At 41.7% G+C, this 72089-nt stretch overlaps 1 protein-coding gene and 2 pseudogenes across 1 annotated transcript; all 3 read right to left on the bottom strand.

The window, feature by feature from the left end:
• The window catches only part of LOC147462300 (large ribosomal subunit protein uL16 pseudogene), an 8529-nt pseudogene extending 7686 nt beyond the window's left edge, over positions 1-843 (bottom strand).
• Positions 844-31464: 30621 nt separating this feature from the next.
• LOC147462299 (uncharacterized) lies at positions 31465-38032 on the bottom strand (annotated as a pseudogene).
• Positions 38033-39112: 1080 nt separating this feature from the next.
• LOC147462298 (uncharacterized) lies at positions 39113-40024 on the bottom strand. Its single transcript, XM_086483310.1, has 2 exons — positions 39810-40024; positions 39113-39608 (listed from the first exon to the last, which is right to left on the bottom strand). Exons 1-2 carry the CDS (start codon positions 40022-40024, stop codon positions 39113-39115), a joined length of 711 nt encoding a protein of 236 aa, XP_086339436.1.
• Positions 40025-72089: the final 32065 nt, after the last annotated feature.

Genomic DNA, 72089 nt, shown 5'->3' with positions numbered 1-72089 from the left:
CAACATCTGAGGGTTCCGGGCGTCTGACCAACTTGACACTAAACATACCTCCTCAACACACTGAAAACATGCAATCCACGGGCTTCGTTCGCCAAGGGAACCACTCCTCGCTTGCCAATGAGAGGAATCTGCATTTTTTCTGAAATCCACTACATTGTTTTGTCAACTCTTGAAGCCATAATGACCCAAAAATAGCTAGATCATTGGTGTGTGTTGTGAAGAGTGTCATGTAGTGTTAAATGCGTGTGCGGTGCGGTGTGTGTGGGAAAGGGAAGAAGGAGAAGGAGTGCAAGGTGTGTGGGTGGAGCAATACTCAAGATGAGTTGTATCTTATTCTTTGTATATGTACAAAGAAATAAGGTGGTCAGTGGAGGGGCGCCCATAGCCTAAGCGGCCAAGCAAGGCACAGAGGCCTTTACCCCAACAATCTCCCACTTAAAGACGAATGTGCCGATAAGTAGGTCCTACTAGCTCCCATTGCGACTGCTAGATCGGGCATCGACACTAGTACGTTATACATGAGATGCCCAAATGCTGACAAAATCTGCACAAAACTAGTTGTGCTAGCCTCCCTTGTGCTATCTGCATGTACTGTATCATACATGTCCATCATCTCTGCATTTGTCTCTAGGGAGTAGACCCACTCTACCTCTGTTTGCACAGACTTTGACAACATTTTTGTGTCTCACTAGAGCATTGTCGCTCTACATCTATCTCTATAGAGTCTACTAGCACGTCTTGCACAGCTAAATGCTCCGTCTCGTGAGCATGGTGGAGCTCACCTACAAAGGAGACATGTATCGTCTCTTGCTCAAAGCATGCCAGCAACAAAACAGAGACCATGCTGTCTCAAACCTCATATACATGCATAGGATATACCAAGCCACTGTGGCTCCCCTGGCAATCACTAAGGATTCACAATCTATCTGGAAAGACTGCTCTCTAAGCAGTGTCTAACACCCAAAATTTGCTAACCATCTCACTGAAATCAAACTTTGTCTCAGCTTAGCAACATAACGTACATATTGTAGCGTATATGACGCTCCACTAGGCAATGTCAAGAAAACATCTCTTACATTTGCAATGCCAAACGCCGAACCATCGGCCAAATGTAGATAACCAAAGCTCCCACTAGAGAACGTGCTAAACCACTCATGATGTGGTGGGACGTGGAAAATGGCATCCTCATCTAGCAACCAACAAGGAGAAGTGTCACCTCTCAAAGACATGTAAGCAGGAGGAACGCTAAAGGCAAATGTGACATCACCGTGACTGGCATATGAAGCCATCACTCTAGCATTTTTCAAAACTTCATCTGCATATCGTATACATCTCCGCTAATGTCTCATATGTCTGAAATAACGACACCTAATGTACCATGTGTGACCACAATACCAACAGTGCAAGTATCGGCACTACAAGACTGTCGTCTCTCACGAGTCATCACTATCGATTTTGAAGTATTACACATGTCAGCTATAGCTGGATGCCAAGAAACCAGACTATGGCGAGAAATTGTGGGAGAAAATTGAGCAAAAATCCTCAAGTACAATCTCTACTATAAACCATACCACATTGGCAACAAAGTGGGAGATCATTCAACCACTATGCAATCACAAAACCCATGATCAATTGCATCAAAATGGATGCTCACATATGCATAAAGTCACCTCCACAATCTTCTATCTGCAAGCATATAATCTGGGACAAACAACTCAATCAAGCATAAAGCACATAACCATATGTGTAATCAGTGAGCAAACACTGCTCAAAACGCTTCCCAAGTAGGCTTGCAAAGATCTGTCAAAAAATCCGTAGAAACTGTGAAACCTGTGACTACCTGTATGTAGCCACATGAGCATATGCAACTCTCACTCTTGTGAGAGTGTGTACAAGGCTGACAAAACCTGCCAAAAGCGGGATTCAAACTCGACCACTAAACCATCAAAGAGAAAAAGTGCAGATACTCATGAATTATGGCTAGGATCTGGGAAAAATCCATTAGAATTTCCCCTGAAAACTGAGTGAAAACTCAAAAAATCTCATTAATACTCCGTAAAGCATAAACAGACACTCAGTGTCTCAGTAAATAGATCCACAAGTACCCACTTGCCAAGACTGACTCTCCTTATTGGCCGATGCGGCCTCACTCAACTCCCTCTGAAACGTATTGCATATGTCCCTCTTTGACCAACATTTGAGGGTTTCGAGCGTCCGACCACCTTAACACTAAACATACCTCCTCAATACTCTAGAAACATGCACTCCATGGACTTCGTTCGTCATCGGAACCACTCCTCGCTTGCCTTTGAGAGGAATGTGCATTTTCTTTGAAATTTGTTGCATTTTTCCATCAGCACCGACTCTTGAAGCTACGGTGACCTAAACGCAGCTAGATCATTGGTGTATTTTGCTCATGACATGGGTAGATGGGATCCAAACCCACTTGCAAGACCGGTTGTTCTACAGCCGGATGCGTGGCTTCCCTGCAAAATACCCAAAACAACACGCTAGTAATCATAAATGAATGAATCCGCATACCTGGCGCCTGGCATAGCACATGATCAACGATGCACGCGAACAGAGAGAGATAGCGCACGAGAGATAAGAAAAGAACATACGCAGGTGCACCTCCTAGAGCGAAGTGCTACGCCTGGCAGGACGAGAGAGAAGAGAAGAGAGGGGAGAAAAATACACAGACACTGGGTGCAATCTCCCCCCGTGCAAGAGTGACCATTTCCCTCTTGCACGTTTTTCATTTATAGATTTCTTGAATACAATGGTCAAATTGAGTACAAACTGGCCGGCTGGTCATAAATGGCCAAAGGTCATAAAAGAGCACTTGAATAATAAAATGTACAATGTATATATTTTCATTTGCATAGGCCTAGCTCGGTCCCAGTCTTTTCCACCTGTCAGCTGCAACAAATAATAAAATATCAATTCCATAACACACCTCTCCGTTGGAAAGAAACTGTCCTCAGTTGCGAAGAAATCTACAAACAATACTTGTCAAAAACAATGATTAGAAATCTGTATCAACTAGTAACAAAATTCATAAAATTAGACAATATTGCTTATGCGTGTTGTCATCCACATACTACCTATTCTAGTGTCCCATACCACTAGAATAAGCAGTATATGTCAGGTCACACTCATTATCAATCTCATAATGTCAAGTCTCATCACATAAACATTGCCTTAAAATAATCATCAGATACCAAATCTCAATCAAATTCCAATTCCATAGTATAAGTCCAAATCCAAATCACTTTCATTATGTACCCGGGTAACAAAATCATACCAGTTACAGTGGTGGCCAGCCACTGTAGCATGATTTTGTGATCGGTGTTGCCTAAATCGATGAATCTACACCCGATGTGCTGCCTAAATCGGCAAATCTGCACTAATGCTGCCTAAATCGGCGGATCTGCATTTAATTTGTTAAAAATAGTGAAACTGTAATTTGTCGTTGTGCTACCTAAATCGACGGATCTGCACGTACAACTGGTTTTGTTTCAATCAACAAATCTACACCAGGATGAGCATTGACACACTGCCTAAATCGGTGAATCTGTGTGCTTGTGACCGATGGACTAGAGAAGACATAAAAAGAGAAAAATAAAAAATAAAAATTTGAATACCTGTTTGGTAACACATTGGAGTAAGATTAAGTAACACAATACTTACAAAGTGTTGTTTATTAACTCAATGTATCTCGGTACATGTGAGCAGCTGCATAGCTCAATGTGAGATGATCTCAATGGAAATTCCATTTAATATATGAATGGCCACAATGTTAGAAAGTGTTGATTTAGTAACTCATAAGATAATGCACGTAAATAAGTGTTGATCAAGCATGTAATCAATATAGATGCTTTGGTCTTGAAAAAGAAACAAGAGTGAGGATAGGACTTAGCTGACTGGTTCTGTTGAAGTGTGCGTAGTCTTGATGGTACACATGCATTAAACCAAAATAAAAGTGGATAGGTCACATTCTTTTCCAAAAATGTTGAAGGGTTAAGAAATGTGGAGCTATGAACCACATAAAAATAAAACTTTAATCAACTGCAAATGTAATGCTGATAAGATTTCATGTTACATATATATATATATAAACTAGATTGTAGAAAATCATGCCATAATAAATCACTATTCTTAAGTAACATGACACCTTAAAAGGATCAAACAAGGTCCTGTCAAAATTGCCATATAATTATATGAGATACTTGCTAATTTATTTATTTATGTATTTTTTAATTTGAATTCTCGTCCAAGGCCTCTAAGTTTTTTTAAAAAATTATTTTCTTTTGTCAAAAATTAATAAATACAAGAACACTCATGAGTGTCATGAGTGAGAAGTGACAATTGCAGCCTAAATCTTTTCTTACTATTGAATCTGATTATATTGACAAACCCTAACCATGTACAAACGGAAATCTGCAACTCCATGTGAGTTCAACATTTTCAGAGTTGCGTCACAACGCTGCTTTTTGAAATGGGGACGGGACATTCTTCAGGAGGTGAGAAAATACGTAGAGACGCTAGGGTAGAACCAACATGGGGAGAGTAACTACATTTTGAAGTACAACGTCTTCACATACATAAGTTGAACATAAATACAATTGCTTTGCATACATTTACTTGAACATAAGTAACCCATGTGCCCTGTATACAAATAAGTGGACGTCCATGAGGATTTAACCGACCGCAAATCTATGCATACAGGCTTCTCATTTTACCCTGACTCCCGTCTTGTTGTGGATATGGTATGTTATCTACTGCCACATCTTCTCGTGAGGAGTCACGAATACCAAGGTAGAGCCCGCAATTTGATAAGGGGGGAAAGAGGGAGAAAATGAAACGAAAGAGTATATTAACCGTCTTCAAATTAAGGCCATGAGACCAAACTAATACAATCCTTATGGATCTAATCCAATGGTTGGATACAAAACTATAATGAAGTAAAGTGAAAAAGAAAAAAACTAAAAGCCAAAAAGCATTATATTAAAATCATCATCAGCATCGTCGGTGCTTGAGACAGTGGGCGTTGTTGGAGAAAGCATTGTATCAGTCCTTGAAGAGCGTCTTCAATATTGTCTAGCTCTGTTCGTGCTTCGATGCTGCTACTGATTGAATTAGTGACATCAGTGGCGGCCTTAATTCAAGCATGGAGCTAATTGGAACACCGGCTCACATTGGACACGGCCACGAAGAGCTAGATGGCCTCGACATTACGAGGCGCTTTCTCACACAATAATGTATACCATCACCATCATCAGCACTCTCGGTAGTCACGAATTTTGCCGTTTAAAAAATAAAATAAAAATAAATTTATATTCCGATCATTGTCTACCTTGACATCACGAATTTCAGCATCTTCTCCACCATGAGAAATTTCGTCAGCTTACAAATCCTCATCGTCTTGTGGGTTTTTCCAAATTCATCCTTCTTCGATGTCGTCATCTTCTGTGGCTTTATAGTGCTGCAATTGCCATTGCTGATGGTTGCTTGCTGGATCACGCTGATTCTCACACTAGCTCGACATACAAGCATTGCTACTCGCAGTAGCTCAAAGTTCCTCGCGTTTTCCATAGAGTAGTGCTGTCTGTTGCGAGAGAGAGTCAGTTCAATGGAAACTGTATGAGAGAGAGAGAGAGAGAGAGAGAGAGAGAGAGAGAGAGAGAGAGAGAGAGAGAGAGAGAGAGAGAGAGAGAGAGAGAGAGAGAGAGAGGGTTGGTTGGTGGGTTGGCTACTCCATGCGGTGTTTGGCTGACGACTATACTAGTGAGGGTGGTGGGTGGTTATCCAACTACCAAACCATGCAAGAGAGGGAGGGAGAGTGGGACGACGCGTGGAGAGAGAGAGAGAGAGAGAGAGAGAGAGAGAGAGAGAGAGAGAGAGAGAGAGAGAGAGAGAGAGAGAGAGAGAGATTCCTGCTGCATGTTAGTCAGCATGCGGCAGTAGCTGCCAAGATGATGACGGTTGCATGGCGGGTGTAGAGATAGAGAATGAGAGCGTAGGAGGGACTAGTGTTGTGATGACACTGCATGAGGGTTAGGTGGTTAGCCAGGAACAAGAGAGCGTGAGAACGAGAGAGAGAGTAAGAAATATTGCATGACATGCTGCTTAAAAAAAAAAACCACTACGCTGCAAAGGGCTAGAGCTGGGGTTCAGTGCGAGCCTCAGAAGGAGTGGTAGCGGTGGCATGTAGCCGTTGGTAAGTGACAGGATGGCCGAGTTATTCTAAGGCGCCAGATTAAAGTTTTGGTTTGAAATGGCAAGTCGCCAAAAGTGGTGATGCAGGTCGCCTGCAAAAGCCGATTGGTGGGTAGAATCAGCCCATGCGAGGGAGCTATTGAGAGAGAGAAATGAGCGCATGTGTGGGAGGGAAAGATGCATGTAGGAGGCTTCTGGTGATAAGTGAAAGTGAGAGAAAGAGCACTCTAAAAAGGTGACTACGAGAGCTGAAAGATGAGAGGGTTGGTTCAGTTGTAGTAGCTATCCATGTTTACAGAGCTGCGAGTAAAAAACGTCAATTCGTGGATGAAATTCCACACGGCCGACTCCTTTTCTCTATTGCCATCTATTGTTTACTCCAACTCACGCTTTCATCAACTTCTTATTCTGGTGTTTGTCTCATGCCTGATTGTTGTTGTCGACCTACATGTAGACGTCGACACCAAGCATCTATTGAAGCAAGTGAGGGCGATGGTGTGTAGAAAATTGGAGACCCCACAAAAAATGTTGTCTTTGCTCATAGTGATGAGCAGGTTTTCACAATGATGAGCAGCCGCTAGTGTTCTTGTGTTAATTAGAAAAAAATTAAAATAAAATAAAGCAATACTGTGGCTCATCACAGAGTTGAAAACATAGCTAATGAAAGGGTCGTTTCGCACGACTTTATCTAGACAGTTTGCTCTTATTCCTCGGGATTGAATTCCAAGACTATGAAGCATTAAGCAAGCCACGTCTCCCTTCTTCATCTCGTTTCCCCTTCCGGAGTCTATCTCACTAGCTACTGCTCCTTTCTCGTCCTCGAGTATCATCGTAGATTAAATTTAATCTATTCTATTAATATGTTTAATTAATGTAGTTATATAAGCACTATATTATGACAATAACAAAAGGATTCTCTACAATTTCTAATGATCACTATCGATCTCATACAATCGACGCTAATTATTATAAATTGAAGCAATTAACCAAATCTACAAGCATAAGGAAACAAAACACTTAGCTGCTACTTGTAAAAAATCTTCAGTCTTGGAGCGTAGCCTACGCTCTGATACCACTGCTACAGCCGGATGCGTGGCTGCCCTGCAAAATACCCAAAACAACACGCTACTAATCATAAATGAACAAATCCACATACCTGACACCTGGCATAGCACATGATCAACGATGCATGCGAACAGAGAGAGATAGCGCACGAGAGAGAAGAAAAGAACATACGCAGGCGCACCTCCTAGAGCGGAGTGCTACGCTTGGCACGACGAGAGAGAAGAGAAGAGAGGAGAGAAGAATACATAGACACTGGGTGCAATCTGTTGAGATGTCGAGCTCTACACCTTGAGCTGGCATCCACTACGGGTCTTGGCCGCTTACGGCATTTACTGACTGGCGCGTTAGGTGAACGACACAGAGGATCTCTGCCAGTGATTCTACAGCTGGACTACACTTATAGTGCCAGCCTAGTACGCTTCTAGCGAGTTCACACTTAGTGACCGCATGTACATATGTGCTACTTTTCAGCTTTAGCACTTAGTCATTTTGTACTCTCTTTTCTGTGAAGAAGAAGAAGAAGCTTTCCATCTCTGTGTGCTTTGTGCTTGTCTTGTGTAGCTCTCTTGCATCCTCATTCTTTACATGGTATCAGAGCCTGGTGCAGGCAAGAGAGGCTAAGAGAGCAAGAGCATCACAATCCCTTCGTTCGCAATCCACGACCAGATGCAAAGTTTCTGAACAGGTCTCCAAAGTGCAGTATACAGAGATTTACTGTACAAGTACAGTGGTTGTATGTACGCTTGATTGTGGACACTCGTTGAGTGTAGAAAGCGTTACAGGAACCACGATAGCAGGTTTAGCAGATTTGCAGGTTTTTGCAGATTGCAACTATTTTGTCTTGGTGCTTCAAGATGTCTGACGGTTTCAGTCAGATTGTTACTGAGAAGCTTGAGAAAAATAACTACCCTGCATGGAAGTTCAGAATAACAAATTTCCTAAAAGGAAAAGGTTATTGGGACTATGTAGAAGGAGACAATGAAAAGGAACCAGAGATTCCTGAGGCAAATGCTACAGCAGAACAAAGGAAAGCTTTGAGGGACTGGAAACAAGGCCAGAGCAAAGTGATGTATTGGCTTTCTATGAGCATCACAGATGGCATGATGGGCTATCTACAGGATGCTGAAACCCCCGCCATTGCATGGAAAAACTTAGGCAGAGTGTTCGAGGTGAACACCAAGGCCAGGAAGCTTCAACCAAAGTCGGAGCTAAATCAGGTTAAGAGGAACAACCTCTCCATCAATGATTATGCTTTGAAGATCAAGAGTATCATTGAGGCTCTTGGATCTATTAAAGTCTCAGTGGAAGACGATGACATTGTCCGTGCATGCTTGGATGGTCTAGGAGATGAGTATGTACATTTTAGGTCTTCCATGAATACAAGAGACGACATCCCCGTGTTCCAAGATTTGATTTCTATGCTTATTCTTGAGGAGAAGAACCTTGACACATCTTCTTCTCATGGCAGAAATAGTTCTGAACAGGCCTTCTATTCTAACTCCAACAGAGGTAGAGGTAGAGGTCGTGGTCGAGGCCCAAGGGGTTGCAGGGGCCAATTTCTGGAAGGTCAATCAAATCAAAACAATACAGGTGGCAGGGGAAACCAGTCTCAAGGCAGGGGGAGTCAAAGAGGTCGTGGTGCAGGATCAAGCAGGCAGCAACATACTCCAGATAGTAGAGAATGTTGGACTTGTGGTGAAAGAGGTCACATGTCATGTGACTGTCCAAAGGGAAAAGCAAGTAGAAAGAGAGAACAGGGCAACTATGCATCTACTAGCAGAGATGCAGATGACAGCAAAAACAAGCGCATGTTTGTTATGCAACATGTAATGAATACAATGACTGCAGAGAATTCCACCCAAGATGATGTTTGGTATGTGGATTCAGGTGCCTCTAATCACATGACGTCTCGTGGAGAGTGGTTTAGAGATATGCGCAAACCAGATGTGTCAGGCTATGTGCAGACAGGAGATGACACAGCTCACCCCATTGCTCATGTAGGGGACATGCCTCTAAATACGAAGAGTGGGAAATCAAAGTACTTAGCAGATGTACTTTATGTCCCAAACATTACAAAGAATCTTGTTTCTGTTGGACAAATGGTTGAGCAGGGTTTGCAGGTTCGCTTCAATCCAAATGGCTGTTATGTAGAAGATTTCCAGAATGGCTGTAAGCTGATCACATATGGAAAATGTGTGGGCAGAATGTTTACGCTGAATGTAGACATGCCTGAGGTAAAAGCTGCATTATTTGCACAGGGCACAGGTGTTGTGGCTGATGTTGACATTTGGCACAAACGCATTGGCCATGTCAATGAGCAGAGATTGCGCAGCATGCAATCAAAACAGATTGTAAAAGGTTTTCCCAAATTCAAGGTGGATGGTATGCATAAAGTGTGTGCAGCATGCCAGTTTGGAAAACAGTCAAAGGGCTCATTTCCACATGAGCGCAATGTATGTAAAAAGCCACTTGAGGTGGTGCACACAGATGTTTGGGGTCCAACCGATACTGCAAGTATACATGGTTGCAGGTATTATGTCTCTTTCATTGATGACCATACAAGGAAAGTATGGGTCTACTTCATGCGTAACAAAAGTGAAGTGTTTGGTCACTTTCATGACTTCAAAGTCATGATTGAGAAGGAGACAGATATGCAAATCAAGACATTGAGGTCAGATGGAGGGGGAGAGTACTTCTCCAATGATTTTTCAGATTTTCTGCGAATGCATGGTATACACAGGCAGTTTACATACAGATATACTCCACAGCAGAATGGGGTCGCAGAAAGGAAAAACAGGCACATTGCAGAGGTTGCACGTGCATTGATGAATGAGAAGAACATGCCTCATCATTTCTGGGCTGAAGCTGTAAATACAGCTGTGTACATTATGAACAGGACACCTACAGCTGCGGTGCATGATGTAACACCTGAGGAAAAGTTTACAGGTACAAAGCCTGATTTGGCACACTTGAAAGTGTTTGGCTGCATAGCTTACGTGCATGTACCAGATGAGCTGCGTAGGAAATTGGATCCTAAAGCAGAGAAATGTATTCTTGTGGGATATTCCCTTGAACAAAAGGGGTACAGGTGCTACAATCCTACTACACGAGAATTACGAGTGAGCAGAGATGTAGTCTTTGCTGAGATGAGCAGCTGGTACAGTAATGCACATGGCACTATTGGGGCTGATGTAAAAGATGATGTGGTTGTACAAAATGTGAGGCCACAGTCACAGGTTTTGAGTGGACCACAAGAGTCCTCTTCTCGTGGCTCTGTTGAGAAACCATGGAATGGTAGACTACGTACGCAGGTTACTCCACCAACAGGTACAGGGAATGTATCACGAAAAGGAAAGAAAAAGGTTGATGAACCTCCCTTTATGGCTGATGCATCATCAGGTTTTTCACATGTAGACATGGATTCAGATGGTTCTGAACAAAGTCTTGATGAGGAATTTGGAATTCCGGCTGTCAGGACACCTGGTGTAAGGAAAGTACAAGAAGATGCTAGAGGGCAAAGGAGTGACCCAGGACCGCGCAGATCTAATAGAGTCAGAAATCCAGTTCAGAAATTGACTTATGATGGGTATCTAGTGCATCACCAAGCCTACATGGCTAAGGTGATACAGGATGTGGAGCCCACATGTTTTGAGGATGTAGTTGGAAATGTGCATTGGGATGATGCAATGAATGAAGAGATGGCTGCATTGGAAGCAAACGACACATGGGAGTTGGTGCCATTGCCAAGTGGCAAGAAAGCTATTGGCTGTAAATGGGTGTTAAAACCAAGCATAAGGCTGATGGTAACATTGAGCGTCACATGGCAAGGCTGGTCGCAAAGGGTTATGCACAGACGTATGGCATAGACTATGAGGAGACCTTTGCTCCAGTGGCAAATATGACGACTGTGAGAGCTGTCATAGCAGTGGCTGCATCTAGAGGATGGATTATGCATCAAATGGATATAAAGAATGCCTTCTTGAATGGTGAGTTGCAAGAGGAAGTGTATATGGATCAGCCACCTGGTTATGTCGATCCAGGTTACCCAGATTATGTATGCAGACTTCTCAAAGCTTTGTATGGTTTGAAGCAGGGCTCTAGAGCATGGTATGACAGGATTGCCAAGTATCTTGTCAGTATTGGTTTTAGGAGAGCTCATGCTGATCATTCACTCTATGTACGTGAGAGTGATGTGGGGATTGTGGTCATTACCATATATGTAGATGGCCTTATTATTGTTGGTGACAATGCTATGGAGATTGACCATGTGAAGGGTCTTCTCAAACAGGAGTTTGAAATGAAAGATTTAGGCGAGTTGCGCTACTTTCTTGGCATTGAAGTGATCAGGACTCCAGAGGGTGTATGGCTATCACAGAGACAGTATGCTTTGGACATGTTGTCAAAGTATGGTATGGCTGATTGTAAGCCAATTTCTATTCCCTTGGATGTGAATGCAAAGCTGAGTGCAGAGAAGGGTGATGTTGTTGAGGATGTCAACATGTACAGGAAGATTGTGGGTAGTCTAATCTACTTGACTATCACGAGGCCAGACTTGAGCTACACAGTAGGCTTGGAGAGTCAGTTCATGCAACTTCCGAGGAAGCCACATTTGGATGGAGTACGACGCACACTTAGGTATGTGCAAGGTACTCTTGACTACGCATTGTTCTATGCAGCAGATGCACCATTAGCATTGTATGGGTATACAGATGCAGATTGGGCAGGTAGCATTGTTGATAGGAGATCTACGAGTGGCTTCATGTTCTCTTTTGGGAGTGCTGCTGTTACTTGGAGCAGCAAAAAGCAGCCTACGGTTGCTTTATCGAGCACAGAGGCCGAGTACAGAGGTGCAGCAGTTGCGGCGTGCGAGGTAGCTTGGCTACGCACATTACTTGAGGACTTGGGAGTGCAGGTGGACCAGCAGATTTTCATCCATTGTGACAACCTCAGCAGCATGCAATTGGCTAGGAACCTAGTGTTCCATGCCAGGACCAAACACATAGAGGTCCATTACCACTACGTTCGAGAGCGAGTGTTGGCGGGCGACATCGACTTGGTCTACGTCAGCACAGAGGAGCAGATAGCGGATATCTTTACCAAGGCCCTCGGAGCTGAGAAGCTTCGACGTTTCCGGACTATGCTTGGACTCTGCAACATGCAGAGCTCGAGGGGGAGTGTTGAGATGTCGAGCTCTACACCTTGAGCTGGCATCCACTACGGGTCTTGGCCGCTTACGGCATTTACTCATTGGCGCGTTAGGTGACCGACACGGAGGATCTCTGCCAGTGATTCTACAGCTGGACTACACTTATAGTGCCAGCCTAGTACGCTTCTAGCGAGTTCACACTTAGTGACCGCATGTACATATGTGCTACTTTTCAGCTTTAGCACTTAGTCATTTTGTACTCTCTTTTCTGTGAAGAAGAAGAAGAAGCTTTCCATCTCTGTGTGCTTTGTGCTTGTCTTGTGTAGCTCTCTTGCATCCTCATTCTTTACACAATCTCCCCCCGTGCAAGAGTGACCATTTCCCTCTTGCACGTATTTCATTTATAGATTTCTTGAATGGTCAAATTGAGTACAAACTGGCCGGCCGGTCATAAATGGCCAAAGGTCATAAAAGAGCACTTGAATAATAAAATGTACAATGAATATATTTTCATTCGCATAGGCCTATCTCGGTCCCAATCTTTTCCACCTGTCAGCTACAACAAATAATAAAATATCAATTCCATAATAGGTTGTCCTTATAGGCCGATGCAGTCACACTCAACTCCTTCTGAAACGCACTCTATTTGTTCCTCTTTGACTAACATCTGAAGGTTCTAGGCATCTGGCCACCCTGACACTAAACATGCCTCATCAACACTCTGGAAACATGCAATCCACGTGCTTCATTTGCCAAGGAAACCAATCCTCACTCGCCATTGGGAGGAATGCACATTTTCTCTGAAATCCATTGTGTTTTACTGTCGCTGTCGAATCTTATAGCCACGGCCATCCACACGCAACCAAGCCATTGGTGTATGCTACTCACGCCATGGGTAGAGGGGACCAACACCACTTCCCAAGATCGTCTCTCCTTATAGGCCCAACAGTCGTACTCTACTCCCGCTGAAACGCACTCCATTTGTTCCTCTTTGACCAACATCTGAGGGTTCTTGACGTATGACACTAAACATACCTCCTCAACACTCAGAAAACATTCAATCCATGGGCTTCATTCACCAAGGGAACCACTCCTCCCTTGCCAATGAGAGGAATGCACATTTTCTCTAAAACTTGTCACGTTTTTTAGTCGCCGTAAACTCTTGGAGCCACGACGAACCAAATGTTGTTAGATAATTGGTGTGTGTTTCTCACACCATAAGTAGACGAGATCCAAACCTGCTTTCCAAGACGATCTCTCCTTATAGGCCAATGTAGCCTCACTCAAATCCCTCTCAATAGCAGGAGGAGTAGAAGAAAACCCGCCAGTAAAACACTCTGGGGCGCCTAGCACCTAGCCAGTATGGAAGGGAGTGGAGAAGGAGAAAAGCTAGCAAAAAAGAACACTCTGGAGCGGGTTGGTAAAAGAACACCCTGGAGCGCATAGCGCCCTTGAGCAACTTGAGAAAGAATTTGTAGAAGAGATCTGGAGAAAGAGAAAGTCCGCCAATTTTTTTAAAAAAAGTTAGATTAAATTGCAACAATCTGGGGCGCCTAGCGCCCTAGTATGCTTATAAGGTAAGGGGCTAGTAGAATGGCAGACCTCAATTCTAGTGATGTTATACGCCAATAATGTTGCACACGGCTTCTAACTCAATGTCAAGCAAAGTGGTGAGTTGGTTTCCGTGGCAATTGCATGATGCATGCGTGAAGGGTGCAAGCCTGCGCGTCTTTTGACCTTCGTGCATCACATTACTCCACTTTCACAATTTTGGGATGGAGCTTCAAATAGGAAGCACGAGCTTGCATACTTGCTTTTCCTCTTAGATCGTTCAACTGAGTGAACTAGGATATGTAGGCAAAAACAAGGTCAACATTTTGAGCTACACAAGTGATGCACGTTTAGGTTGGTGCCATATCATTATCCCCCTCACCTTAGATTCAAATGCCTAGGTATTCACCAATCAAATGCTTAGAGATTCACCAATCAAACAAAAATCAAATGCTTATAGATTCACCAACATTCAAGAAGGATTATTAGTAAGCTCACATAGATCCAAATACACTCACCATTATATGGTGCTCCGTGGGCAAGTATTGTCTATGGACCTGAGTTTAGAGTATAGAAAGCACTAAGAAGATAGGGCCCTGTTATTCATTTGCAGGTAATTCCAAAGCAAAAGGTCCTACCATTCAAGTTCAATGCAAAGACAACCTACAAAGATTTTTTTTTGAGGTTTTAAACATATTTTGTAGCCAAAAGGATCAAGTCAGACTAGCAAAAGGTAGTGTAATATAGCAAAAAAATCCCTTTTTTCAAGGCATTTAATCAAAAGGTTCAATTTACTGTAGTAACTCAGCTCATCATTGTTTTTGGAACAATAGTTCTCAGAAGGCCAGTCAAAACTTCCTATGTTTAGCATGTCAAAGCGTAGGTATTCAAAACTGGCAAGAATATTTTGAGGGAGCCTATAAGCTACATAGCATGAAAGTCAAGTTGTTCACGTATGAAGGCACCACTAGGAGAGACACTATACTCTTCATCAGGTTTGAAATAGAAACAAGAGTCCAATAAGTAAAAAAGTTCTTTTTATAGCCCATTATAAGAAAAAGCTAAGAATGAATAGATTTAAAAGGCTTTAAAAGAACATTTCTAGTTTATATAGTAAATAGAAACTAGAAATCATTTCAAAGATTAGATTTCGATTGTAATGTTTAGCAAAGAGATCAAGAGTAAGGACAACATTTCATCCACCCCTATTTGATGAAAAAAGATAAACCTATTTCAAAAAGATCATATCCAGAAGTTAGTGTAGCTCAATCATCAAAAATCTAGAGTAGATAGTTTTGCAAAATATTGTTCTTTTTTAGATGTTTAGTTTCAAAAAAATAAACAAATATAAATTTAGAAAATCAAATGTATCCAAAACAACAAACTATCAATTTCACAACCGGATCAATAAGAGGTATTGCATCATATTGTCCAAAGGAAAACAAGGTAGAAATGATAAGAGTAAAAAATATTTGATATGGTTCACAAGCACAATAATCCAAGCTAAGGAGTTTCTATCAAATCGGTCACCATAAGACACATGATCAAGTCTACCACTTCCACTTGCCAAGTGCCCCGCTCTCTGTGCTTGCTAGATCTCGCATGACTCCAACCCTCCACCTTTCATTTCATCAATTTAATCAAGGGGTAACTGTCAATAATCTTCTTAATTGACCACTTCAAAAATGTTGGTTCAAACTAGTCATAAGATACAACTGAAACTCTGTGAGAATACTTAGGGTTCAATGCAAGTCAAACTCAGGGATAGGGGAACCAATTGTTCAAATGAGAGAGAGAGAGAGAGAGAGAGAGAGAGAGAGAGAGAGAGAGAGAGAGAGAGAGAGAGAGAGAGAGAAGAGGGTGCAAGATTGTAGAGTTCACTGCCACTTCTTTGGACAAGATATCCCCTCTACTTTTTTTTGAGACGTTATCAATGCAATTGATCAACACCACTTTGAGAACTCAAACATGTCTCTCTCTCTCTCTCTCTCTAATTTTGGGAAAGGTATACAGACCCTTCCTTATACTTCTAGGACCACCTTGCTCCAATTCATTCTCACACCCAAAAGATACTTAAACTGAGATCTCAATGCGAGCTAGGTCTAGACAGCCTATTAGATTATTACCTTGGCAACCTGGGTGGTAGGCAACTTGTGCCTTCCCAAGAAATTAAGGCCTTTGACTTCTTCTCTATAGAAGAAGAAGTTGATTAGATACCTTACCCATAAAAAATCTTGTTTGAATTGTATAATTTGTGTATCTTACAACATGTAATGCTTTTGGTTGAATACACTCGGGTCAAGATACTTTCCCCAAAAATCACTAAGCCAAACATACCTAGATTTAAGATTCTATTTTGGAGAATCTCTTTGACTCGCTCTATCACTCTCTCTCTCTCTCTCTCTCTCTCTCTCTCTCTCTCTCTCTCTGTGGCATGGAGTTTTCTACGCTCTTGAACTCATGTTCTTCAACTGAATAATCTTGGTCCAAGAATTTCATTTGCCAATATGAAATAGGATGCATATCACATAAGGTGTCTTGAAAACATAGTAAGGTGGTTGGTAGAAAACCTCATGTTGTTTGTTAAGATGCAACCTATTCATCTATAAATATAGCATTAATCGAACAAAAAAATCACTAGTTTATCAACAAGTCTCGTCTCATGGATTCTTCTACTATGGTGAGTTTGTTTTTGGGCTATGCTACATCGCAACCTATTGCTACTGATTGTCCATAGAGATATGCTATGAACAATCAAAAAGATCATGGAGGGTCAAGCAACTCTGAGGTGTTTGCACTTGTGCCTACTCTGGAGGGTGAGATTCAAACTTGTGTGAGGGATGGTGTCATGATAGGAGGAGATTTCCACTTCATGTTGGATTCGACTTTTGAAAATAATTTCTTGATCATTCAAAATGAAGGATACTCAAGTAGTATGACACTTGCCATGTTTCAGAACAAGAACATAGAGCCTGTTTATCGATATATAATCAAGTCCTTTGGATGCGCTTGATGAAAAACCAGTGCCCCCATCCTTTGGATATAAGGTGCTTAGTGAAAATTGTAGTGAAGGAACAATAAAGGACTTTAGCTTCCTTGGTGGCCTTGGCTCCCAATTTTGTGGGTACAAAAAGAACTTTGCAATGCATTCTTTTGCCTAAGCACAAGTATCACAAATTGAGCAGAATTATTTCAAGCTATGAAATTATTGAATAGGTTGAGGAGATTCCACATCACTGCAATGGCAATTGCATATACAAATTTCCCCCTATTCATGGTGGTGGCTCAACTATGGTGGGGATGGAATAGAAGTGCGATTGTCATTGCTGGGTGAAGCTAGTGCAAACTAGGATGAAGTTTCCTAATGTGGTGAGAAGAAGCAACTGTGGATCAACTATGGTGGGGATGGAATAGAAGTATGATGGTAATTGTTGGGTGAAGCCTGTGCAAGCTAGGATGAAGTTTCTTGTTGTGGTGAGGAGAAGCAAATGTGGTGGACATCTAATGTGCAATAACCTTATGTGTCCCATTAGAGCCCATAGTGGTGCACCAAACAAGATAGCATGGACTAGAAAAATTTTGCATGTTATCCCATCAGTTGGCATGAAAATCAACGCAAATGGATCTCTCACTTGCTTCCATTGTGGTGAAGCAACGATAATGTTATAGGATTTTCCTTGCTACATATATTATGTGTTGGCAGACAATAACAAGACTCATTTGTTTATTCATCAAGGTACACGCAATCATCCGGTGGCCAAAGGAGTGCTAAGTTTTTCTATCATAAGAATACGTAAACTTGTGTCCCATGTCATTTCAGACGTACCCACGGTAGGACCAAGATAAATGCAATTGATCTTGCAAAACAAATGGTGATGGGAGTTGTCATACAAGAGGATGGTGGTGAATTCAATAGTAATGAGCTCTTGTCAATTTTAGAAGAGATGAGACCATTGGTGCATATGCACATATTTTTCCTGTAACTAGTTTGAATGGTAACATATTTCCTGTTATTTTAAAGCACTTGCACATTTCATTTTGTGTAGATTCAAACAAATGATGAAGGAGGCAAGTGATAAAAAATTGGTGTTGGTGTCAAAAAACAACTACTAAAATTAAAAGGCACATGCGGATATCCTTTTTTCCAATGCATTTTGTTTCCTGGTTAGAGTAGTGACCCAAATAGAAGATGTCATGTTCTCAAAATGTCAACCACTGGGAATTGATCTAGTGAATAGAATGCGTTAGGATGGATCTGGTGATCTACGTAGAAGCTGGGTTTGCTTTAATCATGTTCAACGAGTGTCAACAAGTGGTATCAGAGCTCACAGAGCCAAGCTTGGGCCATCATGCCACTTGTGGAAAGAAATAAGAGTCGCATAGATAGATTGTGGTTTTTGCAAGCAAGCAACAAGGTCTCCAACTTCAAATTCACCAGACAAGTGCAATAGAGGTGCACAAAAAATAGGGGTGGGTCATTACCTTGAGAGTCAAATTGCTCTCAAAGAAGAAAGAAAAATTTGGGGGTGAGAAGAGGATTGAGAAAAACGAGAAGTAGTTTGAGTGCTCTATGAATCGAAGCCACGCAAGAAGGTGAAGTGCCTGTCAAGCTAAGGAGAGTCTTTTGAGTGTGAGTCGTGCCTATGAAGGCGAGAGTGTAATTTTGTCAAAGTTAACCATGTCTATGGTGGCATGAAGCTTTGTAAGTGCTTTTCATCAAGGTCAAGCCCGTTTTCCCCCATTCCGATTGTGCTAATTTCCCCTTTCCCCCTCTCTTTTTCCTGCCCTTTGTTTGTGTTATGCGGTGTCAACAGTGTGGATGTGTGTGTCCTCTCGAACCGATGGTTTTTGTGCAAGGGAGTGAGTAAGAGGTGTTGCGTGTGTTGGAAGTGTCGGGATGAGTTGCAATGGTGCATGCACATTGCATGGTGATCTTGTCGAGTGTGTGAGAGTTGGGTGGAGTGATGGCAAGGCCCTGCTAGTGTGAATCATCTCTTTTAAATGTGTTTTCTAGAGGATAGGGGTGTTGTGAATATCGTGAGCTATACAGGGGCAACTATGTGTGTTTTGGGTGTGTTCTCCATTCCCCTCTTCAACGGGTACAGATATAAGATGAGTGGATATGTCCAAATTTCTTGATTAAGGTGCATGTCAATCTTTGTGGATTAGGAATCGGTGCTCGAACGGCCAAGTTATGAGCATATGAAGTTTTGCAGGGGCCACAACTATGCTAGTTTGATTGCCTTGGTAAGCACCTTGAAAAGCGTTTTCTTGAGCTTGCTAGGGTTTGCAGAGATAGTGTGCAATGTATAAAGTCCATTGTAAGTTGCAAAATGTCGATTGAAGCTATGAGCACAAAGATATGTTTGGTTGAAGTTGATAGAGAGAAGATGGTAGGTACCAAAAGACGTTTTTTTTTAATTTTTTTAGAGGGACGGTTTAGGGCCTTGGGAGAGCGGGAATGTAGAGCATGTAGATGGAGTCAAAGTTTGGGATACAAGCTTCCAATTGGTCTTTGCGGCATGTTCATTGGATTGGGGAGTAGAGAATAGGGAGAGTTTCAAAGAGGCACAAAAAAGGGTTAGTTTTTTAAGTTCGATGGTTTTTTAGAAAACCCCATAGGGATGCTGTAATGCTCCCACATGCGAGCACAATGACGGAATTTTTTGGGTATGTATAGTAGGGGATGTCCCCTCACTTGGCATCAATTAAGAGAGAAAGAGTTCATGGGCTGTTGGTTATGGCAACGTCAACCCCCTCTTGCACACGACGTTGCGGGCACTCATGGCATCTAGTGGCGGTCCTAGGTGCCTTTGTTGCCATCGGGAGTTGTTGGAATTGATGTTGATGGTTGTTGTGCAACAGCTTAGGGCTTGTTCACGGGGCCTATGTACCCTCCCCTTTTGGTTGAGGACAAAGAAAGACCCCCCCACTAGTGATATCGCTAGTGCTTGGGGAGGGGAGGGGTTCATGTGAGAGGGTGTGAGCGAGGAGGCAAGGTCAGCCAAAAGGGCATTGCCCTCCAAGATATTCCAAATTGACCGAACAAGTAGACCAATGAGACAAAAGGTTCCAAAAATGTAAGAGGCACCTCTATAAAAGAGGTATTTTGATCATTTTTAAGGGCTTTTTGAGAGGTAGCGAGAGGGTTTCTTGGGACCCAAGAGAGTGGGGTTTTTTGTGCTTTTGATAGAGGTGTGTGCCTGTAGATCCAAGAGGTAGCTTTTTCCAGGAGCAAGAAAAGCCAAGGGGGGAGAGAGAGAGAGAGAGAGAGAGAGAGAGAGAGAGAGAGAGAGAGAGAGAGAGGCTTTTGTGTGCATGCAGAGCTAAGAAGTGTGAGGGACGTGTGTGCCCCTCTTTGTGAAGGATATGGCCATGGTGCGGCGCTCTCTTCCCCCCTTTCTTCTCTACTTGTCTCTTGAGTGTGTGGTGCTGGTGGTGTGTGTGTGTGTGTGCGTGAGAGAGAGAGAGAGAGAGAGAGAGAGAGAGAGAGAGTCATAAAATCTAATATCTACCTATTCCAAATGATTTTCTCATATTGAACTAATCATTTAATGTGGGAAAATGAATGGGAACAAGAGAATATAGATATGTGCTTTTAGAAACAGGGACCAAAGGGAGAGAAAGCAATATCTCATTGAGGGTCCAAAAGGGAGATTGTCTACCAAAGAGCAATGAGAAGATAATGGAGCTTAAAAGACCTTAGGGTTAGATTCATTAAAGACCTTCAAAGGTTAGTGTTAAAAGTCATTAGACCTAGGACCTTTAGGTACTTTAGACCTTAGGCAAGCTAGGCATGTGCTTGAGGTGTTCAAGTCAAAGATGAGCCCTAAAGGTAGGGGCATGAGAGAGAAAACTCGCACACACACTCAAGGCAAGCCCAAGACTCAAGAGGCATTAAGGCCACATGTCAAGCCCCTAGCAATATTGCCCTCATAATGTGCTTGAACCCTATTGGATGACCTATAGGAAGGTTCGATGAGGATTTAAATTCAATAAAAAAATCAAGGTCTTTCTCTTAAAAGGGGAAAAGGTGGACATTTGTCCAAATACTACAATTAAGTAATTAGGGTATTTCTCTTAAAGGGGGAAAGCAGGACATTTGTACAAATGCTACAATTAAGTAATTAAGGTCTTTTTTTTGAAGGGGAAAAGGAGGACATTTGTCCAAATGCTACAATTAAGTAATTAACGTCTTTCTTTTAAAGGGGGAAAGGAGGGTGCTTGTCCAAATGCTACAATTAAAAAATTAAGATCTTTCTCTCAAAAGGGGAAAGGAGGACACTTATCCAAATGCTACACCCCTTGCCTTTTAGGACTAGAGCCAATTATTAATAACTAGCCCAAAAGCTTGAGCCAATAGGCTTGTAGCAAGTAAAGGAGCAAAATCACATACTCCAAAATTTCTCTCTCATATACTCCAAAAGCCACACACAGACTCCCCCATTGTGTGTTGTGCACACAAGTCATCTCTTTCTCCAAGCTTGAGAAGTAGAGACTGGTGATCTAATAATGAGGTAGAGACTGATGATGAATGGCAACATGGCTTGGACATGTGTATAACCGTCTCCCTGGAGGATGAGTTTCAAGTCAATGCACTAGATAATATTGGTGCACGGCTTAATACGATCAACTATACAACGTTAAAAAAAAGGCAACAACCCAACCACTTGAACATTGCAGAGCACAAGTCAAAGACTGCCATAGTCTATAAAAAGCTAACACCAACACTGGGAGTGATCAATCTCAATGTTTTTGTGCATTGATTTATGTGCCCACATACCTTCATTTGCATTCCAAATAAGCATATGAATGAAGACATGGTTCTAGAAGTTTCATGGATGCGCACTTACAATGCAGTCCAAGACTAAGATCACAGAGTTCTAGAGTTAACCCTAAAGGGCGGCAAATAATGAGTGCCTTTTTCTCATATCCATGAAGAATGGAAACCTTCCCTCGACCCTCCGAAGCTTCCAAACTCAAGTCCTATGTCTACTCTTCAACACCAAATACATCCACACACAATCGACATGCAAGGAACCATGTTATCTTCAAGCCAAAAACCCACTTAGTGCACAAAGATCACTTATTCACCAACTCCAAAGCCAAAAAATGCACTTACATTACACCAAAGAAAAAATATGACACAAACCCCATCTTACGTGTCCCAAACTAATCAAATTACATACAGTGATTTGGGACATGAAGAGCAAACTCTCCATAACTTCAAAATGCCAAATTGCCCATAAAAATTAGACCTAGCTATTATCGTGATTAATAGCTCAGAAGTTGAAAGTGATGGGACTTGGCAAATTTTGGTCATCACTTGCTCCTGCATACTCTCACCAGCCCACACATCAATTCTCAAGCCAAATGGACATCCCAAAATGGCATGCCATCACTTTCTCATTTTTAGAGACCTTCAAGCCAAAAATTGATGAAACCCCAAAAATGGAACTTGATTGGTAAACAACTATTAATTGGGATTAGTAACCTAGCCCACCTTGGCTTAGTGCAACTTATCCCTTTTTGCCCCTAGTCAAGTCTTTGTCATCCTTTGGTCTCTGGAAACTAGTTTTGAGGTACCCTAAAAGTTTGAAATTAAGAAACTTGAAAGAATTTGGCTTTAAAACCAAAACTTAACTCAATTTGGTGTTTGGTGTCAAATCTAGAGAAATTTTAGTGAACTGCACTTGAAACAACACTCAAATAATTTAAGGACCAAGATAGAGAAACGTTGGCTTGTATCTTGGCCTCCAGAAGGTATTTTTAGCTTAAACTTGAGATTTGAGATATACGCTCACTATGAAGAGGTACACGGATCGCGATCCATGAACCCCTGTCAAGTTTTGACTTCAAATTTTGATAGTGGATAGACAAGTTCATGTGCAAGTTCTGTATGAGTCTTCACCAAATTCTGAGGTTGGGAGACTTCCCGGGGACATGGATCGCGATCCATGTTTAACCACATCTAGTCTTGATCTCTGGGAAGCTTGTTGCACTCTATGTCCACAAGCTAAATCTAAAATATTTTTGAATTTGGACTTGGTTTGATAGGTTAAATACCAAACATTAGGTATGCTCTACGGTTTTGATTATGACACTTATTTTGATGCCTTTTAACCCAAATTTACTCAATTTTTTCCAAAACTGAACTTGGGGATATGTTTTCTTATGTATGCACTATAGATCTGGAAAATTTCAAGTCAAGTTGTCACCATGGGTACATAGATCATGATTCATGTTTGGAGGCCAAATTGACTTTTCTTGGTACCATCAGGATCAACATGATTATAGATGCTAAAATATTAAAAAAATTGGATTTGGACCTTTGGGTTGAAAATTAGGTTAGTTCTTTTATTTTGTGATGAGAGTACTTGGCAATTATGGGATTTTGATGTCTAGTTCAGTTTTGAAAGGACCACTATGCTTCTAGGGACTAGCGCTAGTCATGGTATGAATTTGGGCTCAATCTATGATAGGGGAACATGGATCGCGATGATGTACCCTTGTGTCAGAATGCATTGAAACTTGAAACACAGCTTCCCTTTAGTCCATTGATCCCTACTATATGGTTTTTATGTGATTTGGAATTGATTAGGTCAGTCAAAAGTCCATCCCTAGGTCTGTTTGACAGCTTTTGGTTTTCATATGTTTTTGTTCTTTTTGACCCTCCTTTTGAATTTTTTTGGCAATCCCCCTTTTGGATGATTTGTTCATAATGGTCTCTGCTTCATGTTGGTATAGTTTTTGTAACAAAAATTCACATGAGGTACATGGATCGCGATCCATGTTCCACCGCTTTTGGATTTGAAATTTGGTGTGCTCATAGAATATGATATTTGCAGCCTATCCCCCAAAATATTTTTGAATTTGGATCAGTTTTGCTCAACCAAAAGTAAAATCTTCAGTCTCTTGTGACAATTTTTTTAAAAATGTTTTGTTTTCAGCTCTTTTGACCTTTTTTTATAACTTTTTTGACAATGAGTCTTTTGGGAAAAGCGTCTATGTCTCAACTACCTAATGTTCAAATCTCAGCCGAAAATCATGATGAGGTAGATAGATCGCGATCCATGTTCCATCAGATATAGAAACCAAATTTGGCATGTTGATTACTTGTAGTGTCAGTAGTCTACTTCACCACTTACTTTTGGATTTAAACAAATTTTTGTTAGTCAAAAGCAAACTTTTATATCTCCCCTGCAGTTTTTGACTAGTTTTCGTGTTTGGCTATTTTTGTTACCATCATGTGGTGGTGATGTGAGTGAACACACTAGGACCGCTGGAGCATTTTTTTCCCTCTTTAGGAGGTTTTTTCCCTCGAGCATTGTATATACGCCCATCAATCTAGGGCTATCTATCTTTCCATTGCATACTAACACACTCTCTATTGTGTGCCTTGAGCTTCCTTCGTCTTCTCCAAGCTGTGTGCATTTCTCTGCAACCCTAATTCCAACAATTGGTATCAGAGCAGGTTGCATCCTCTCGGGCTTAGTCACCAGCTGCTCCAGCACACGCCTGCTCACTTTCTCCGATTTCAGTGAGCTTTGGCGAGCGTTCGCTGGTCGACAAATATTTCTGATTTCATTTTTCTGATTCGGGCTCATTTCGGCCTCCGTTTCCACTACAGGCAGTGCTGCACATGCAATTTTGTCATTTTGTGCAGAGTTTTTTTCAGTGCCATTTTCTGCATAACAGGTGCCTTACAGTCTTCTACGGTTTGTGCTATATAGCACGTGTTGTTCCCATTCTGTTTCTCCTATTTTCGGGTAGTTTTCACATCAGGTGCAACATTTACCATGGCTGACAACAACAACACATATGTGTTCAAGATGTTTGCTGCTGAGGACAGGTTGGATGGGGACAATTACCCTATGTGGGCTTATATGATGCAACACGTTCTTGTGTCAAAGGGCGTCTGGAATATTGTGCAAGGCATTGATGTACGTCCTGGTTCTGAGGATGTAGGCAATGTTAAGGATGTTGCAGGTCTTGCTGCAAGGATTGCTGCTATTAGAGTTGTTTTGCCTACGGCAGAACAAGCTCGTTGGGATGTAAAGGATGCGCAGGCTCATGCATTGATTGCATTTTCTGTGAAGCGCACCATTGTTCCTCACATCCGTTCAGCAAAATCTGCAAAACAGGCTTGGGATATTTTGGATGGTCTTTATGCAAGCCGCAATGAGGCTAAAATTTCTTTGCTGCGTAAAGAGCTGGAGTCCAAGATTATGCATGAGGAAGATGATATGGACACTTTCCTTGCTAGTGTCAAGGATATCAATGAGCAACTTATTTCTGCAGGTGAATTCATTTCAGACAGTTCCCTTGTGCAGACTGTTCTTGATGCCTTACCAGATTCTTACCAGACTTTTGCTAGTACTTGGAGACTTATGACCCAAGGAAATCCAGAAGTTGTCAAGTTTGATGCATTAAGCACATTGCTATTACAAGAGTCACTTTCCAAAAAAAAACAGAACTAGGCAGCGTGCAGTTGAACAGGCTTTTATTGCTTCTCAAAGAAAGGGTGGTAACAGCAATGCGGCCACTTCTTATGGTTCTGCTGCGAGTGGCAAAACTTCTGTTCCTAATGCTTCTACTGGCATAAATTCGTCTCGAAATTTTGGTGATAAGGGAAAAAAGAAGATGCGTTGCCATTATTGTAAAGCTAATGATCACTTGATCAAGTCGTGCCCTAAGTTGAAGGCCAAAGAGGGTCCTAGCTTTTAGCGCAGAGTACACTTACAATCCTGCTATCCATGATGCATGCTTGTCAGTTGGTGCAGATTCACATGTGTGGTATTTTGATAGTGGTGCTACAAAGCAGATTACCTCACATCGTGAATTGTTCACCTCTCTCGAGCCTGTCCCTCATGGGAATTTTGTTACTTGTGCCAACAATGCCTCTTATCCAGTTCAGGGAGTTGGAAAGATTGTGCTTACTGCTGCAAATGGCAGTTCCTTCACACTCGTTGATGCACTTTATGTACCTGGGATCAAGAAGAATCTCTTGTCTGTATCCGCACTTGCTAGACTTGGACTTGTAGTCAAATTTGTGGATGACAGATGTATAGTTCATGATCTCAGTTTTGGTGATGAAATTGTTGCATCTGGCCTTTTGTGCCATGGGTTGTATAAGCTCACTTTGTATGACAAGTGTGGACAAAATTTTGCAAATGCGGTTGCAGATTCAAGGGCTATTTCAGATGCAAAACTTTGGCATGCACGTTTTGGTCATCTGAATTTTGCCAGTTTGCTACGTTTGCAGAAATCTGATATGGTTGCTTCTTTGCCGCCTCTTGAAGCACTTGTCAAACTTGTTTGTGAAGGTTGTAATTTGGGTAAGATGCAGCGTTCTAAGTTTCCAAAGGATGGTTCAATTCAGGCCACATGCAGATTGCAGCTTGTGCATAGTGATGTTTGTGGGCCCATGCAAACTCTGTCCTTGGGCAATTACCTTTATTTCGTGACTTTCATTGATGATTACTCCAGGCATGCATGGGTTTCCGCTTAAAGCGAAGTCCGAAGTTTTTATGTGCTTCAAACAATTTCTGGCTATGGCTGAAAATGTCTCGAAATGTACTACGGGCACCCTCCGTTCCGATTGAGGGGGGGAGTATATGTCTCATGAATTTAATGCATTTCTAGCTAGTCGTGGGATAAAACACCAATGTACAGTGCCTTGTACACCTCAGCAAAATGGTGTTGATGAGAGGAAAAACAGGTCACTGACAGAAATGGCACGATGTATGGTCAAGTCAAGCTTTGCCACATTCTTTTTGGCTTGAGGCCATCATGTGTGCCACTTATGTACTTAACAGGTGTCCTACAAAAGCTTTGCATTCTATTACTCCATATGAAGCATGGCATGATAGAAAGCCTTCTATTGAGCACATGCGTGTATTTGGCTGTTTGGCATATGCTTTGGTGCCACAAACACAGCGCAGAAAATTGATGATAAGGATGTCAAATGTATTTTTGTTGGTTATAGTGCTGAAAGCAAAGGTTACAGGTTATATCATACGCAAACAAAGTGTATTTTGGTTTCATGGGATGTAGTGTTTGTGGAAGATTCTGTTCAGCCCTTGCTATCATGTACTAGAGACAGTAATGTAAGCTCACAGGACATTTATGACACTTTGTTGCCTCTTTTTAGTGGGGTGGAAATACGAACGTAATTTCCAATGAGGCAAATGTGCAGCCTATGGGGGTTTCTGAAAATGTTACAGATCAGCCTATTACTAATGCACATGTACATGATGTACTTGATGAGGAAAGGGCTGAAAATGAGCAGGCTAGAGGTATGCCAAAATGGCTGGTGCACACTTTGCGTGACAATAAATTGGATGCACCTTTGTCTAGCCGTACTCGTTCAGGCTCTTGCCATGTATCTTATGCATCAGATTGTTATGCTTTGGCTGTGTCTAGCTTACATGATGTTGAGGAGCCTTTGTCTTTTGGTGAAGCACAGAATTCAGAAAATTGGATGGCTGCCATGCAATCAGAATATGATGCACTTATAGAAAATGACACATGGACTTTATGTGATTTGCCTCCTGGCAAAAAGGCCATTGGTACAAAGTGGGTTTACAAGTTGAAATGCAAGCCGGATGGTGAGATCAATCGCCATAAGGCTCGACTTGTTGCAAAGGGTTATGCACAACAAAAATGCATTGATTATGAAGAGACTTTTTCTCCCACTTGTCGTATGACTACTGTGCGTTTTCTATGTGCATTGGCAGCTCATTTTGGTTGGGATGTACATCAATCATACATTGTTACTACTTTCTTGAATGGTGACATATTTGAGGAAGTTTATGTAACGCAGCCTCGCGGTTTTGTCATAAAAGGACAAGAGGACAAAGTGTGCAGATGTAAGAAGGCTTTGTATGGGTTGAAGAAATCTCCTCGTGGTTGGTATGAGAAAGCAAATGTACTCATTTGGTCAACCAAGGCTTTCGTAACAGTCCAACAGAAAGCACATTGTATGTAAAGCGTGAGGGTGTTGTACTTCTCATTGTGGTTCTTTATGTCGATGATTTGCTAATCACTGGACCAAATGAGAGACATATTGCTGAATTTAAGGCTGATTTGAATGCTACTTTCAAGATGAAAGATTTGAGGCTGTTGCATCATTACTTGGGTATACAGTTTAAGCAGTGTGATGGTGGTATTGCCTTGTGTCAGAAAAGTTACATAGAGACATTGCTATGTAAGTTTGGACTTGAGGTCCTATTGCCACTCCCATGGAAACAGGTTTGAGTTGAGTCTACATGATGCTGGCGATCCTGCTGATGTCACTCTTTACCAAACTATTGTTGGCTGCCTCATTTATGTATGCAACACGAGGCCAGATATTCAGTTTGCAGTCTCATAGGTCAGCAGATTTATGCATAGCCCAGGGTCTAAGCATTGGCAGGCTGTCAAGAGGATTTTTCGCTACCTTAGTGGCACTTTACATCTTAGCTTGTTTTATCCCAAGGGGGATCATTGCCGCCAGACTTACATGCTTTTTCGGACTCAGATTGGGCTGGTTGTTTTGACACACGGGTGTCCACAAGTGGTTTTTGTTTCATGCTTGGCAGTTCATGTATATCATGGTTGAGCAAGAAGTAACCTAATGTGACCACTTCGAGTTGTGAGGCTGAGTACAGGGTAGTCTTCACAGCTACGGTTGAGTGTGTATGGCTCAGACGCCTTATGGATGATTTGGGTGTTGGACAGGACAGTGCCAACACTATCTACACTAACAGTTAGAGTGCATTGGTAGTTGTGAGGAACCCAATTTTCCATGTTCGCATGAAAATTTTCAAATTGACTCTCTATGGTTTGGTTATCCCCTTTTAGCACTTATTTTAGGGTTTACGTCAGCCTTTGAGTTCTGACCATCAAAGCTCCAAATTTTCAGACTTTATGGTCGTTTTGCCCAAAATATGGTTCTCAATCATTTTTACCCCGATCTTTCAGCCCCAAATTGATGGTGGAAGTTTATACTTACCTTACTTCTAAGTACTTAAATAAAACTAGAAAGAAAAACAAACAAAGGGTACAAAATAAAGTCGAAACAAAAAATGGTACAACACGTTGAAAGTAATGAGAAAATCGAAGAATGAAATGCTTTTGACTATCTCACTCACAACTCTCTTTACCACTTGAGAATAGATCTAGCAAGTCCGTGACTTCTAAACTTTACCAAGCACTAAACATCCATGTTTAGCCGCTTCACTGCTAGGGTGTAAATGGAATGGAAAGACAAATCTTCAAAAAAGAACACTATGAATATGCACTAGGTCACTCACCATATAAGGATCATTCCCCAGCAACAGTGCCAATGTTAGCGGGTCGCCACGACGGACGTCTGTAGCATAGCTATTTGGCAATAACATAATGTCAATACTCAAGGAAGCGACTCGGATGGAGCAGAGAGAATCTTTGAGATTGCTAGTCCTCAAGAAGTGAATCTAACAAGCAAACGCAACAACTCAAGAAGCTAACCACCACTCAATGATCGAAAAATCTACCTATGTGCTTTCTCACCGCTTTGATCGTCATACCATTTTGGCACACTTGAACGAACTCAAAATGTAACAAAATTATAGGGGGAGGTCTAAGACACCTAGGGGCACTATCCTACGAAGTTTTGTTGCGATTCGGAAAGGTACCAAAATCATGATCCATCATGATTAAGGTCCTGAAAACTACAACATAACTATCCACAAAGTTGCCCTACGGTCTAGGAACACTTTCCTATGGTTGAAACGTCAAAAAACAACAATTTAAGCTCTCGAATCTAAAGACTAAGCTCTCGAATCTAAAGACTAAGCTCACTAACATATAGTCGCAAACAACAACAGAACTGTCAATGCTTACACTTGAATGAAAGAGCATGGAAAGGGGAACACTATGCCAATTTTGGAATTGAAAATGGATTATGCAATCATTAGAAAAGTTGACTACAAGTTGGAGTAGCTTGTCCGCTTGAGCAAACGTACAGTAGAGCTCTTTCTTCTCCCAAGATAAGATTCCCTTCACATTAATGCTATTGATTTTTATACCTAGGGCTTTCTAAATGGCTAGTGATTGGCTCAAATGGGCCTTTACATGTATCATGACAGAATTACAACTTCGGGGATCAACTTGCTACTTTGGAATCAGGATTTACACACAGTGTAGTTACACTATCTCGGAAAAATAATAGAGTATAAATGCGATGTTCAGCTAAGTGTCCGGCCAGGTGGACGCCTGTTTAGTCAATCCTCCAACACACTCACATGTGGGAGAATTGCGATGCCATGTGGCAACTCTTGGATATTGAACCCCTATGGGGTTTTCTAAAAAACCATTGAACTTAGAAAAAAAAAACGCTTTCTTGAAACTCTCCCTATTTTCTACTCCGTAATACAGTGAACAAGCCACGAAGACCAACTAAAAGCTTATATCCCAAACTTTGACTCCATCCACCCGCTCTACATTCTTGCTCTCCCAAGCCCTCGAACTATTCCTCTTAAAACGGGAAAAGATGTCCTTTGCACCGATATTTTTTGCCTTCTTCCTATCAACGTCAACTGGGCATATCTTTGTGGTCACAGCTCCGATCGACGTTCTACAACTTCTAGCAGACTTCATATATTTCACACTATCTCTACAAACACTGGCAAGCTCAAGAAAACCCTTGCATGCATGCTTACGAAGGTGACCAAACTGGCATAGAATTGGCCCTTTGCAAAATTGCATCTGCTCATAAGTTGGACTCTGATTGCCGAACCGAAAAGACCGACACACACCATGAATTGATCACTTTGGAAATATCCATTCACCTCAGTTCTAATCATCCATTTGCACCCATCCATGTTGATGGGGATCTACAAACCACCTCTACCCTCAAGCTACCATAACTTGCTCACGGTACTTGTGATTGATGAGCTGTGTAATGGGGTTGATCAAGAAAGGCTTATACAGATTCTGCATATTCCCTGATAATTGCCTAACACTTAACCAACCACCAATACAGAACTACACAATATGTATGCACTTCAAACCTTTAGATACTTCATCGACAAGATCAAAGGAAATACATATATCTCATATTTATACTCGGGATTTCATCAGTTATTCATCAGACATAGATCAGAATCAGAACAGACAATAGATAGATAGATATAACTGCCGCCTTCCATTTCCCATCATCATCACACACCAGCGTCATCCCCTTACTTCCTTACATCATTGAAGATCACAAAAGATACAAAAGCCCCTACGAAAAGTTACATCCTTTCACATATTGTCTTTTCCTGCTTACTTCCTAATAGGTTTCTGATTATCTCCTGAGTTGACTCTGACCTGATAACTTCCTGATAGGAATCTGAAGTCATCCTGACAGTTCCTTGACTGCATATTAATTATGGTAAAGGTCCCCTTTACCACCTGGCACACCCGGTGGTACCAAAAAGAAACTTTTTGGCGACTTGAACCCACAATTCCCTTGATTACTCCTTTTGTTCAACCTCCAGCACACCATCTTCTTGAGTAAGCATTTCTTCAACTTTGTCCTCCACATTTTGCAATTCTGTATCTCCCTGATCATCTACTATCAGCTGTTGCAAGCTTTCTTCTTCATTAATCTGCGCCTACTGCATCAGATTTGTTTCAAGGACAGTCTTCTCCTTTTCTGCAACCACACTGTTTTTCCCCTGATCTGCAATCTCTTCAGAAAACTTTTCCAATTCCTGATTATCTTTTTTCACATGCTGTGCAATTGTATCCACTAAAGTATCCAACATTGGAGTCTTTAGTACATCATCTTCCTGAACACCCTCTTTTTCAATCTGTTTGCTGTTCTGTGACTGTTGCTCAAGGAGAGAGTTATATTTTTCATGTAACTCCTCATACTGAAATTTCAGTAACTCATACTCCTCCTTGTTTTCTTCTTTGGCAAATATTTCATATGGTTTAGACATCACTTCTTCTAGCATGACTCCCAGATTTTGCCAAATTTGTTCTCCCTGCTTCCTCAGTTGAGCCTTCATGTCTTCAACCTCCTCAGGTGACAAGTACCATCCATCAATTGACAACTCATCATCTGTGCATTCTCTAATTTGCTTTTCCACATCTTTACAGGCTGCCACTCTATTCAGCAGAACCCTGTTGTCTGCTTCTAAAGCTACATTAGTATTTGCTAAATTCCCCAACTCCATAGTTAATACTGCTTTCCACTCATTCTGCCACACTTTGTACATTTTTGCATTGCTCTCGCTTCTCTGCAAATGACCCTGAAACATCTTTAACTTTTCTTCCATTTTCTGATTTTGCTCTGATGCTGCCTTGAGCTTCTCCTGCAACTCTTCAATTTCCTCCACTGTCATTGTCTTTTTACTCAACTGCCTTGCCAATTCTTCTTTCTCCTCCACAAGTTTTCCATTTGTCCTTTCCAAAAGTACACTGTTCATGTTCTGCTGCTCCACAAACTCCTTTAATATCTCTACAGACTCTAAGGCTTTTGAGTATGTAACATCTTGAAAAAATTGTTTAACAAGAGACTGTTTGATATCCTGTTGCTTCTTTCCACTCTCAGTCTCCTTGGTCTGCACGACATCTAACCTTCTTTTCTTCAACTTGATGGAACGCTTCACCGGAGTTGTCTGAGCCCCCACAATCTTTATCTGTCCATCTTCCTCTTCAGCCCAGAATTTTGGAATCTCTACATCTGTATTCAACCCCATAGTTTCCATACATTCACCATGTGAATACTTTGCTGACCACATACTCTTATATATGCCTGTCTTGGACTCATGATACTTCTTTGTCTTCATTTCCCTGTCAATCATCTGCTCGGAATCCAATAGTTCATGCTGCCCAAATACTTCCTGACTATGTCCTTCCTGTCTGTCAGCCACCTGTCTTGACCCTGATGGTGTCATCGCCCTCAATACACCATTACTCTTTACATGCATGAAAATTGCAGCAATCAAAGGTCCCACTTTTGTACTTCTTTGCACTCTTTTCTTTTCTTTGAAAAATACCTCTGAATGTATTCTTTCATACAACATTGTTGCCCATCCAAATCTCTTACCCTTCTCTGCCATGCTGAGAATTGCATAATTCTCTCTTGATATGTAATCCAATTTCACCAATAACATGACCCTTTCCAAAAACCATTTTATTTGCTGCAATCTCTCTGCATCAGACACATTTTTCAAAGCAAAATAATTGCGAGTACCTTCACTCTTCCCGAATTCTGCATCCATGTCCTCCTCAGATGCTTTGTCCACCGCATTATCAATTCCTTCAGGCAATCCAAGTACTGTCACCACTAATGCTGCTAACAAGTAAACTCCGTGTCCCACTAATCCATTACAATCTATAAGTTGCGCCATCATCATGCCTGTTTGAGTCGTGAAACGCCAGTGTGTCCATGGCAACTGTGCATACTCCAATAGCTGAATAGACTGCAGCCATCGTGCATGTTTGGGTTGGAAGGAATCGATCTCCACCTTAAAATCCATGAGATGATGCTCTGTTGCTTGTCTGGCCTTCATTTGAAGTGGTGTCAGCTGCTGTACATCCTCTTCCTCATCGTCGATCTCCACCATTGTTCCAGGGCTTGGCCTTGCCGATCTCAGCCTCCTCCTTTGCACCATCGCTTCAAAATCTGCAGCTTCTCCAGCTACCGGCGGCGTACGCTGGGCTTGCTCTTCACCTAGCAACACACTCTTTCTCTTCTGCATGGCGGGCACTAACGCTGACGCACTATTACTTGAGATGTCAAGTCCTCTGTCAGTTTGAAAACACGAAAATGTGGTCTCACACTCCACCTTCACTTCTCTATTCATAATACCTCGTACCCCCGAATCGAGAAAATATATTCCCACCTCATTTTGATACTCTTTTTGAGGAACCTCCCCTTCAAATAATTTCAACCGATACCCATTCAGTGGTTTTCCAAACTGGTTCCCAACTTCATCCTGTAACACAAAAGTTCCTGGCCCTCTGACTTCTGCTATCTGATAAGGCCCTACATATCTCAGCTTGAGTTTCCCTGGTCTTGGCCCCAACTTACTGTTATATACCATGACCCAATCTCCTTTTTTAAAAAATTTGAACTTAATGTGTCGAGACACCCATGCTTTCCTTCTGTTCTGCACTGCTTCTGCCAAATAAGCACTCAGAATCCTATCCTCCTCCAATTTCAACAAGGATTCCTCCCTGAAAGGTATAGACTCTTCTGGAGACAGTCTATGCTCAGCTGCAATTCTCAAACTAGGAACTACAAATTCCATTGGTACTACTGCTTCTAGTCCATATACTAGCCTGAAAGGTGTGTGACCTGTTGTCACCTTGAAAGCTGTCCTGAAAGCCCACAAAGCAGAATCAAGCTTTGTATCCCAATCCTTCCTATTGTCCTCCACAATCTTCTTCAAAATTTTGATCAGGATCTTATTAGTACTCTCTGCCTGTCCATTTGCTTGTGGATAATACAATGTAGACTTCTTGTGTATTATCAGGTGTGACTCAGTCAACTTCTTGATCACTTTGTTGAGGAAATGTACTCCTTGATCTGAAACCAATCCACAGGACACCCAAATCTGGTCATAATATTCCTATAGAGGAATCTTGCCACACTACCTGCAGTATTATCCCTTAGTGCCACTGCTTCAACCCATTTTGTTGCATAATCAGTAGCCACCAGAATATATCTGTTTTGAGTATTTCTTGCAGAAGGAATAATAGGTCCCATGAAATCTAACCCCCACTTTTGAAAAGGTTCAATTGGTACCACTGGTTGCAAAGGCATCCTATCTGCATCATTTGGCCTTCCATCCCTCTGACAGAACAAACACTGCCTGCAATAGTTGTAAGCATCCTTATGAATACTTGGCCACCATAACCCTGCCTGAAATACTTTTCTAGCAGTTACTTCATGAGAAAAGTGTCCTCCAGCATTGCCCCAATGAGCCTGTGAAAGAACTGCCTTTTGTTCAGCTTTCCTGAAACACACCTTCTGATCACCTGATCTATTCCTTTCTTGTATAACATTCCTGATATTACCATAAATGATCTGCTCCTCAATGCCAACCTCTTCCTTCTATCTGAAGTCATCTCTTCTGGAAAAAAACACTCCACCAAGAACTGAAACATCTCATCATACCAATCTTCTGCTATCAGACCTGTCACCACCTGAAACAGTCCTGCATCAGGTAATTCATCAGGCACTCCATCTGGTGGTTCTCCTGTCTCCAATCTGCTCAAGTAATCTACAATGGCATGCTCTTTCCCCGGTGTATGCACCACACTATAGTCAAATTCCTGAAGTAAAAGAACCCATCTTGCCAACCTGCCTGACAACTGTGGTTTATTAACCATATAGATCAAAGCTTGATGATCCACATGAAACACCACCTTATTGGCCAACAAGTAATGCCTGAACTTCTTCAATGCATAAACCATGCCTAAACCTTCTCTTTCAGTTACTGAATAGTTCCTTTCAGCAGAGGATAGCACCCTGCTTGCATAATAGATAGGTCTAAACCATCCCTTCTCACTCTCTTGCATCAGGACTGCTCCCACTGCACAATGACTTGCATCCACAAATATATGGAATGGCAAATTCCAATCTGGAGAAATTAGAATTGATGCCACCACCAACATCTTCTTCAATAATTCAAAGGCCTTTTGCTGATCAGTAGACCATAAGAATGGTACATCCTTCTTGGTAAGCTTTGTCAGTGATTGACAAACATATGCCAAATACCTCAAAAATCTGTTATGCCACTTTACTTGTCCCAAAAACCTTGACAACTGCTTCAAGTTCTTAGGTACTGGTGCCTTCAGAATTGCCTCCACCTTCCTGGAATCAATGGCAATCCCTTCTTTTGATATCACATGTCCCAAAAGAATCCCACTGCTTACTGCAAATGCACACTTTTCAGGGTTCAAAGAAAGTCTAGCTTCCCTGCACTTCTGCAAACAGAGCCTGAGATGTCCCAAATGCTCATCTTTTCTCCCAAAAACACTGAAATCATCCAGGAACACCCTCATAAAAGTTGTCAAGAAAGGAGCAAACACTTGCTGAACCCACTTCTGAAAAGTAGGAGGTGCATTTTTCAATCCAAACCCCATCACATTGTAAGCAAACACTCCCCATTCTGTAATAAAGGTTGTTTTTTCTCTGTCCTCCACTGCCATCCTGATCTGATTATAGCCACTAAAACCATCCAAAAAGCTATACATTTCATGTCCTGCAACCGCATCCAACATTGTATCACAATATGGAAGTGGAAAAGGATCAGTCAGTGTGGCAGCATTCAACTTCCTCCAATCCACACAAACCCTGATCTTCCCATTCTTCTTTGGAACAACCACTATTGGAGATAACCATGTCACCTTGTCAACCAGGTAAATGAAACCTACTGCCAAAAGCTTGTCCAATTCCTCTTTCACCTGCTTAGCATAACTTGGGTTTAATCTGTATCTTTGTTGTACCACTAGGACTACATCAGCCTTCAGGTTGATCCTGTGTTCACAAAAAGCTGGATCCACTCCTTTCATGTCACTGTAGTGCCAGGCAAATACATCCTTGTATTCCCTGAGTAAACCCTGCAGTCCTCTTTTAAAATTCTGATCCAGATTGACACTGACCCTGACCTTCTGAGAATTCCCCTCTGTTCCTAGATCCATGTCTTCCAAATCATCTTCCCTTACCCTTGAACTTTTTGAAAGATATTCCTCAAAATCTTTCTCTGCCCTGATCTCTGCCTGTTTCTGTTCTGCCTCCAAATCAGATCCTTCAGGAAACAGCTTTCTCTTGTCCAATTTTTTCTTCAATTTCTCCACCTTGGGATCATTAGCTACATATTTCTCTGCAATATTTTGTACATCCACTTCAAATATTGGAATGACAGAAGAATTTACCCTCAAAAATTCCTCTTCCTCATCTTCTTCCAATTCTGGAGCCATATTGATTGTTTCTGCATGCAAAGGTCTGCAATCAGGTGGAAGTATTTTGCTGGCCACCATCTTCATTTTCACCTTTTTCTTGCCCTGTCTCAATATCACATAATCTGCTCCCCAATGTTGCTTGACTTTTGCTGCTCTAAGCCAAGGTCTCCCAAGAATCATAGGATATGACTGAGAAGACTTTTCCAACTGCAACACCACAAAATTGACTTTAAACTTGAGACCTCCAATCTCAATTTCCTTATTCCTGACAATCCCTAATGGCTGGATCCTCCTCTGATCTGCCATTTTCACTTGAAATGGTGCCGGATCCCAAAAGGTAATGTTCATCTGCCTGCATGTTTCCTCTGGAAGTACATTCACTCCTGATTCTCCATCAATCAACACTCCTGGCATAAATATCTGATCCATCTTTACACTGATCACTGGAACTTTGTAATCAACATCTGCAGGTTGCATTTTTGTTGCCTCAATCTCCTGATCCGGATCTTCATTTGTCTGTAAGTCAATCGGATTCTTTCCCCCATACTGTTGTTTTAACTTCTGCATGAATTGGTCTGCAAAGCTTGGTACCAAACTCAAAATCTGCCTCAAACTGATCTGAGTAGGTGCTTCCATTAATGCATCAAAAAACTCCTCAGACATCTTGACTGCAGCTTTCTTCTGTACAGTCAGCGCCTGATCATGTCCTTTACCAACTCCTTCCTGTATTCTGTCCGCCGGATACCTTACTATTGCCTCAGGGACTTCCTGAGTTTCCCTTCTTTTATCCTCCTGTCGCTTGTTCACTTTATTTGTCTCCTTCAATACTCCCATTCTAATCTAGTCCTGAACCTTCCAGTCGATTGGTTGTTGTTCTTCTTTTTTCTGAACCTTATCCCCCTTTACCTTTCCTGACGACCTGGTTACCACCATAGCTCCAGGAACATTATCCCCCTCTTTAACTCCTTCAATCGAGACACACTCTGTACAATCACATTGGAACAGGTTGCTTGATTCCCCTCCTCCACAGCAGTGCTCATTAGGCATCCGGGCCCTATCAGGATCCACTTTGGCATTCATCAGGAACTCTTCAGATTCTTGTTCTTCTTCTTCCAACATGACAACATTTAACTGTGCAGGAGGCCTTTGTTGAGGCTGGCCGCCTTTATTATTATTATATTGTACTATAGGGATCCCCCTCTCACTCGTGTGTTTGCACCACAGGGTGCATTCAGGTCCCTGTCTGTGCCCTTGTGTTCCACAATAGGTACACGGTAAATTTCCTCCCATTCTGTCCTGATTCCTTTGATTACCCCACCCTTCTTGGGCTTGAAGTCTCTGAATAGGACCTGAATTTCCCCAGTTTCTAAAATTCTGTGGCCTTCCCTGAGGCCCTCCTGCAATCATGACATTCGCTGCAGGTGGATTCATTCTTTGCTGCACCCTTTCTGGAATGCGTCCCCGATAATTTGGATTGTACCAACATCTTTCATCACTATGGCCAAACACTTGACATGTTTGACAATAAGGCCTCTCTGGCATACCCAGTTTTGTAAGACCCAAATTCTTCAATTGACTGACAATCATCTGACTGATGTCTTCTTTTCCAGGAACTGTCTTCTCCCTGCTTTTACCCTTTTTCTCTTTGTCCTTCTCCTGCCTGGAGGATTTCTTCTTTTTCTTCATACTTTTCTTCTTCTTTTTCTTTTTCTCTGACCAATCATCATCTTCTTCATCAGAATCCTTTTCAGACTCTGAGTCTTCCTCATCTGAGGAGTCATCTGTTTCTTCATCATCTTCTTCATCCTCTGAATCTGATTCTTCCCTTTTGGAAGATTTCTTTCTCTTCTCAAGGCTTCCATACCTTCTTTCTGCCCTTGTGGCGGCTTCCACCAACTCATTGAAATCTGCTTCATTGTTGATCACTCCTCTTCCTGCTACTGAACTGCGCAGCTCCAGATTCAATCCTCTACAAAAATAATCGCCCAACTGTTCAAATGATGGCCTCTGTGCTGCCAACAATCTGTTGTTGAGGTTTCTAAATTTCTGAGCATAGTCTTCCACTAGCAATTTTCTTTGCTTCATCTTTCTCATTTTGATCAAGATATCCTCAGGGGTCTTTTCCTCCCTGAATCTTGCCAAAAATCTGTTTCTTAATGCTTCATATGTTGGAAAAGCTGCAATACCAGACTGCATAAACTAAGCCATTGCCTTCCCCTGCAATGTGGCAGCAAAATGCTCCTTCTTGGTAGCATCATTATGGATCACATTGTATCCACTTGCCATCCACCTGGTCTCAAACTGCCCCACATGACTGTCAGCATCCTCCTTGGATTTCCCGCTGAACTTAGCCGCCCCCACTTTCGGGTTGGGTACTGGTTGAGCCATCACTACAGGTTGTGGTTGGAGTTGATTCACTGGTACTGGTACCGGTACTTGTCCTTGATTTATTTGTCTCAAAGGGTCAAATGGTAATGGTGGTGTGTGTGTTTGAAACTTCAGCCTTCTTGGTCTAAAAACCTGATTGACTGCTAATGCTCCCACAAACCTTTGCAGGTTCAGATTAGAAATCTCCTCATTCTGTTGCTCAAAATCTTCGGTATTGCCAGAAGAAGTACTACTTTGCCTTTCAGGAGTTGACGGTTGACTGCCTTCCTCCTCTTCTTCTATTGCTGCGGATGAACCTACTCCTTGCCTACTACGAAAACGTGTCCAATAAGGATGTTGTGCAGACTGGCGACCATCCTCCTCTTCACTCATACATTAAGTCAGCTTGCCAGTTGCTTGTCGCCTGAGAGCGTACTTCCTCCGAAGTTCCAAGTATCTCCTGAGTTGCCGGATGTTCACAAACGACCAACTTACAAGGAGATTATATATGCCAACCGGATGAATGCACCGGAAGAGGATCACCACTTTGATTCTAATACACTTCTGCACATCCCTAGGCAATTGTGGAAAGTACTCCCACAGAAAAATTCTGTCGTACTCCTGCTTTTCTTCTTCCTCTGTTACCCAATTGCGAAATCTGATTAGCAAATCATTTCCTTCTTCCTCTTCTGACTCCCAATGTCGAAATTCATATAGCAGGTCTGTAACATCCTCCTCTGTCATCAGAAACACTTCAGTCCTCTACGCCACAGGCAAGAAACAGATCCAAAACATTTTGCAGGATCGCCAAAGTGTAATGGGGTTGATCAAGAAAGGCTTATACAGATTCTGCATATTCCCTGATAATTGCCTAACACTTAACCAACCACCAATACAGAACTACACAGTATGTATGCACTTCAAACCTTCAGATACTTCATCGACAAGATCAAAGGAAATACATATATCTCATATTTATACTCAGGATTTCATCAGTTATTCATCAGACATAGATCAGAATCAGAACAGACAATAGACAGATAGATATAACTGCCGCCTTCCATTTCCCATCATCATCACACACCAGCGTCATCCCCTTACTTCCTTACATCATCGAAGATCACAAAAGATACAAAAGCCCCTACGAAAAGTTACATACTTTCACATATTGTCTTTTCCTACTTACTTCCTAATAGGTTTCTGATTATCTCCTGAGTTGATTCTGACCTGATAACTTCCTGATAGGAATCTGAAGTCATCCTGACAGTTCCCTGACTGCATATTAATTATGGTAAAGGTCCCCTTTACCAAGCTGTCTAGACCAACTTGAAGAGCACTTTGAAGACCACACTTTGCTTCAAAATTCTAGCACTTGGAATGCCTTGAGCAATCATCCTATAAGCCCCATATGGAGCCTTTTTGGCCTAACAACCACATAATGCATACACATCTACAACCATCTGCTTGCCCTTCACCTTCAAATCTGCTTTCGCACCTTGGCATGCATCCATAGGCACACATAACCCCGCTTTGCCCTCTTCACATCATCAAAAAACTTTGGATGCACCATCATTGCCCAACCCCCTTGTTGAACATTTATATTCAACCACAAGCATGCTTACTGAACTTTTGAAACCTACAAAGCTAAGCAAACACTAAGCAAACACACATACTTGCAACCATATGGACAAAGTCTTATTCTTGCCTACCACCACCTCTCCTCAATTGGTTTGCCCAATTCCCTTCATAGTCAAACCACCTCAATCAAATACCTATCATTGAGCATGTCCATCCATGTGCAACAACTCCACATAGTTTTGCATCCAAGCATGTAGCCAACCATGCCTATGAATGCTTCCAACATCCTTGCACCACTCCAAGCATCCTCTTGCATACCACCCACTTCGAAAAGAGCATCGTGGTGCACTTCATCCTACTCTTACCCTCCCTCCCAACCTTGTAAAGTAGAGTCCTCTTCAAGAGAACCTTGTAGTTGGTGGCTAGACCGCTACAAAACTGCACTCACTAGCATACCCTTCAACCATGAAGTACATACCTCTCTAGAATGCTTGGTTGAGGCCACAATCTAAGACTTCCCTCCATGCACAATAGGACACATATTCAGCATTGGAACCTCCTTCACCATAGGCTCTTTCTTTATCATCACCAGCTTTGTGTTTGCCTCCCTACCTGTAGGATCCTCAATCCCAGCATTCTCAAGCCCTTCCATAGAAAGTGGGTCAAAAGGCTCAATCATCACCTCTTCCATGCCGACTTTACCTTCTTGCTCTTCAAGCACCTACCCTACTGCCAAATCCTCACATGAGGAAGAAAGAAAATCATTTTGTAACGCATTATCCTGGAGCATAGCATCGACATAAGAGCACGTATACACATTGTGCCCAACTTTATCCCTATCCCTCTCCACCAATCGAACCTAGGTCCACTTCACCATAGCCACTAGGTGCCACGTTTACTTGAATGTCCTCATTTGTAGGCCGAGATAATGTCACTTGCTTTCCATCGACGGACATATCTACCTACACTTTCCCTTGCTCCTCACACACCTACCACATCTTTACCCACATGCAAGAGATCATAATCTTCATACCTCAAATATGAACAATTCATCTTGCAGGTTGCATCCAAAGAACTGATATAGCATGTTTCCACCTCCTCTTCTGTCTCAAGATACATGATTTCTTCTATCTCCATTGCTTCAACCTCATCTGCAAACCTCACTTTTTGACCTTTATCACAAACCAATGGAGCCTGACCAACCATACATGAACTTGCCTATATATTCTCCACCTTGGAACCGCTCACACTTCTTCCAAGGCTAGAACCCCTTTAACTGGCATCTTGGGCATAGAAACAACTCCATCCCTCTACAACCAAAGGCCCCTTGGATCTTCTCACACCGGTAGAATCTCTTCCATTGGCTTTTCCTTCCGTTCCACTGCATCAACCGGCTTTGGCACCGTCAGACTTGACCAACCTTGCCTAGCTTGATGCTTCTTCAAAATCTTTCTAGCTCAAGCTCGTGCAAAGACCAGCTTCATTGCATACAACATAGGTCCATCCACTTCTACATTGTCTCACACATCCTCATGTAGGCAATCCATGAATTTGCTCAACTTCAAAAAATCAGCATTTTTTGCAGCAGTTAGGCACATTTAAAAATCAACTATCTACAATCTTGTAGGCACATTTTGGCATCTTCAACCCAATGAAAATTGAAAAACCTCACCATATCTTCTTCAATAGCACCTGCTCTTCAAAAATAGCCTATCCAGCATCCCGATAACCATGTTCTCACCTTCAACCAAGAGCAATCAGATGCTGCTCCATGGGGAAACATCTTTAAAACCACACACCCTTGGCACACGCACTAATGCTCACTGGCTTTGCAAGACCACCATTCCATGGACACACCTCGATTAGGACCGTTCCAATTCTTCCACAGCACACACCACCTCCATGTGTGTGTGTGTGTGTAATGTTCCTTGAGATAATTCTTGAATAGCATAAGGAGAGCACTTGATTAAAGGTAGAAAATTGAACATTATACCTAATTAGCTTGGCATGAACTACTTGTAAAAGAGAGAAAAAGTTAGATAAATTGACAACAAGACCGGATGGTAAACTTCATGCACCAAAGTTACTACCTTGCAAAAACATTAACTTGTCCCCGGTCTCAATCCCAAGAACTCAAACACCTTCAAAGGTGGAGAGAGCTAGCGGAGAGTGAGGGAAGGGAAGAGGAAGAAGAAGTAGCATACAAGAAAGAAGTAGTTTCCTCTAACTTGGAAAGAAAACAAATAAAAGAAACAGGTGATGAGTACATGGAGCTTGAGGACGGTGAGAAGGAGTGCAAACGGTGACAGCATGCAACAACGTTAGCAAAATGAGGAGCCTCAACCTATTCCCTGAAGATCCACAAGATCAAGTAGAACTCTACAAAGGTTTGTTCCTTCCTTCAACCATCTTTTGATCTCAGATTCTAGAGAGCCAGAATCATATGAAGAAGCTATGCATCAAGAATCCAAAGAAGAATGGATGAAGAGCATACAAGTGGAGATGGACTCATTACATCGCAACCAAACATGGAGTTGGTTGAGTTGCCTAATTGTAAGCGGGCACTGCAGAACAAATGGGTGTATAAGCTGAAGGAAGAAAAAGGTGGGAAGAAATGGTATAAGTCTAGGCTTGTGGTAAAAGGGTTTTCTCAAAAGAAAGGTATTGACTTTAATGAAATATTTTCTCCTATTGTAAAAAAATGAACTCAAATAAGCTTGTCTTAAGCTTTGTGGCTGCTCATGATTTAAATCTCGAGCAAATGGATGTAAATACGGCATTCCCTCACGGTGACTTAGAGGAGGAAATTTACATGCTTCAACCAAAGGGTATGAAGTAAAAGGTAAGGAGAAAATGATTTGTGTATTAAAGAAGAGCTTGTATGGTTTAAAGCAACCATCAAGATAATGGTGGATCATGGATTCAAAAAATGCAACTCAGATCATTGTGTCTACATGAAGAATTTGGGAGATGGGAAGTTCATAATCTTAATGTTGTATGTTGATGATATGCTGATTGCAAGTGCTAACATGTAGGACATCAAAGACCTAAAATAGGAGCTGTCTGAATCTTTTTTCATGAAACATTTAGGTGTTGCAAAGAGGATACTTGGTATGAAGATATCAAGGGATAGGACAAAGAAGACAATAAAGTTATCTCAAGAGGATTACATCAAGAAGGTACTAGAAAGGTTTTCCATGCAAAATGAAAAATATGTTTCTACACCTTTGGTTAGTCACTTTAAAGTAACCAAGGATATGTGTCCAAAGACACAAGAGAAGATAGCCTTTATGTCTAAAGTTCCATGTGTTGCAACGATAGGTTCTCTAATGTATGCGATGTTCTAGACAAGGCCATATATTGCACATGCAATGCGAGTTGTGAGTAGGTTCATGGATAATCTAGGTAAAGAGCATTGACAAGTTGTGAAGTGGATACTTAGGTATCTAAAGGGGACAACCACGAATGCTTTGTATTTTGGAGGCACTGGCATTTTCTTGCAAGGGTATGCTGATGCAAACATGACAAGTGACAAAGACACTTGAAGAAGCACTACTAGCTACATCTTCACAATTGGAGGCACATCAGTAAGTTGGGCTTCAAAGCTACAGAAAGTGGTCTCACTTTCTACCACGGAAGCTGTTAAGGCGGTTACGCCGCTAGCGGAAGCTAAATAGCGAGAACTCAACCAACAACAGAATTTGTCAGACGAGGACGGAGCTTGACCCGCAGGCGCATGGAAACAACTAGGTGGGTGTCGAATCACCTACTCGACCTTCTAACGACAATCACTACTAAGGAAATCAAATCTAAGTTCTAAAATACGCAAGTGACTGAAATCCGTACTACGAACGAATGCTATACGAAACAGGATCTAGAATCATTGAATCGATCTCAAACTCAAGGGGAAGTCTATACACTAGGTAAGAACAACACCCTAAAGACTTGAACTGCAAAATCAACCTATAACCACTTTGTGCGGTAAACGCGTATGAAGACAGGCCAAAAAATACAGGTGATCGAAACTTGACCCCGATGGTACTAATGTGTAGCTCTACTCGTTGTGGTTCTATAGATATGCTGCACGCTCCCTTCCGACACACGAGTTGGAAGAAAACTCACACCGAAGCTCGTAGGAACTTACCACACATAGAAGCCGATAGCGCGCACTCTTGGTATCTGTGTGTAGCTCTCGCCATTGCTAACACAATGGCGGTGTCACTTCTCCAATGGCGGCTCCGTAGCTCGCGTAGCAAGTAGATAAGACTCTCTCTCTCTCACTCTCTCTCACACACAGTCACGGCGCTCAACTCACTTTGATTAATAATCTGAATCTCCCTTAGGTTACAAAAACTTTGGCTTATATACCTCAGCCTTGGAGGTGAGAACATCTCTAACTACTTACATCAGCAAGTGAAATTACTTCGGGATTACAAGCTGGAAACTCAATTGAGTCCCGTTACTTAATGAATGGCTCAAATCAAAATTAATGTCGGAAAGACATTTATTACAATCAATGGCTACAAAATGATGAGTGTGAGCAAAAATGTGGGTGTGATCCTCTGCTGGCTCAACACTCCCCCCCTCCGCGTTCATGTCGTCCCTGACATGACTTTTATGCTTGGTCAATAAAGTACTATCGTCTTGAGCATCTGCAAATGTGATTCGTATCGTAGGTTGCCGATGGTCAAGGTTGGGCCGAATATTTTGCTTTCGTGGGTGAAAAGCCGGTGTAGAAAGCTTCTTCGAATGTTTGCATGTGGAAGCTAGGCAAAAACATAATCCTTTGGTATAGGAGGTGTAACACTTTTGGAGAAGGCTGCAATGAAAGATCGTACATCATATCAGTCACCGTGTCGGCCGTCGATAGTAGACTCGAGGTCGTGGCTTTATCTGGCGCAAACACTTCAATACAAGCTAAGAGAGTCCTGCAGATTTTCTTGAGCATCTGACATGAAAGGTCAGGAGAGCCAGTAAAGAGCTTGATGGTGCCCGTTAGGGTTTTCACCATGTAGGCTTTACCTATTCTCTCTCCTACCTTTGGTCCTGGCATCCTGGGATAATTAAGCCAATTTGGCTTCTTTTCTGCAATCCTGTCATGCTCTTTCCAGTTTCGGACTCTTGGCACCGGGCAGAAGGTTAAATCCTCCCGAATCTCCTTTGGTGCCTCCACCAAGTAGATGAGGTAGGCTGGGTATTTGTTCAGCCAACCTTTCCTCCATCTAGGTTGTGAATCTACTATCTTCTTTGATTGTTCCTCCTTTGTGATGTCGCCTTCGTAAAGAGCGACATACTGCTCCTCCTCTTTCTCTTTTTCGTCTTTAGCACTTCAAATTTCATCAAAGGGAAAGGCAGGCTGGGCTGCATCCACTGTTCATGGAGCACTTTTGTGTCTAGTCCCTGAAGTCTAATGGAAATTAGGAGTCTCTTCTCCCATTCCATTTCCGCCTTGGCACTCTCGTCTGTTGACTTTTCTATTTGGTCATGGAGCCTTTGTTATTCTTCTTTAGTGATTCTTCAAGTCGAGGCCACCTCTTGAGCTGGGGATGGATCTTCAATTGTGGTTGCCTCCCCAGTTTCTGGTAGCTCTATGGCTACTCCACCTAATTCTTCGTGTGGTGTCTCTGCCTCTCTTCTTTGTTGCTCTTGTAGATCTTGGAGCTGTTTGCGGAGGGCCTCATTCTCTGTCCGTAGTGTTTGATTTTCTAATGTGAGCCTCTCCTCTGCGGCCAATGATCCCTCCGCAATGTGCAACCTTTGCACTTGCTCTAATCTCAGCTCTCTTTGTAAGCTTCGGACCTGGTCTTCCAAAGCTGGTATGATGACTCCCTCTTGTTCGGTTCCTGCTCTGCTAGCTCTAGGGGTAGTCCTTAGTCTAGTGATTGTTCTTTCTTGGAGCTCGACTCTTTCCCTTAGCTCAATGAGCTCGTCCTTGGCCGCCTCCAACTCATCCTCTAGCCGCTCCCTTGCTTCCTGTGCACTTGTCACTTCTCTTGAAGCCTCGGCTAGCTGGAGTATCAAGCCGTCTCTCTCATTTTCCGCGTCATAGAGTGATGCTTTATGACTTTCAGATTCAGTCATAGCATTCTCTAATTTTCTCTGCAACTCCGCTTCCCTTTGTTTGGCTGTCTCAATCTCTACTTCCTTTGCCTTGGACCTTTCTTTTATCTTGCTGAGCAGTTCATGCACCATGTGCATGTCTTTTTCATCATCATCTGTCAACTTTAAAGCTCTTTCTGCCACCACCTCCACTGACTTTGGCTCTTCTAGTGCTTTCGGTTCGTCCAGTTTCTCTTCACTTTCTTTTGTACTCTTTGTTTTGTCCTCTGTCCCTCTCCGTTCATCTTGTTTTTGTAGGGTGATCCCATAAACTGCCTCAAGGGCCTCTTCTTTGCTGTATCCTATAGCTACCAGATCCTCATAATCATTTCTCTTTTGCTGAACTGGATCTATCTTCTTTTCTTTGGTCTCGGCTTCTGGCTTTTCCAAATCATCTGTGTCCACCTCTACTGTGGTCTCCTCCATAATTTTTTCCGTCTTCTTCGGGCTTGGTACATCAGTCATAGAGGGATATCTGTCCTCAGCTTTCTTGGCTTTCCCTTTGTCGGCTTGCCCGTCTATCTCTTGAGGCTTAGTAGACTCATCTACTTTCCTTTTCCCCTTGTCGTCTTTTTTCAGCTCAGCGTTTAATTGATGTACCTCCTCTTCAGTGTATGGCTTGACAGGTTGCTGCTCCAGAATAGCCTCTGACTCCTCATAAGCTTTAATATATTGATCGTATTGATCAATATGTGGCCTGGCTGAGCTAGTTCCGACTTTAGTGGGGTCTGGCACCCACTTTTCTTCAAAGTCACCCTTTAGAGCTCTTTCCGCTCTAAACTGCTCCACTAGTCTTTCCATTCTTGCCGCTTTCTGACTTTTAGTTTGCTTGGGAGCAACCTTCTTCTTTACTTTCTTCTTAAGCGGCTCGTCCACATCCTCTTCAGGTTCTGAAACTATTTCTAGTTTCCGGCGTGCTCTTGTGGATGCCCTCTTGGATATTTCGGGTTGTTCTTCCTCCTCGTCGGCCTCTCTAAGCCACTCATTCTGGGAGGGAACCTTTGGCCACTAATCTCTAGCTCCAATAGCTTCATAAGCTATTCTTGTCAGAATTTCCGCTCCTCCTATGTACTTTGGCTTCTCGTTGAGCATGGCAATTACTTGCTCGTGGATGTGTTGAGCGTAATTCACCTCTTTTGGCATATTGCTCTTTAATGCCCATGTGATGGTGGTCGCAATGGCATGGGGTGGTGTCGTATACTTTTGCGGTCTTTTACTGCAAACATGGAGAAACTGGTTATACAGTCGGCAAAGGGTTGCCTCTCTTGGGTCTGCCATATCTCCATAGGTTGCATTCTGTTTCTTGGGCCCATAGACCTCTATGGCCTCCCTTCTTTCCCTGACAGAGCTCCCTTTGTTGTGCAGCTTCAATGCGTCTGCAATGAGCTGTAGAGTGATCTGTACTTCTACTTTCTCTCCATCCATGGCGTCAATGTGGCTTTTCCATCCTTCTGAATGGATGTTGCCAACTCGTACACTCTTCTTGTATCCACACCTGATGGTCTCGAGGTGAAGAAACTGTGCAAGTCTGCCCTTTCCAGGTACCTGCTGATGTCTCTTGACCTGCTATAATCTACCAATTCGTGTGGGATCATCGGTACATCCACCGCTTGCCCTTGAGGATCTCTGAAAGTCCCCTGGTAGATCTTTATTCCCTCTTTCTCCAATACTACTTCCTCCACCCAAGTTTTTGTTGGCTTGAGGGTTTCTTGTGGAATGTCAAAGGGTTCCGCTTCTGCAAGAGCATCTTTGATTGTCGGTCTTTTTCTCTTCGTTGCCGATGACTTGGCGGAATCCATGGATCCTGTAACTCCAATTTCAGAAGTTAGCGTCTTTTTAGTACTGAAAGCCGAAATGAAGCTTTTAACTATCCAAATGACTTGAAAATTGAAACATGAGCTATTCAGGGCCTAAGGATGCAAAGTAGGTGAAAAAATATGCAAAATGGGCTCAAAATCATGCTGGAGACATCATACGCGTATGATGTTTTTTGTGTCAAAATGACTTCATATTGGTTGTGCTTGTAGCTGATAGTGTATACATGAGTATCATATGCTTGGATTTGAGTTTGGATACCATTTGGTCAAGTTTTGGCCAGTTTAATCCAGTTTTGGTTCTTGGCAAAATTTTGAAAGGGATTTGGATTTTATGATCCAAATTGGATAAAACTTGGTGGTTCACTTTCAAATGGCATGTAGATCACTTCTGTTTGGTGGTTGAAGCCCTGAGGTGCCAAAATCACATAGTGAGACATTATACGCGTATGATGTCTTTTAGTGTATTTTTGGACCAAATTTCTCTATAAGCTTGGATTTGGCTTTAGATAGGCTTATTCAGTGGATTTATGAAGTTTGGATAGATTTTGGGCTAAAAATGGCTCTGGAGACATCATACGCGTATGATGTCTTTTTCATCAATTTTGCATGGGATTGGTTCCGTGGACTCCCCATGTACTAGTGAAGGACTATATCTACTCAAATCTTGGTTTGGACTTGAGTATGTTGGATTTGGGCCAAAAATAGGCTTTAGGTGAAGGATTTTCCCTCAATTGGGCTAATGGGGTGATCCTCTTGACCAAATGGTTCCAAATTTAATATGTAGCATGTATTAGGTATATATAATGGATGTATGATGACAAATGAGCAGTTTTGGCTCTGTAAGTGCAAATAGACATCATACGCGTATGATGTCTTTTGTGTCAAAATGGTGCTTTTTGGTTCCAGATAGCTTGTAGATGTGTTGATCAACATCCTACAAAGTTTCAATGAGTTTGGAGTTATTTTGACAAAATTAGGACCAAAAATCAATTTTATGGCCTACTTTGCGTCTTTTTGGTTTTCCTTGGGTTTTCTAACTCCAATTCTCATGATACTTGGTCCATAGGATGTGATTAACATGTGGAATGAGGCTATGCACTCAAATGTTGAAATGGATGTGAAATTCATGCTGTGAGACATCATACGCGTATGATGTCTTTTCTTGAAATGTTAGTCTTTTGTGCAAAGAATGCTTTGTGCTAGTGCCCTAAGCCCTGCTAACTAGTTTCCAACTTAAAAAGTCATCGGTTTAGCTAAAAAGCCTCCTTATAGGCATTTCAGTCTTCGAAGTCGTCTTTTTGCCTTGGAGTTGAATTTCTTCCACTTTTCTTCTCGAGAGTTGCATTTCCAGCTCATTGGATATGTTGTGAAGCCATCTATTTGGTTGGACTTGACTTTGGCTCCCCGTTCTCCATCTTTCTCCTTTTGGTTGCCCGAAAGCGTCTTTTTCACCATCGGTAAGTGAATCAGCTTTCTTTTGGGTTTTGCTTGCAAACATAAGTCATCCATGTATATTTGAAGCTGCTTGTGAAGTTTCATTTCATTCGGTCGTCAATTTCAGCCGTTATGCCAAAATGACGCTTTGTGTGTTCGCAGCCAAATCGGTTGTTCCGACCTACTTTTGGTGGTCCAAACCTAGAGATACTCCATGGTTGCATTGCCCTCGATGTTGTTAAGCTTCCTGAGAAGTTTTGTGTCGTTTCGACAACTTTTTCATGTTTGCCTCTTGCAGGCTCTGTTGACCTAGGGTTTTTCCAGTCGTTCTTTCTCGAGCTTTGAGTGTTAGAAACCCATATTCTATACTAGGGTAACCCAACTATAAGTTCATGCAAGGTTTGGTTAGGCGGTTGTGCCACTACCTAGCGTTCTTCCCCATTCCCCGTCTGCTCTTGTTTCTTTGTTTTGGTCAGTTTTCGCGACAAAAGTTAATGATAAGCATCAAAAGCTTATAGCAACGAGTCTACCTCTCATGTCTGGTGTCCTCTGAGCTCTCGTAGCAGTCGTAGAAGGCTGTAGAAGGTTGGATGCTCCTGTGTGCTCTTTGCTCTCTCCAAGAAGGTAATAGTGGAAATGAGCTTGAAAGTGATGTGAAAAATACTTAACTTCGGACTTCCCGGATCACTTGTTACCAAATTTGACATGTGCTCCTATCTCGTCGTGAAATGCACTTTAGGATTTGAAATTTCTCAATTTGGACTCCGTTTGACCTGTTTCTGAGAAATCTGTCCACTTTGCCAAAATTCTGTCATTTCGGGCTTTCCGCAACTTTTCCCGAATTGTACTCAATTTTTACCATGGGTTGCCCCTATCATTAGGATCATCACCATCTATTCTTTTCTTTTTTCCGATCTCATTTCACCTGCTTTTTTATTTTTCTTTTACTTTTATTAAGAAAATTATAAAAAATAAAGGAAAATAGCAAATTGAAGCCAAAAAAATCCAAACATGCACGATAAATAGCTGGTAACCCTGTGTATATGAATATACACTTATTTGTGATTTCTAGACTTGGATTACCACTATTTCCACTTTTTAGCTTCAAAAACACTCTTATTTAATGATATTTACACGTCTAGAGACCCAAATTCATCATTTGATCTCTTCTTGTTGCAAAACAAGGTATATAAGGGCATAAATATTATCAATATCCGCAATCAAACATAAAAATTGCAAAATCATGTAAGACACTGTCCTTGTAATATAATTTTTGTTTTTCTTTGTTTTTGTCGCTTGTAGCTGCTTTGTAGCTCCTGTATACCTGTATACCTCCCCCCCTCCTAGTCTGAGTCCTCCCGGACGACTATGAAGTGTCTGTGGGCGAAACATTGTAGTTGTTTTGGTCATAAGTTCCCAATGCAATTGTAGAGCGATGATACAACAGTCTTTCCAATAAAGCTGCTCTTTGTTTGATTGAAGGATTGGTGGTCGGGTTTTGGGTTGGTTTTGGCACTTCGGTAGTAAAATCAGTAGATGGATTCTTCTTTACCTTGTTGTTCTTCTTCACAATCCAAATCTGCTTCCCCTTCGCTTGTGCTTGCCACAAACTCTTTGCGACCCAAACCTGCTTTGTTCTTTGTGTTGATTTCCTCGACTGGAAATACCTAGGAGTTTCCGTTGATTGTACTGAAGGGAGTTCCTGTTTACAAATCTTTGGGATCCAAATTTGCTTGCTATAGCTTTGTGCCGTCATGAACTTCTTTGGAATCCAGATCTGTTTCACTGTCCTTGATTGTCTGGAATCACTCCGTTGTCTGGTATTGAAGACTCTGTTTTCCACCTTTGTGTTCTCTGGCGCAACCTTTTTTGGTCTCCATACCAACTTTGACTCCGTTTTTTCCCAAGGTTGAGCTGTTATATTATTGCTTGTCTTCCTTATCCACTGTTGAGAATTCCTCGTCCAAGAGTAATCCGGTTGTATAGAAACTTTTGGTTGCCATTGCTTCTTCTTTTTCTCTGGTTGTTGTTTACCTTTGTCTTTGGATTCCTCCTTTGGAGTTGGCTCTTCTCCTTTGGTGAACTTAACTGATTGACTTTCACCTTCGTATTTGATAAGCACTGATTTAGAGCCCCAGTCAATCATTGCATTGTATTGCTTCTGCCATGGTTGTCCTAGCAATAATGGATGTTGTGTAGCTTGGTCTTCAACCACGTAAAACATATGAGGATACACATACTGGTTAATCTGTATATGTAAAACTGTGCATCCGACAGTTTTGATTGAATTCTCAGAGTAACTCTTTAACTCTTGCTTGGTAGTTTGCAATTTAGTGTCATTTGTCAATTGTCTATACAAACTGAGTGAAAGTAGGTTAGTTTGAGCTCCTGAATCCAGTAGTGCTCTGGCTTTGATTTGGTTGGTTCCTACTTTGCATTCAATGATGGGTTCTTCTTTGTCATTTTCCATTTCTGTTATACTGACTGCGTTTATTCGTATTGCTCCTGCATTGCGCTGCTCCTGACGTAGTAGTCTTCTTTTCTCCATTCTTTCCTTTGCCTCGGCTTGCGCTTCCTCCACAATCTTTTTCTTTTTCTGGACACGCATCTTTTCTTGATGTATTTTGAGAAGCATGTCTTGGGTTAGCGGCAAAAGATACTTTTTTACTCTGCATCCACTAATCCAATTGGGCATTTCTTCTCCGTCTAATGTAGCAAGCTTGACGGCTCCACTTGGTGATAGATCTTTAATCACCAGAGGTGCCATCCCTCGCTTTTTAAGCTTCTTAGCATGCTGTTTCAGAGTGTAAACTAGGACATAGTCCCCAACCTTAAACTCTTTAGTCCGCACATGCTTATCAAAAAATTCCTTTTGTCGCCTTTTTGAGCGTAGATAGAAGCTACTGCTTTTAGGCAAAGCTCGTCTAGCTTTTCCAGGTCATCTATTCTATCAGAAAGCTTGTGCCCTTTCCACTCTAGATCCTTAGCCACCCTTAAGGTTGAAATCAAGAATTCTATTGGTAAGATAGCATTTAGCCCAAAAACCATGTTATATGGGGTCATTCCTATTGATGTTTTATATGCTACCCTATATGCCCATAATGTTGAATGCAACTTCTGGTCCCAATCAGTTCTCGACTCAGATACAATCTTCGTAAGGACCGTGCATATGATTTTGTTTGTTGCTTCAGCTTGTCCGTTTGCTTGTGGATGATACGGGGCTGATTTCCTATGGATTACCATGAATTCATCTAGAAGGATCTCTATCACTTCATTTATAAAATGTGTGCCTCGATCACTCACAATTTCTATTAGCAATCCATATCGTACAAAGACGTATTCATATAGAAATTGTTCCGTGGTCCTGGCATCTGCTTTTTGAGTTGCCTTTGCTTCGACCCACTTTGTTAGATAGTCTGTAGCCACAACGATGTATTGTGCATGAGTCTTATATGCAGGAGGTGAAATGGGTCCGACATAATCAATCCCCCATTTTGCAAAAGCTCTTGCTCCCATCATTGGTCTAAGCGGCATATCATCTCTTTTAAGTGGTACTTTGGTCTGCTGACAGTCATCACACCGTTTAACGTATTCCTCAGCGTCCGTATGTAATGTTGGCCACCATATTCCTGCTGCTAAGACAAGTTTTGTTGTCTTATCACCTGAGAAATGGCCTCCAGCTACTCCTCCATGAGCTTGCTCCAGGATTATCACATACTCAGACTCTGATGCGCAAATCCTAAGCTGGTTGTCTTTACCTCTCTTATAGAGTTGATCTCCTATTAAAGCGTAATCTCTAGCTTCTATCTCTACAGATTTCTGACGAGCTTTTGACGTTCCTTCTGTGAAAGTTCTATTTGTGAGATATTCAACAATATACTGACTCCATTCCGGAGCTATCATTACGATATAATGTCGAATACTCTGCTGGCGGTTTTGATGAACATACAATACATACAATGACATATTCATGTACGCTTTCTTTCATTCCTGGCCAATAGACTCCCAATTGTGACAAATTACTATATGTGTTCCTTCTTGAACAATGAAATGCACATTCCTGAACATGTGCTTCGTGCAGATATATATTATATTCCTCAAGATTGATGCATAGTCTTAAAACATGATCATTTCCCAATTGATACTTTCCTGCAACTAATTGAAGATTCTTGGATTGCTGAATAGCAATATGTTTCTTGCTGTATTCTCTTCTATCAAACTCTCCTCCATAGGTTAATAGGCTAACGACATTTTGAAACCACTTCGGTATCATTTCTATGTTGAACAAGTATGCGTCTGGCATGTCGTCATCTACTCCTATAGGGTCTTCTCCATTCGTCAATCGCGAAAGATGATCAGCTCTAAGATGTGTTTTTCCTTTCTTTACTACTACCGTGAAGTCGAATTCCAGTAAGATAATGAACCATCTCACTATTCTCCCGGTATTGCATGGTTTATTCACTAGGTAGAGCAAGGCTTGGTGATCCGTAAAAAACACAAACTTGTTGGCTAAAAGATAATGCCGAAATTTCTTCACAGCATATATCATTCCTAATCCTTCTCGCTCTGTTGTGGTGTAATTCTTCTCTGCATTGTTGAGCTATCGACTGGCGTAACAGATAGGAAAATCCATGTTTCCTTCTTCTGGCTGAGCCATAATGCATCCTATTGCATATGCCGAAGCATCTATATGCACATGGAATATCTTCTCCCAATCTGGTGATTTCAAGACTGGAGCAGTAATGAGTGCCTATTTCAATTTCTTGAATGATTCCTCACACTCCTCCGTCCATTCAAAGTTCACTATTAGCTTGTAAAGTGGTTGGCCTATTATAGCGTACATGTAAATGAATCGTCTATAATATCCGCAATGTCCCATAAATCTCTGTACTTGTTTCGCATTGGTTGGTCTAGGCATATCCACTATAACTTTTATCTTCTCTATATCCGTGGATATTCCGTTTTTTGAGACAATATGTCCCACAATTCTGCCCTGTCGGACCATAAACACACATTTCTCAGGATTGAGACAAATGCGATATGTCCTACATTTCTCAAATACTTTTCTTAGGTGTTCTAGATGCTCATCTCTCAGAAGAGAATGTACACATAAGTCATCCATGTATATTTCTAGAAAAAACCTTAAGTATTCTTTGAAAGCATGCGTCATCAGCCTCTGGAAGGTTGCGGGAGCATTGGTTAGACCAAACGGCATAACCCGATAAGCATAAATTCCCCACTCCGTTGCAAAAGCTGTTTTATGTTGATCTTCCAGTGCTATGGCTAGCTGGTTATATCCTAAAAAACCATCAAGAAAGGAGTATGCTGTTTTTCCTGATACACGCTCTAGAACATGATCAGTTATCAGCAGGGGATAATTGTCCCGGATTGTTGCAGCATTCACTTTCTTTAAGTTGACACACACTCGGAGTTTTCCGTTCTTCTTGGGTACCACCACAATCGGAGATACCCAATCGGTGTGTTCAATCTCGTATATGAATTCAGCTTCCATTAGCTTATCTATCTCTTCTTTGATTCGCTTAGCAAACGTATCATTATATGTGTATGGTCTCTGTCTGCTAGGCTTTGCGTCTTGTTTTAGTGGGATTGTGTGTTGGCATATCGATAGGTCAACTCCCTTTAAGTCCTTATAATACCATGAAAACACATCCCTGTACTCTCTGAGAAGACTTAAAAGTCTCTCTTCCTCGCCTGGAGACAAATCTGTGGCTATGTACACCGGTCTAGGTGTCTCACCTGGAGCTGCTAAATCACCTTTTTTTGCATCCTCCGGTACGTCATAAGATTCGTTCTCCCTTCTCTCTCGAATAGGTTGGGTTAATACCAGCTTCCTATCCTCAATTGTGAATTTCTTGTAGTGAGAGGGAACATCCATGTTTTCCTTGATTTTGGCATTTTCGTCCTCTCCACTCTCAATTTCTGTCGTCCAAACTTCTTTCAGAGTTTTCTTGAGCTCTTTGTACTTGTTTCTACGTTCTAACTTGGACTCCGTGTGTTCTCTATTGCGCTTGTTCTTTTCTGATTTTTCTGTTTAAGTTTTCGTTTCATTCCTTCGAACTTGATTTCTTGAGCTTCTTTTGTCTTTTCGTAAGCTCTTTTGCTCATTGCCTTTCATTCTTCCCGAAATCTTGTCCTTAACACAATCTTCCACCTTTGCTAGCATTAGGAATTGATTTTTTTCTCTTATTCTAGGCATCGGATTGCTTCTACCCCCCTTTGTTTTTCTCTTTGCTCTATAGCGTTTCTGGCGTTGTTTAGTTTGGTTCGGAAAATCGTAAAATCGGACATCCGTTATAGTTTCTTCGTTTCCGCTTGAATTGTCCGTTGACTCGTTGTCTGCTTCACTTCCCCACTCTGGATGATCGGGAATGTCGGGAAACACCTCTTCTTCATCTTCCTTTTCCAGTGTATCGTTCTTTTCAGTTTCTTTTTCGAGTACAGTTCTCAACATGAAGTACAGAACCACATCGTACCCGTCCTTGTCGCAAAATTTTGTTGTGGGACCATCCGGAATTGCACAAACATCTAGGGTTGCTAGAATGTGTGTCCATTCTAATGGTTCAAGCGTGTCCTCTGGAAAGGGTTCTCCTATATAAACTTCGTCTTCGATAGCCCTTTCTAAAACACATTCTTCTCACCTCAAACTTCCACATTTTGAGGCTCCACACATCCATAACTCCTTGGGCTTACCTAACCAAGCTGGAAATTTGGATCCCGCCAAAGTAGCTGAATCAAACTCCTCTACCGGTGTTCGGTTCACATCTTTGTAGCTATGGTCTTTCAGGTTCACACGTGTAGTGGTTTCCATATTTCTCATGTATATGTGATCGTAGCCCCAATCCTGGACCATTTTCAATTGTCTCATGAATGGTCTTCCCAGTATGATATCATAGTTATTCTCCTTGCCAAAATTGACAATAGCAAAAGTATGCTCGTATTCAATGCCGGAAGAAGTTACTACGACTTTCTCTAATAACCCCATAGGTTTCTCGATGTGTCCATATGCTAATTGGAGTTTCAACCTAGTCTTCCTTATTGCTGGTTTCCCCCATTTTTTCCAGATTTCTTTTGTAGCAATGGCTACCCCAGCTCCGTTGTCTAGTATTGCCATCGTGTTCACTCCTTGGAATTCAACTGGTAAGGTTGTATTCCCCTCTTCACCTTCGCAATACTCTCCGACCTTGTTTAAGGGTACAGGCTTAGCGTTCTTTTGTGGTTTGCTCAGCTCTTGTATACCCTCTTGCAGTCTCGATGTTGGGTCTTTTATCCCAAATTTCTCCAAGCATTTTCCTACAGTGGTCCACATATGTGGTCTTAGCCTCAAAAGCTCAGCTAGAGTGATAGTGCATGTCCCTGGTGTTGACAAGATCTCTATCAATCCTTACGAGTCCATGACTTTTTCTGATGAAATTCTTCGTGAGGGAAGTGCTCTAATCTCGGATTTTGCTTCATACTCTCCTAAGTATGAAGGTAAGGTATTCAGTGAATGAGGTTTGCTCTCCATTGTTCTAACAGAGCACCCATCTCCCCAGTAAGATTGCAGATCCAAGTCCACTTGAGATCCTGCCTCAAATTCCACTATGGGAGGATTCCTGATGTCTTTTTCCCAATTTGTCTTATTAGCTTGGAACCTTAGCTCGTTTGCGAAGGTTGCCTCTCTCACTTGTTTCCAAAATTCATTGTAATCCTCATCTCTTCCGTAGGACCTCTGTATGACTAGATGAAAACTCTCTATCTCCTGATCGGTTGTGTTCAATACTATGCAGTCATCCTTGTGTGTATTTTCAGGCTTTTGTGCACTGGAAGTCTTTTCAGCTACCCGTGAAACGATATTCTCTTACTGAATTGGGTCTTCCGTTCCACAATTCATTGTTTCTCTTGGTGGTTCTAATAAGGATTGTGCAGTCTCGATCATTCTCTGGCACATTTCAAGTCTTTGCTTTTCCAATTCCGCGTTTGGGTATGTCATCCACCTCTGTTCTTGTGTTTGGTTGTTCTTTAACCTAGCTTCGTAAGCTCTCATCAGTGCGTCCAATGGTTCGTGTACTTTGTCGACTAGCACTAATCCCCCTGAGCTTAAGCTCGTTGTTTCTTTGATACTCTTTTGTTTCGTTCTTTCCGGGCTCATCTCTCGTTTCCCGTTTTGACTCTCAAGTTTTTCTAATCTATCTTTAGTTCGCTTTAGTTCCTCAGCTAGAATAGCGTCTTCACGTTCTTTTCTCAACTTCATGCGTGCTTTTCTAGCTTTCCACGTGTTTCTCTGACTCCGCGGTCCTTGACTAACCACTTCAGCCGCTAACTTTCCCTTCTCAGGTTCTCTAGTGGTTTTCTTAGCTTGAGCTCTAGTAACAACTTGCGTTGGTATCAGAGTTTCATTTTCAGACCCACTGCTGGTAGGAATAGTTTCTAGCATATTCAATGTCGTCTTTTGCACTTTGTTTGGATTCTTTGAACAATCCTCAATGAAGTGAGTAACCCCACACTCAGTGCAATAAGCGTTAATTCTAATGATTTCCGTATGTGGACAAACATTCATCAGATGGTCACCTCCACACTTGTAACAGGGTCCTTGTGCTGGTCTTGGTCCCACTTGATTCGTCCTTTGTGGATAGGATGGTCTTTGTCCTGTTAACCCTCCATGAGCTATGAACATCAATGTTCTTACGTCCAAATTGTATCTCTCTTCATCAGAAGCACTTGTAATTGTTGGTGTTCCAACATTCCCAATCATGCCCCATGGTTCTGGTTGTTTGGGTTCTTCTGGTGGGTAATACACAGTTGGAGACATGTGTGCACCAGATTCTTCATAATAGGCTTGAACAGGCACTAGGGCTTGTTCTTTCTGATTCTCTAAGGTTGGTATTGGATATACCTGAGGTGGTGCTAATTGAGCAGGAGGTGCATACTGACGCTCCCTTACATACCCTTTGTTGTAATAGCACTCGTCTGTTGGGTGGTTTGTCCATTTTTGTTCAATAGCGCACCATTTCAGTGGTTTTGGCAATGGTTTTTGGAATGGTGCCATCCTTTTTAGAGCCTTTTCTATCGTTTGCTCTACATTTGGCATGGTTGTTGTTTGAACATTATTTTAAGCGGTAATCTCGCTCGCTACGGAGGAAGAGCTACTGAATGCAAAATCTGTATCCGCTGACACCTCTCCATAAACCGTACAGTTATCCACTAAGTACAATGCTTCTCTTGTTACTTGCTCGAAACTTGTACAAGCTTTCAAGTGCAAGTCCTTCTTGAGAGTGTCGTTTCTCAATCCTTCAATAAAGAGAACAGATAGTCTGTCATCCTGTGGTCGTTCACGTACTGGACATCTCTCAATGTATTGTTTGAAGCGAAGTGAAGCTTCCTTCACTTTTTCGTGTTCTCTCTGCTTAAAAGCATATATTTGTGAGACCGTATTGTGCTTAATCCCTCGTTTTGAGAATTCCTCAGCAAACTCTCTTAGCAAATGGTCAATGTCATGGAATCCACCTATGTTCAGTGGTTGAAACCATGTCAATGCCGTACCTTCTAGAGTAAGACCAAATCCCTCGTATTGTGTATGAAAATCGGTTATCTGCTCAGCTCTTAAGACTTGCTTAAAGAGTGACACATGTGCATACGGATCTCCTGAACCACCATACTTCTTTGGCATACACTTGGCTACTTGAGATGGTCTCATACGTCTATGGTCTGCTACCAATCTCATTGCTCCTGTGTCCTGGCTAAAGCTTCTCTAGCATCATGGACTTCATGGGTTACCCTTGTCGGTTCCCCTGCTCTGAATCTGCTACTAGGAGGTAATTGTGATGGTTCCGCTTCGAACCTTGGACCTGGAGTGGTATATGTGGGGATTGGAACTGCACTACCTCGATTCGTATCCATTGACTCTCTGGAATGTAGTGATCCCATTGGTCCGGGCTTCGAGTACTGAGTTTGACTGAAAGAGTCAGCAGCCTGAGTTCTTTGTCCTCCTGTCGTCATTGGGTTTTGCACTCCATTTGTTGGTGCTGGTCTTTGTGAGCTAGAAGTAACATAATACTGATGTAGTGGTCCCCCAAAGTATGTATATCCTTCTAATTCTTTCTTGCCCATTGTTGAGTATTGCCTCCCATACTTGTCGTAAGCGGCAATTTTCACTTCCGATCCCTCTGTGTAGGTAAAGACATAAAGTCTTTTTTGATATGTCAACTCTCCGGTGTAGGGTTCTTCACATCTATACTAGAGATCTTGCTCCCCATTATTATATTTGTATAGCCCCACATAGATGTTATCAGTGTTGATCCTTGTAGTTTCATTCTCTCTTCTTAACCTCGCATCAGGGAAGTTCATTATTGGTGCTTTCTCCTCGAGTTCTTCATCTACTTTGGCTTTGGTGCCCATCAATCCCCACTTGTCCACAATGTTAGGGTTTAGGACTACCAAGTACATGGTACCCTCGTCATCTAGATATCTGTCTCTGCTATAGCTCACAGGCACTAAGTCCTTGAACTCACTAGGTCTATCTTCTATCTTTACACAATAGCGGTCCATTCCATCTTTGTAGATCCTTGCACCTTGCTCATTGTCGTACTGGTATTTTATGAACAATAGCTTCATTGTGGCGGAAGGGTTTGATGATCCTGCTGCCATATTTTCTCTGTTGTTCAGGTTCAAGTGTTCAGTGAAAATCTCGTAAGATCTCTCCGAAGAAGTATCAAAAACACTTCCTTCAAAGATCGGCTCTAATGGTTGCACCCAACTTTGGTTTACACTTCCCTCGGTTGATACGACACTTGCTTGTTCCCCTTGTTTTGGTTGGTTATTCTGGAGATTCTTGCCCGATCTCAAATTCATCAATTCCCTCAAAGGACTTTGACTTTTCCGTCTCGGCAATTTGTTTTCCCAAGTTTTTGTGGTCAGAATTGATCCAAACTGATTGATACTTGGTCACTTGTTTAATCTTGTCAGTTGGACAACTTCTGTTTCATCAAGTGAGAATTTTGTTGCAGTTATGCTGAAAAAGACATTATACGCGTATGATGTCTTTTTTTCACAGATTTGGACTATTTTGGTTTTGCTCACTCTCAGTAGCCCCCTTATGCTCTGTCCACTCACAAAATTCAGTTTGAACTCTGTTTGAGCAAGTTATGGCTAGTTCAGGCTTTTCTTGGCACTTTTCTGCTTTTGACTTGTTTTTGGGTCAATTGTTATCCAAATGGGATGAAACTTGAAATATAGCCTCTAGATAGCTATTACAATGGATCTGTGTTGGCAAAGTATCAAAATATGTCCAAAATGAGGTCAAAGACATCATACGCGTATGATGTCTGTTTCATCAATTTGGGTCAAGACTTGATATTTATGCTTTCTACAGTCTTTCTAACAATCTTGTCAGGTCAGATATCAAAAATAAGCAGTGGATGTGCTAAAAAACATTATACGCGTATGATGTCTTTTGTCCCAGATTTTGACTATTCTTGGTTTTAAGCCTTCTCCAATGTTTACAATTGAGTTTCAAGTGTTTTTGTCAGGTTTGAATGTAAAAACAAGGTCTGAATCCAAAATTTCCTGTTCTTTGCGTTTCTTGGGCTCCATCTTGTCTTTTTGGGTTTCTTTGAGTGTTAATGCTCTTGTTTTAAGTTGAAATTAGGGTATAACCCCCCTTTTGAACACTCTGGTGAAGTCAAAATTTCTGTTTTGGTCTCTGTTTGGTCATTTAGACATCATACGCGTATGATGTCTAAAGTTGCAGATTTCCAGTTTTTTGGCACAGAATCATTCCTAAAGCTTTCTCAAGTGCTCAGCAACTCCCAGATACACAGAAAATTTCTCTGACTTTTGTTTATTGCAAGTTTCACTACTAACTCGACGGTTTAGTGATCTAACATGCAATCAACCATATCAAGCAAATACTCCAATGATTACTAGCTCCAGATCAGGATCAAATGAAGTCCTACCTAAGCTATTCCTAATCATAAAATGGGTTTGGTAATTGTGATTTTAAAGAGATCCACTGCCACTCATGGACTAGCAAATTCTTCTTCTATCAACAACTACTCAACACCAACAAAACAACAAACAAATCTAAGCTAAACTAAAAATACTGTCAACACGGAAGACCCAGGAATACCCCACTTCCTAGTATCTCTCGAGATCTTCGGAGTCCACCACTCCTAGATCTTTTCTAACTAAAGTATACAAAGTAGTTTATACGACTCACCTCGTAGGATTAGTATAAGGTCACCTACTTAGGGCTCTCGTCCCCGGCAACGGCGCCAAATGTTAAGGCGGTTACGCCGCTAGCGGAAGCTAAATAGCGAGAACTCAACCAACAACAGAATTTGTCAGACGAGGACGGAGCTTGACCCGCAGGCGCATGGAAACAACTAGGTGGGTGTCGAATCACCTACTCGACCTTCTAACGACAATCACTACTAAGGAAATCAAATCTAAGTTCTAAAATACGCAAGTGACTGAAATCCGTACTACGAACGAATGCTATACGACACAGGATCTAGAATCATTGAATCGATCTCAAACTCAAGGGGAAGTCTATACACTAGGTAAGAACAACACCCTAAAGACTTGAACTTCAAAATCAACCTATAACCACTCCGTGCGGTAAACGCGTATGAAGACAGGGCGAAAAATACAGGTGATCAAAACTTGACCCCGATGGTACTAATGTGTAGCTCTACTCGTTGTGGTTCTATAGATATGCTGCACGCTCCCTTCCGACACACGAGTTGGAAGAAAACTCACACCGAAGCTCGTAGGAACTTACCACACATAGAAGCCGATAGCGCGCACTCTTGGTATCTGTGCGTAGCTCTCGCCGTTGCTAACACACTGGCGGTGTCTCTTCTCCAATGGCGGCTCCGTAGCTCGCGTAGCAAGTAGATAAGACTCTCTCTCTCTCACTCTCTCTCAGACACAGTCACGGCGCTCAAAAACTCACTTTGATTAGTAATCTGAATCTCCCTTAGGTTACAAAAACTTTGGCTTATATACCTCAGCCTTGGAGGTGAGAACATCTCTAACTACTTACATCAGCAAGTGAAATTACTTCGGGATTACAAGCTGGAAACTCAATTGAGTCCCGTTACTTAATGAATGGCTCAAATCAAAATTAATGTCGGAAAGACATTTATTACAATCAATGGCTACCAAATGATGAGTGTGAGCAAAAATGTGGGTGTGATCCTCTGCTGGCTCAACAGAAGCGAAATATGTAGCAATGATGGAGGCAGCAAAGAGATTTTGTGGCTCCAGAGATTCTTAGAAGAGCTTGGATCCAAACAAGACAACTGTGTCTTATACAATGATAGCCAAAGCGCTATCTATCCTGCAAAGAACTCAACCTTTCATTCAAGGACAAAGCACAGTGAGGTGAAATATCACTTCATATGTACTCTTTTGGAAGAGGGACAGCTAAAGCTAGGAAAGGTGCATACAAGTGAAAATCATGCAGACATGTTTACAAAGGTGGTCAACAAGGAGAAGTTGAGCTTTTGCTCATCTTCAACTTGCATTCAAGGATAAGAAGCCAGGATGGAAAGTAGTCACGAGTTTGGTTTGGAGATCAGTCTCCAAGTGGGAGATTGTGAAGTATAGAGCCTGATTTACACCTTGTAATTTTTGTATTAAAAATGCACATTTGTAAGGCCCTCATTATGAGGAGAAGCCATCATACATGAAGAAAAATCACTAGCTGAAAACAAAAATTTTCATGGCCAGAGTCTAATGGGTGCGGACGACGATCTGAAAGTGGTCTGAAAGCGGCCGATCATTTGGCCGGTTGACCGGTGGCCGATAGTCAATGGCCGGTGGCCATTGGCCGATTTCAAAGGCGGACTTGTCTTCTCAAGGGTGGATTGGAGAGTCCAATTTGGACTTCTCTACACAAGGACGACTACACACGAATGTCCCTCATGAGAGAGGGAAGCCCTTTTGGCCTATTAAAGGAGGCCATTTCTACATACATTTTGGAGTGTGAAGTTGATGCAACAAGGTGGGTGTGAGGTAGTGAGAGTGAAGCAAGGTGGGAGCTCTATTAAGGGTATAATCCCTATGTAACCTACTTCTTATTTGAAGTTCTAAAGCCATTGAGTGGCTGCTTTCCCGTGGATGTAGCCCACATTGGATAAACCACATATATCGTGCTCTCTCTCTCTCTCTCTCTCTCTCTCTCTCTCTACTCTATAATGTCTTGTGTGTGAAAACTTGTCTCTTTCCATTAAGTAAGCTACTCAAATATCTATTTAGCTACGTCCTATTTCCTAACAAAAATAAAAGTGGTATGACCTCTTAAAAATCTGTTTGGTTCAAGTCCTTGTTGTAAACCACTTCTCATGAGATTATGTGGGTAAACCAAAAACCTGTTAAGGAATATGATGTTAAAGAATATGTCCGTTGTGCTATGGGCGGCCGGACACTAACTATACTATGTTGTAAATATACTTTGGATAATAATTCAAAGAGAAGAAGAGTGAGAGTAGCACGTTGAATGACTGTTGCTGCTGCTGCAAGGTAACGATTGTGTGTGTGTGTCTTGATGTGTGTTGGTGTGTGTGTGTAGTCTTATTTCCTACCTTCTCCATCACCTGCGCACTCTACAAAGTGGTATCAGAGCTCAGTTTAAGGAGCTACAGTCAATACACAGATTTTTGCAGCTCTGGAAAACAGCCAAAAAGAGAGGTTTTTATGGTCATAACTCCCTCACCCGAACTCGGAATAGAGTGATCCAGGAGTCTATCTTTATGTTTTTGGACATTTTGGACGCATTGGCATACTCAAATTTGCCAAAATTTGCAACAAAAATTTTCTGCAGCAAACAGCCAGCTCACACAAGCATAGGAGATTTTCAGTTTTGCACTTAGCAGTAGATTTACAGGTTACAGGTGAAGAATTCAGCATTTACACAGGTTTTGGAGAGCGACATAGAGCTTTTGCATCATGATATTGTGTTATCGAAGATTATGTTTGGTTGTTGTGGGTCCGTTATGGACAGCCGCCTATGTAAGAAAGGTTGTGGGAAGAAGTTGAGGCGGTTATATTGTCAGATTGAGTACTTTGTGGTTATGTATGGATATGTGGTTAATGTATTTTGAAAACCTGCAGCCTTTGTGAGGGTTTGAGTGAGGTTTTTTGAAGCCTTGCCTTGGGAGCTTTGGTACCTTGGCAAGGTGGATTAGGTACTGGAGCCTCGCTAAAGACCTCATATGTCGTTTACGACTATGGGATGAAGGTGGATGTATGGATATGTGGTACAGGACAGCGTATGGATTGCATTTGCATACAGGTCCATGTGGACATTGTTTTAGAGTATTTATATATAGTATTGAGTCAGTCTGTGGCAAAGTGAGTCAGTGGATTTTCCCTTGGCAGTGACAGATTTTCTGTCAGTGTTTATGAGAACTTTGGTTGAGATTGTTACTTGAGATATTGTCCAAATACAAATGGAACTCTGCCAAAATTTTGTCAAAATCCTTTGGAAGAAATTGAGAGAGTAAAGATGGCAGAAAGTTCAACTCAAGTCACACGGATTGTTGGAGAAAAGCTGACCAGAGAGAACTACAACATATGGTCTCACAGGATGGAGAACTTTATCATGGGCAAAGGTTTATGGGACTACATTACAGGTGAACAAGAGTGTCCCAAGGCTGGTTTGGAATGGTTTGGAACCAAACAGAGAGAATGTTGAAGCACATACAACATGGCAAGCAGGAGTAGAAGCTTACAAGAAGTGGATCGAGAATTCAAGGAAAGTGATGCATTGGATTTCACTATGCATTAGTGACTTCTTTAAACCACATCTGAAGAAGGCTCAATCTCCAAAGGAAGCATGGGAGATACTAGCAAGAATGAACAGCTCCAATACAGAACCACGAAAAGTTCACTTGAAGCAAAGTTTACATTGTGTATGGCAAGGAAATAGATCCATATCAGATTATGTGACAGAGATAAAGCAAATACAGGAAGATCTTGCGAGCATTAATGTTGAAGTTCCAGATGATGACTTAGTTTCAGTGACATTGAATGGTTTGGGACCGGAATACAAGTCATTGGATACATCTATATCTGTTCGAGGACACATGCCTGATTTTGAAGAGTTAGTAAACCTTTGTTTTCAAGAAGAGGTGAAGTTAGGCAAGTCAGGTCCTACATCAAATAACAATTCCAGAGATCATGTTTTTTACTCTAGAGGTCGTGGAAACAATAGAGGTGGAAGAGGAAACTATGATCGTGGAAACAATGCTGGAAGAGGTCAATGGCAAAACCAACAAAGTCAAAGTTACAATGATTACAGCCAAAGAGGTAGGGGGAGAGCGCGACCTCATGGATGTGGAGGTGGAGGTGGAGGATTTGTACATCCTCAAAGAGATGGATATTGTAACAGATGTGGCATTTATGGTCATTTTGAAAGAGAATGTTACACAAAGCTAAATCAAAATCGTGATCGTGGTGGAAGAGGCCGAGGTTATGGCAGACATGGAGGAAACTTTGTTGGATACAATCCTCATGATCAAAATATATATGACAATAGATCGAGTGGACATTTATTTCCTATGGAGCATGTTGTTGGAAGCATGGTGGAGCCACATCATACAGATGATTGGTATTTAGATAGTGGTGCCACAAATCATATGACATATCATGGTGAATGGTTTGACAGAAAAGAGAAGTTATAAGAGGATGAGTTTGTCGCTATAGGTGATGATACTATGCATCGGATTACGCATGTTGGTTCAATTCCATTGTTAGAAAAAGACGGGACATACACATTGGGAGATGTTCTATATGTGCCTTCAATCACAAAGAATGTAACATCAGTTGGACAAATGACAGATTAAGGGTTGCAAGTCCGTTTTAATCGTTATGGCTGCTCCATAGAGGAGTTTCACAAAGGCAGACCATGCAAGATATTGGCATGTGGAAGAAAGAAAGGTCGCTTGTTCTCATTGAAAGCTGGAGATCCATGTTTACACAGCAGTATGTATGCAAACAAATCAGCCACTCAAGATGATTGGGCAGAGTTATGGCATAAGAGGATTGGTCATGTCAATTTTAGAAGACTAAAGCATATGCAATCAAATCAAATTGTGCATGGATTACCAAAGTTTGGCAGATTGAATTTTGATCATGTTTGTGAAGCTTGTCAATTTGGAAAGCAATCTCGTTTACCATTTCCAAAGAGGGGGAGAATTAGCCAAAGTCCTTTGGAAATTATTCATTCAAATATTTGGGGACCTTGTGATCATGCTACGCCAAATGGTTGTCGATACAGCAAATGACATGGGTTTTCTAAAGGCAAAGTCAGAGGCATTTGAGGTATTCTTGGAGTTCAAAGTTGTGGTTGAGAAAGAGAATGGTTGTCAAATTAAATGCCTACGTATAGATGGAGGGGGAGAGTACATGTCACATAGTTTTGATGATTACTTACATGAACAAGGCATAAGAAGACACATTACTTGCAAATACACACCACAACAAAATGGAGTTGCTGAGAGAAAGAATAGATTCACAGCGGAGATTGCAAGAGCCATGATGAATGAGATGAATACGCCATTAACATATTGGGCTGAAGCAGTTCATACAGCAGTACACATTATGAATCGAACACCAACAGCTGTCATTCATGAAATTTCACCTTATGAGAGACTTTATGGGATGAAACCAACAATTTCCTACATGAAAGTTTTTGGATGTGTTTGCTATGTTCATGTGCCAAACGAAGCAAGAAAGAAGATGGAGCCAAAGGCAGTGAAGTGTATATTCTTGGGCTACCCAATTGAAAAGAAAGGTTACAAGTGTTATGATCCTACGACGAGACAAGTTTATGTCAGTAGAGATGTCAGTAGAGATGTCAGATTTTGTGAGCATGAACCATGGCATAAACCAAAGCCAATGATGATAGAAGATGAGTATGAAGAGCAAGAGAATGTGCATCATGTTGTTGATAAGCCAGGACCATCAACAAGAACTATTTCAGGACCACATATGGCAGAGGAGAGTACAGGAAGTGTCAACCCATGGAGCGGTCGTTTGCGAGATAAGAAGCAAGACGAGAAAGGAAAGAAGAAAGTGGTTGAGGAGAGTTCTGGAGATGAAAGCCTCGATGAAGAGCATGGTTTACCACATTTAAGGACACCTGGCAGTAAGCATGCTGAGAAATATGTACCCCCATATGCAAGAGTTGAAGAGAAGAGTGCACCACAACTGAGAAGATCAGAGAGGGTGCGTTATCCAGTTGATAGATTGACATACAACGGTTACATGCGTACACATTATGCATACATGGTTTCACATGTGCAACATAAAGAGCCTACATGTTTTCAAGAGGCAATAGGAAAATCATAATGGGAGTCAGCTATGGATGATGAGATGGATGCTCTTGTGAAGAATGACACTTGGGATTTGTTTGCTTGCCAAGTGGAAAGAAAGAAATTGGTTCAAAATGGGTATACAGAGTCAAGTGCAAGTTAGATGGTAGTGTGGAAAGATACAAAGCGAGGCTTGTTGCTAAAGGTTATGCACAAGCAAAAGGTCTTGATTATGATGAGACATTTAGTCCAGTTGCAAAGATGACAACAGTCAGATTGGTGATAGCAATGGCAAGTATGTTCGGTTGGAAGTTACGGAAAATGGATATCGATAATGCATTCTTGAATGGTGACTTGGAAGAAGAAGTTTATATGATACAGCCAGAGGGTTACCAACATCCAGAGTTTCCATATTATGTGTGTAAGTTGAAGAAAGCATTGTATGGTTTGAAGGAAGCGTCTAGTGCTTGGTGTGAAAAGATAACTAGATTCTTGAAGAAGATTGGATTTAAATAGTCTACTGCTGATCACTCTTTTTTTTTGAAGCATGTTGATGGAGAGATCGTCGTTATTGTTATCTATGTTGATGACTTGATTCTCACTGGAAGTCATGATGAGCAAATTTTGCATGTCAAGAAGAGTTTGTTGAGAGAATTCAACATGAAGGACCTTAGTGAGTTGAGATATTTTTTGGGAATTGAAATTGTTGACACTTTATCAGGAATTTGGATGATACAAAGACAATACGCGTTGGATATGCTTGAGAAGTATGGAATGACAATGTGCAACCCTGTTGATACACCTCTTGATCAAAATGTGAAGTTGATTGATGATGGACATTACATTGAGGATGTCACTATGTATCGCAAGATGGTTGGAAGTCTTATTTACTTGACAATAACAAGGCCAGATTTGAGTTATGCAGTGGGTGTTGTGAGTCAATTCATACAAAAGCCATGTAAAAGTCATCTTGATGCAGTGAGACGGATTATGAGATATGTGAAAGACACTTTCAGTTATGGAATGTTTTATGAAAAGAATGGGAAGCTTTGTCTTTATGGTTACACAGATGCAGATTGGGCAAGAGATTTTATGGATAGAAGATCTACAAGTGGTTATGCATTTTCCATTGGCAATGGTATGATAAGTTGGAGTAGCAAGAAGCAATTAATTGTAGCATTATCAAGTACAGAAGCTGAATATCGTGGAGCAGCTTTGGTAGCATGTGAAGAGTCATGGTTGAGAGTACTTATGGTAGACTTTGGTTTTGACTATCTTGATAGTGTCATTATATATTGTGACAATATTAGCAGCATCATGTTGGCAAAGAATCCAGTTTACCATGCTCGCACTAAACACACTGAGGTACATTATCACTTCATTAGAGAAAACTTTTTGGTAGGTGAGATTGATTTGGTGTATGTGAAGACAAATGATCAAGTTGTGGATATATTTACAAAAGCTCTTGAAAAGGAGAAGTTTTGCTACTTTCGTGAAGCATTGGGAATCCATCATATGCAAGCTCATTCTGAGCTTAAGGGGGAGTGTTAAAGAATATAATGTTAAAGAATATGTCCATTGTGCTATGGGCGGCCGGACACTGACTATACTATGTTGTAAATATACTTTGGATAATAATTCAAAGAGAAGAAGAGTGAGAGAAACACGTTGAATGGCTGCTGCAGGGTAACAATTGTGTGTGTGTCTTTCGATGTGTGTTGGTGTGTGTGTGTGTAGTCTTCTTTCCTACCTTCTCCATCACCTGCGCACTCTACAAAACCAAGGTTAGAGAGTAAACCAAAACCTCCATATGCTAGTAGCTATTTTGACCTACACTCTATGTGTTTGAGGGAGGGTCTCATTGTTGTAGCATTAGGTTATGGGTATACCAAAACCCTTGGTTGTGAGCACACCTAAAACTCACAGTTTATCAATATACCACAAACTCATTGTTAAGAGTAAACCTAAAACTCTAGTGTCATGAGAATGGTCAGTCTAGTTAGGCTTGAGGGGGGATTTTTGGGTTTTCAAGCCCTAGTTCGATTAAACCCATGGGAAATTTCTCTTGAGCGATACAATTAATACCATCAGTTTAGTGGAGTCTTGCATGGCTAACCTTTCATATATATAGTAAAGGCTTTCAAAAAACACAATAGAATACAAAGAGTTATTTTAATATTGTCTCTTTCTCACTCTCACTCTCTCGCTCTCTATTGTTTACCTTATCTGCACTCAAGACTTCCATGGCTGCTCCAAGGCATCATCCCCCATAGGTGGTGCACCCAACAAGCAGATCCTCGTGTGGAGCTTGTTGTGTGTGTTGTAGACGATGAAGATAAGGAGATGTCTACAAGAGAGGTAAGGTGCATGACAACTTGGAATAGAAGTTTAGGGTCATGAACATTTTGCATGATAATCTTTATACATGCCATGCATGCTCTCTTGGTTTCAAGACCACTGTTCACCACACATCACTCATGCATTTGTCCAGCCACCTACTTAGTACTTGACAGATTCTACCTTGGGTTAATGATTGATTATAGCCATTAAGGTTGTCAGACCTTACAGGTGTTGGTTGTGTCTGATTCAAAGTTATACTGAAATTTGCAACAAGTTGAGTTATTATCTGCTGACACCTTTTTTGAATTGGCCTGATGTAGAATGTCATAAAATCTAATATCTAACCAACCCAAATGATTTTCTCATATTAAATTGATCACTTAATATGGGAGAATAAACGGGAACAAGTGTTAAGATATAGATATGTGCTTATAGATCTATCTCAACACGGGGCCCATGGTGAAGGGGCCCAAATGAGAGATGGTCTCTCAAAGAGCAATGCTAACCAATGGAGCATAAGACCTTAGGGTTAGCTTCATTGAAGACCTCCAATAATGTGTGTAAAAGTCCTTTGACCTTAGGTAAGCTAGGGTTGAGCTTGAGGCGGGAACCCGGCCCAAGCTCGAGGTTCTTGTCGTGCTTAAGGTGCTTGTCATGCTTGAGGTGCTTGATTAAGGTGCTTGAGGTGCTTGATCTGCTACATGCTTGAGGTGCTTGACTTGCTACTTGATTAAGGTGCTCGAGGTGCTTTGACATGCTTGCCTGAGATGCTTGTGGGAATACACCCTAGTCCAAGTGCTTAGTCATTCTTGATGACTAAGGTGCTTGAGCACCAAAAGTCAAAAGATCCCTACAAGAGTGGGGGCGAGCCCTTTTCCTAGGGGCTAGAGAGAAAACACACACTCACACACACAAGGAAGGCCCAAGCTTGAAGAGGCAGCAAGGACACATGTCAGGCCCCTACCTATGTTACCTTCATGAGATGCCTGAAGCCTATTGGTTGGCCACCCAAGGGGTCCAATAGTAATTTAGGAGATTTAATTAATTGATTTAGCATTTATCTAGATCTCTCTCTCAAAAGGGAAAGAGGGACACTTGTCTCAAGGCTACCCCTACTACTTGTAATGCCTCCTGCTTATGATTGGCTAGGCCTGGAGGGGTCCAATGAGCTTCAAGCATGAGCTACAAGTGGGGGTCGACCCAAGCTAGCTAGGGGGATGCTTA

The sequence above is a fragment of the Adiantum capillus-veneris genome, chromosome 2 (assembly GCF_014529385.1).
Source record: "Adiantum capillus-veneris isolate H3 chromosome 2, ASM1452938v2, whole genome shotgun sequence".
In the NCBI taxonomy this organism is placed as follows: domain Eukaryota; kingdom Viridiplantae; phylum Streptophyta; class Polypodiopsida; order Polypodiales; family Pteridaceae; genus Adiantum; species Adiantum capillus-veneris.
Note: the sequence above shows the minus strand (reverse complement) of the source record. Positions and strands in the feature narration are given on the sequence as shown.

Bases quoted from the DNA above. Each gene is read 5' to 3' on its own strand.
- LOC147462298 (XM_086483310.1), bottom strand. From the start codon at position 40,024: ATGACAGAGGAGGATGTTACAGACCTGCTATATGAATTTCGACATTGG. The intron at 39,609-39,809 runs GTGCATTCATCC...TTTTCGTAGTAG, and splicing joins AAAGTGGTGATCCTCTTCCG to GCAAGGAGTAGGTTCATCCG.